This window comes from Xyrauchen texanus, chromosome 40 (genome assembly GCF_025860055.1).
Source record: "Xyrauchen texanus isolate HMW12.3.18 chromosome 40, RBS_HiC_50CHRs, whole genome shotgun sequence".
Taxonomy (NCBI): Eukaryota; Metazoa; Chordata; class Actinopteri; order Cypriniformes; family Catostomidae; genus Xyrauchen; species Xyrauchen texanus.
Window position 1 is genome coordinate 31,961,822 of NC_068315.1, and position 57,856 is coordinate 32,019,677.

Sequence of the window (57,856 nt, forward strand, 5' to 3'; positions counted from 1 at the left end):
CAGAGGTAACTGAGACTTGTCCTCTGCCACCCGGATTGAGGTGAGTAACTGCACCACCACGAGGACCTACTAAGATGTGGGAATAGGGCATTCCAAATTGTGAGAAAAGGGGATATTTATATTTTATTTATACGTTTTATTTATTTATTTTTATCCCAAGCTCAAGGTTGCTTTACAGCATATATAATTGTTACAATTAGGTACAATACAAACACACACAAAAATCAATGCATCAGATCACATCGGTCATAGCAAATCAAAATAGAACTATTACAGTGACTCCAAATGTATAGTAAAAAAAGCTTTAAACTGAGACTTGAAAGTTAAGAGGATATTTTGTGAAGATTAAAAAGTTGTGAATTCCATTGCTTGGGAGCAACAGCTCTGAAAGACTGCCCACAGACGACCGTCGAACAGACAAAATACCAAATTCAGAGGATCTAAAAGACTGAGGTGGGAGATATGGGTCATAAGGCTTTTAATTATTGAATTAGCTTTTTCCTTCAATGAAAGTTCATTGGAACTGAACATATTTACAGAGGAGAAAAGCTTTGTTATTAATTCATGGGTGCTTTGAAGCCCTTTTTTTATTTTCCTTTGTAGTTTGCACTTATGAAAATTTCAAGCCATTTTGAGGGCCTCTTTGAAGTTTACTGAAGCCCCCTGGTTTAGAACCACTGGTTTATTGAATATATAATGTAAATAATATAAATGAATTCATTATCCAGTTATGCTTTCTTCTCCAGTGTCCATAAATGTTCATCTTGGCAGTAGGAAGTAACATCTTAACTTGTCCGAAAAGATCCTTTTTACCAAAGAAACCTTTGTCATGAAGTAGTTTAATTATTTTCATAAAATATTTTATTTATAAAATATAAAAACACCCTATCTGCATATCTTTAGAATGTAATCGTCCCAATAAATGAATGTCTTTAATGTAATGAACATTTTAAATTATTTTATTTAACCTCTACTTCTTTTGTCTCATTGAGATGTTTTCTATTTAAAATGTACAATTAACTCAGTCTGTTGAATTAACAAATTCTCAGCCTGTTAATTGTACTGTGAAAATTCTTTGAATGCATATATATATATATATATATATATATATATATATATATATATACACTCACCTAAAGGATTATTAGGAACACCTGTTCAATTTCTCATTAATGCAATTATCTAATCAACCAATCACATGGCAGTTGCTTCAATGCATTTAGGGGTGTGGTCCTGGTCAAGACAATCTCCTGAACTCCAAACTGAATGTCAGAATGGGAAAGAAAGGCGATTTAAGCAATTTTGAGCGTGGCATGGTTGTTGGTGCCAGACGGGCCGGTCTGAGTATTTCACAATCTGCTCAGTTACTGGGATTTTCACGCACAACCATTTCTAGGGTTTACAAAGAATGGTGTGAAAAGGAAAAACATCCAGTATCGCGGCAGTCCTGTGGGCTGAAAATGCCTTGTTGATGCTAGAGGTCAGAGGAGAATGGGCTGACTGATTCAAGCTGATAGAAGAGCAACTTTGCCTGAAATAACCACTCGTTACAACCGAGGTATGCAGCAAAGCATTTGTGAAGCCACAACATGCACAACCTTGAGGCGGATGGGCTACAACAGCAGAAGACCCCACCGGGTACCACTCATCTCCACTACAAATAGGAAAAAGAGGCTACAATTTGCAAGAGCTCACCAAAATTGGACAGTTGAAGACTGGAAAAATGTTGCCTGGTCTGATGAGTCTCGATTTCTGTTGAGACATTCAGATGGTAGAGTCAGAATTTGGCGTAAACAGAATGAGAACATGGATCCATCATGCCTTGTTACCACTGTGCAGGCTGGTGGTGTAATGGTGTGGGGGATGTTTTCTTGGCACACTTTAGGCCCCTTAGTGCCAATTGGGCATCGCTTAAATGCCTACCTGAGCATTGTTTCTGACCATGTCCATCCTCTGATGGCTACTTCCAGCAGGATAATGCACCATGTCACAAAGCTCGAATCATTTCAAATTGGTTTCTTGAACATGACAATGAGTTCACTGTACTAAAATGGCCCCCACAGTCACCAGATCTCAACCCAATAGAGCATCTTTGGGATGTGGTGGAACAGGAGCTTCGTGCCCTGGATGTGCATCCCACAAATCTCCATCAACTGCAAGATGCTATCCTATCAATATGGGCCAACATTTCTAAAGAATGCTTTCAGCACATTGTTGAATCAATGCCACATAGAATTAAGGCAGTTCTGAAGGCTGAAGGGGGTCAAACACAGTATTAGTATGGTGTTCCTAATAATCCTTTAGGTGAGTGTGTATATATATATATATATATATATATATATATATATATATATATATATGAATCACAAAAATGAAACCTCTTTAATGGAAGGAAGTAAAATACCCCCAATTTTACCTATAGAATGATTATTGAGAGTAGCTCTTTGTAGGAAATATCCATCCATCCATCCATCTTCAACCGCTTATCCGAAGTCGGGTCACGGGGCAGCTGCTCCAGCAGGGGCCCCAAACTTCCCTATCCCGAGCCACATTAACCAGCTCTGACTGGGCTGACCCGAGGCGTTCCCAGGCCAGTGTGGAGATGTAATCTCTCCACCTAGTCCTGGGTCTTCCCGAGGCCTCCTCCCAGCTGGACGTGCCTGAAACACCTCCCTAGGGAGGCGGCCAGGGGCATCCTTACCAGATGCCCAAACCACCTCAACTGACTCCTTTCAACGCAAAGGAGCAGCGGCTCTACTCCGAGCTCCTCACGGATGACTGAGCTCCTCACCCTATCTCTAAGGGAGAAGCCCGCCACCCTTCTGAGGAAGCCCATTTCGGCCGCTTGTACTCGCTGACCTAGTTCTTTCGGTCATGACCCAACCTTCATGACCATAGGTGAGGGTAGGAACAAAAATTGACCGGTAGATCGAGAGCTTTGCCTTTCGGCTCAGCTCTCTTTTACGTGACAACGGTGCGATAGAGCGAGTGCAATACCGCCCCTGCTGCCCCGATTCTCCGGCCAACCTCCCGCTCCATTGTCCCCTCACTCGTGAACAAGACCCCGAGGTACTTGAACTCCTTCACTTGGGGCAAAACCTCATTCCCTACCTGGAGTACGCACTCTATCGGTTTCCTGCTGAGAACCATGGCCTCAGATTTAGAGGTGCTAATCCTCATCCCAGCTGCTTCACACTCGACTGCCAAGCGATCCAGTGAGAGCTGAAGGTCACGGACCGATGATGACATGAAGACAACATCATCTGCAAAAAGCAGCGATGAGATCCCCAGCCCACCGAACCGCACACCTTCCCCACCCCGACTACGCCTCGATATCCTGTCCATGAATATCACAAACAGGATTGGTGACAAAGCGCAGCCTTGGCGGAGACCAACCCCACATGGAATGAACTTCGACTTTGTGCCGAGGACCCGGACACAGCCCTCGCTTTGGACGTACAGGGATTGGATCAGCCCTAAGAAGGGACCCCCACCCCGTACTCCCGCAGCACCTCCCACAGTCTCTCCGGGGACCCGGTCATACGCCTTCTCCAGATCCACAAAACACATGTAGACCGGATGGGCATACTCCCAGGCCCCCTCCAGGATCCTTGCGAGAGTAAAGATCTGGTCCGTCGTTCCACGGCCAGGACTAAAACCGCCTTGTTCCTCTTCAATCTGAGGTTCGACAATCGGCCGAACCCTCCTCTCCAGCACCTTGGAGTAAACTTTACCAGGGAGGCTGAGAAGTGTGATACCCCTGTAGTTGGCACACACTCTCTGATCCCCCTTTTGAAGAGGGAACCACCACCCCGTTCTGCCACTCCTTAGGCACTGTCCCAGATTTCCACGCAATGTTGAAGAGGCGTGTCATCCATGACACCCCCTCCACATCCAGAGCTTTCAGCATTTCTGGTCGGATCTCATCAATCCCTAAGGATTGATGAGATCCTAAGGATCACTACCTAAGGAGTGTAGGAAATATAATTTATATAAATCATCAATATCAGGAGTATTACATAATTTTAGCATATCAGATATCTTGTTTATACAGTGCGTCTTTTAAGTGAAAACAAGGCTTAAAACGTTTTTGTTTTTTGTTTTAGATTTTCTCAGGTTACAGCTGTTACCCCAGTTCCCTAAAAGGAGGGAATGAGACACTGCATCACTAGGGGTAGTTCCTCTCAGGAGTGACAGTGTCTGATACAATCACACCAATCTATTTGGCAGATGTATTGGCCCCAAATGCAAATGCATCACCATCTCACAAGGATTTCCTTCTGAAGGGGGACAGTGCTTCTCAGTCCCTTATCAGTGAGAAATCAGTAGTGTGGCAAGTGTAGGCAGCATTTTGTTCCCTCCTTTCAGGGAACCAGAGTTACCTTTCAAGTCTATCAGTTTGACGCTGTGTCATCATGCTGTGCTACTGATTGCACACACATATTGCGCTAGCACAAAAGTGGTAGAAAAGCTCAAACACAACTCCACTTCATAAAGGATAATAGGATGGAGGGAGAACCTAAAATACCCTTTAGCACAGATGTGCAGGGATTTACCACTAACACTGCATCGAAAAACACCAAGAGGTGTAATCCTGCACCCACACTGTAGTGAGGAAACATAGAACAGGACAAGAGGGTCTGAATCATCTCACTGCTTGCAGCACCAGTCAGCGAAAACTCCCCATTTCAAGGCATATAGCCCCACCTAGGTGCCAGATATGAAGTCTCCACAACTAATGTAGGGGATGCTAGATCATGACTTGGCTTGTGAGAGCAGATACCTCTACAAAGTAAATTCATATGGGAAATCATCCAGTAGCTGTACCAGCTCAGGGAAACAAAAGCCAATGTGTCACTCTGGTGCAGTTAACAACACTGTATCCATGTCTTCCCAAATCTTACACAACAATCTGTGTAGCAAGTGGATAGGAGAGAATGTATGTTTAAGTCTAACCAGCCATTTGTGAGCTGGGGTATACAAGCCTAGTGGAGTCTGCCATGGAGTACCAAAAGTGACAATGCGTGGACTATGGGGCTTCAACTTCAATGTTGTCCATTCAGATCAGACCGTGAACCTGAAGTCAAGCATGGCTATAGCCCACTGTCCTACCTGACGCTAGCAGTAAATAGCGGCTGTAGAATCCTCTCTGCACCTGCACATTACCTATCACATCTTTGGTGAGAAGGCATTGTACATCTGAGCGCAAAATCTGCTTGTACGCACTGTGATGGCGGAGGAGAAGATGCTGTTAAAGTGAGATGGATGCCTGGTGAACTGAAGCACATAGTCTCTATAGTGAATAATTTTGTTCCTCATGCAACAAAAACAGGGCTTTCCAAATTTGTTGGAATGTGACAATCATGGTACAAAGCCAACAGCAACACAAACAGTCATGAAGGCGCCTAAGATTTCCATGTTGTGGCATGGCAGTCTTCTGGATTGGCATCAACAACAGTAAAAACATGCATCGAAACAGTGTCACACCACAAACTCGTTCACAGCTTGTAACAGCTGAGAAAGTGAAAGGGCTACTAGGCGACATGGAGGTGCCAAAAAAACGCATGTTGGACATAGCGCCAACAAAAGTGAAAACAGGCATTGGAGTGACCTGTTTCACACCAAAAACTTTCCGAAGAGGCGAGGATGCTGGAGATAGAGAAGAGGAGAAACGCAATTCAACGCATCGAATCAAGAGGAGAGGGGACCAGCATTAGCTTCCCCAGAATCAAGCCAGGAGCAAAGCGCTTTCAGGGTCATACGCTCACAATGTTCACAAACTCAACACACAGATAATCGTGGACATACTGGCCAGGCAAAGTTGCTTTGATGGATAAGAGTAGAGATGCAAGGCCAGAGTCGTCAGCAAATCATCCTCAAACACTCCTTGATCTATATAGTGACCTTGCGCTCCTCCATCTTGTGGTCCCTCGAGAGCCACAGAAGGAGTATGGTGGGAGGAGAGGGAAGTGGCTTCGGCTTTTGGAACAAAAGCTAGCAAAGAGCAAAATGTTTTAAGTTTCATGCACTCACAATGAACGCAATCACTCTGAGCAAGCATTGCACCAGCGCGGGCTTCACCCAGGCAATCACTAAGCTCATATACTGAACTGGCGAAGCCGCTTGATCTGGAGAAGAGGTGGCACCAGGGGCGGGTCTACGGGGTGGCCAGGGGGCGCACCGGCCCCCCCTGAAATTCGATTGGCCACCCCAGGTGCCCCCCCATAAGATGTCTTGTGATTGGTTCATTTTACGGCCAATCAGTTTATAGACTCTACTGAAGTTTGTGATTCAAAGAAGTTTTTTTTTTTAAGCTCAATAAAGTCATCTTTATTGCCAAAAAAAAAATGATACAAATAACAAGTGACTTATCAAAATATACATAACAATTTTCTCAAATAACTACTGTCTACAATTGCCGTAAATTGTTTCGGCATACTTTTTTTTGAATTTTATTATCCTTCAACAACACAAACAAACAAGGTACATCAACAAATCTCTGAATATAACCTCAATTGTTCAGCCATAGGTTGAGCATAGCTAGTACAAAGAACAGAAAATGAATAAAATGAAAAAATAAATAAAAAGGGACTTTTTAAATTAATTTAAACGTATCCAAAAGAGAAATCAGTTTAAGGGCTTTCTGATTTTTAACAAATTTTAAAGATTTGCACAAGAGTTTAACCTCATTCATCCAGTGATTCAAGTTGGGTTTAGATTTAAACCATCTGCATTTATGAATGAAAAACTTTCCAAAACATAACAAGAAATTATAACAAAATCACAATCTTTGTTTTCCAGACAAACACCAAACCTAATTAACTTCCACGTGAGAGGTGGGAGTTCAACCCTCCTAGACCTTAACCAATTCTGCACCTCACTCCAAAAGGGTTGCACCAGATCATAATCAAAGAAGACATGCTCTAGATTTTCAATATTTGTTTCACAAAATACACAATTATTCACATCAAAATTAAATTTCAATCTTAAAAATTCTTTAGTAGGATAAATCTCATTTAAAATTTTGAAATTCACCTCCTTAGCTTTAAAAGACAAGACTTTGAAAAGACAAATAATTTTTCCTAATTTTTTATATTTCAACCTTATCAAAATCTTTAAGCACGTATTCCCGTCTAATTGGGTTTGGGTAATAAGCCTGTAAAAAAAAAATTCTAATGACTCTATTTGTACATTTTTTATCACAAAAGTCCTAACCTTCTAAGGAAAGCTGTCTCTGTTACGGATAAGATGAAGGCAGACATGGAGTGAGGATCTATTTGCAGGTTTTATTGAAAAAACGTGAAAACAGACAAAACACGAACAAAGGAAATACCTGCAATGGGGAAATAAAACAAAAACACAGAAAACATAGAAAGGTTGTACAGGCAGGAGAAACATAGAACGAGCACGGAAACAGGCGTCCACAAACATCAACAATCGACAGGGGAATGGAGAAACAGCAGGGTTTAAATACACAGGAGACATGATGACAAACGACGATCAGGTGAGCACAATGACACAGGGCTGGCAGTGATGAGGGCCGGGAATCATGGGAAGTGTAGTTTTTACAAACGGAATAGGCGTTTGAGACAAAGACTAGTGAAACACAGGGCAGACAACAAGGGAATCGTGACAGTCTCAGTACTGGGGAGATTTTGGAGTACAACATGTCTTCTTTAACCATTAATCTTAACGGAATTGGTATAGCTCTAATCATTCTATTAAAAATATTAACGGTACACTGTACTTGGAATTTCTCACAAAACTCTCTATACAGTAACAAATTTCCATTATCATCAATTTTATATATCTACTATTCAAAACTGGAGTGTTGTGAGGAGTGAAGTTATGTTTGAACAATAGTTTCCAATAGAGCAGCACTTGCTGATGGAAGGCTGAACGTTTATCTGGTAACGAGGTGCACTCAAAGTCACAACATAACAGAAAGTGTATCCCCCCCAGTTTGTTAAAGATAGCATTGGGAGTGAAATAAACCAAAAGGAGTGGCTATTTTGAATGAAGGATTTTAACCATTTCAATTTCAAAACACCATTCATAATGTCAAAATCGATAGCATTCACCCCACCATCTTCATATTTTTTAATCATGTCCTCCTTTTTAATGTACTGACACTTATTTCTCCAAATAAATTTAAAATCCCCTTCCAAAAATGGTAAGATCCCTCTGCAGCCATCTATTCAATATGGACTTACATTTAGCTATGTTATTCAACACATTGTTATTCTCCATAATATCTTTATCTTTAGAAATAATAATCCCCAAATATTTAACTTCCCTTTTAATTTGTATATTAGATAATGACTGCAAAGGAAACTCATGCAGGGTTAACATTACACATTTGTTTAGGTTTAAATGTAGCCCCGAAGCTTTAGAAAACTGGTTAATAGAATGTAAAGCTAATGGAATTTGATATTCATTCTTTAGAAACAATGTTGTATTGTCAGCAAACTGGCTTATAAGTATATGTCTATCCAACACTGAAAGACCTTCAATACCATTATTTTTTATCAATATAGATAATAACTCTGCAACCATTATAAATAATAATGGTGAGCTTGCCAGTCACCACCGAAACAGAAGAATCCAGCTGTTTTAGTTGAGGTCTGCCTTCTTTCTTTTTCGACTGTTTCCTCTCTTTCTGCTACTGTTTTTATTGTTTCTAAACTAAAGACTGTTCTTTAATATATTAGCAGAGCACAATGTAATGGTTCCATATTTTATTTTTAAACTGTGGTGTTTTCATTTGAACTGTTACAGTGCTAAAACTTTAACTCTGTGTTACTCAGCTTTTTTGTAAATTAATCTGACAGAAATGTTTAGCCAAACCATTTGAATTATTACAGTGGGGGGATTTTTTTTTTTTTAATTATTATTATGTGAAAGAGATTGTGAATAAAACTACTGTATATTGTAATGGCCAAACTAATTAAAAGAAAATAGTTGACATCGTTTCTGATTCTGGGTTTTTAAAATTGCTCATTATTAAAATTGCTTTTATTTTATAAACTTGTTAGTTTTATGAAAACACAAAAACATAATAAACACTGGCTCTCAAATTTAACTTAATGGATATATACAGGGATGACAAAAAACTAAATTAATCAAAAATGTGCTTTACATTTGTTTACAAGTAAACAAATTTTTGTTTACTTGTAAACAAAGTGACCAAAAAAAAAGTTTTTTTTTTTGGTCACTGGCGGCCACCCCGTTTGGAGGCAGTGCCCCAGCACTGAAAATGCTCTAGACACGCCCCTGGGTGGCACGCAGGCGACAAATCCTCATATCTCCATGCTCCATCTCTAGTCCTTACATGCCTCATTTGTGCAGTTCCTGGGGAGCCGCAGAAGGAGTATAGTGGGAGGAGAGGGGAACGGGTTTGGCTTTCAGAACAAAAGCAAGCCAAAAGCAAAGAATCTTGAGTTTCATGCATTGACAGAGAACACAATCAGTCTCAATGAGCGCCGCTTAAAACAGCAAGTCTGTCAGGCAGATGTGTGTATATATATATATATATATATAGATATAGCTCATGAAAACAAAGCAATATATATATATATATATATATATATATATATATATATATATATATATATATATATATATATATATATATATATATATATATATATATATTGCTTTGTTTTCATGAGCTAGTAGAAACATTTGCTCAATGGCATCTTTATAAAGACTTTTTAAAGCAAACACCACTTTTAGTGCTTGTGTATACAGTAATATTCTTTATTACAACAACACACATAGTGTGAAAAGGATACACCAATGTCTGCCAGAACACAATAGGGAGGTGCTCGATTGTCGGAGCACCACAGATAAATAGAAAAATAATCTACTGGCTGTGATGGTGTGCTTAGGGAATTCTTGTGAGATGGCAGTAAATTCCCGGTCATATGCTCGCGGTGAAACGTGCAGTGGGAGCGGGATGCCAAGCGCCATCTGCCAATAAATTGCCGTGATTGTACAGGGCATCTCACTCCCGAGGGGATCTCCCCCTAGTGGACCATTCTTTTAACTTTGTAAAAAGATGAAGTGCTTATCCATCTGTTTCAGTCAAGTGACTTTTTCCTTGCAGTCGCAATATCTGTGAACATCACCCGGAGGGAAGCAAGGGCAGTGAATGCAAAAACACCTGAAAGACAATATCAATAAAAACAATGATAATAGCTTTTGGTCCATACCAAGGAAAGACTTGGCACTATTAGACTTTCGCCGACATATGTATCCATTTGTCGTGTGACCGGTGATACTGGTACGTCATTGTAAATATCTCTCATTCAGAAGTTACAAATGTTGTGTTGTTGTCTGGTCTGATTTGGTCACAATATTACAAAATGTCTGTGATTCAGTCAGTGTGTTAGTTTCTTTTAGAGAAACCGGAATTATATTAATCTCATGAAGAATACACAGAAAGCAAACAAAGCACGCACACTGCCAGTATACCTGGAGCTTAACTATACGTTGTGCTCATACTTGTGTTGTAATTTAAAAACTCTTTTGAGTCTAAATTATTTATTTAAAAGTTAATTTAGTCATTTTAAAAATATACAGTAATTTCCATTTCAACTTGCTGTGTAAAATGACTATCTTCAAGATGTCTGTTTAAGAATGTTTCATCTGGACAGCACAACGTTCAATGTTTTTGATAAACATCTTAAAAAGAGCAGATTTACATGCATTCTAAATCATATCTGTCTAAAAGACATAAGCTGAGTATCCTTTTGACATCCGAGAGGAAATGTATAATAGACCTATTGCAGATGAGCAAACACTCTAAACAAAATCCAATTCCACATTAAAATGGACATCAAATAGAGGTCTGGGTGATGTGTGTATGTTTTTATTTTAGTCTGTGCTTCGTAGTCTAATACTGTGTTGTTTATTATATACACATTACATAAATAGGGTAAAATGGTGCTAAAGGCTCCACAGGTTAAAAGGCTCCTTTAATTTAATTTTTCTCCCTGAACACTATAGCATCAATAAACTACCACAGTACTCTCCTAAACACCTGTTTTACACTATGAACGGGAAAATGTTAAATTTTGTAATTGTATGTAGCTAATGAACATCTTTGAAATTATTACATTTATTTTGAAACAAAATGCTGTACTTATTTGTCATTTTCAATTTTGTTCAAGGTAATTACTAAACAAAATTCAATAACTGCAATAAGTGAAATCTCATGTTACAAGGGCCAAAGACCCTATTAAACACATTGTGTTTCTTATGGGGGGAATAGATTTGATACGAAGAATGTTCAAAGTGGTCTCACATTGACTGATCTGCACAATGGAGATTAATTTGCTTATAGAATACTTGAGATGTAATGAAATATCAAATATGATGCACCCTTTTCTAAAGTGGTTATTTTGAATAAGCAGTTTATTACTTTGTTACTCAAAAAAGCATTGTGCTGTCTCAAAAGTATTAGCATTAGTTGACAAATTTTGCCCTATAACTATTGCCCTCACTCGGGGACTTTGATCCCAAGTGAGGGAGCCTTTTAACCCAGGTGTATTGGTAAAAGGCTCCCTCGCCACCTTTTTATTAAAAAAAAAAATTAAAGAAAGAATTATGTTCAAAACAACCTTCTGTTGTTATTTATTTTCACACAAAATATGTTGATACTTCAATATTCAATAAAAATATATTTCTTAATAAGTATTTCTTGATCTTGAGACACTTTATGACCAGAAAAAAAGCACATTTTCCTTAAAGTGTGTCTTTAGCCTTGTTTAACCTATTGATAATATAGTGCTTTTTTTATTTATTGTTAAATTTGCCACATACTTCTGTAACAATTATACAGTCCATGTGTTATTAATTTGACATAGTCCTTTGTGCATTACCAGTTTTAATGTATCCAACTCGATTATGTATTTTAATTGACACAGGTAATCTCAAGTGACATGTCAAACTGGGGTCCAAATATATTGTTACACATGTTATGAAAATAAAAATCGTATTTATTTCTAGTTGTTCATTAACTGGAGGTTATAAGGCAATTCTCTGTAAAGCTGGTTTCTCCAAATGTTTCTCTTCAGGTTTATACATCTAACAATTATACTAATAGTGGGTAAAAAAAAAAAAAAGATACACTTAATACAAAGTAATAAAAAGAAGAAAAAAACTTATCATTACACAGAATATTTAATTTAGCAAACATTTTGTCTTCAGAATATCACACTTACTATTTTTCCTCAAACAGTATAAATGGGTATATATACATTAAATATATAAAGTAGCTGTCTTTATTTTAAGGAGAAGGTCTCTTACAAGTGGGTCATATTTGCGGGTCCTTGCATCAACCTGTTTAACTACATTGTGCTTTAACGATAATATGTTAAAATACGCATTAAAACACTGCTTTTCAAACAGTCTATTAGCAGGTAATGTGGTTTGAATTGTGTCTGTGATCATCACTGTCTTTATTTATTTTGTAATAAATGTGGATTTTTTGTTCTTGGAGATTTACTCTGTAATGTACTGCACAGTGCAGGGTTTCCGGTGTCTCTTGTCTCTCTGAACAACAGACTAGGGCGGGTCATGTTCAGTTTGAATCGGTTTAAACGAGCGGTTGCAAATTCACCGTGGTTTCAATTGGCCGTCTTTACATTCGCTCTTAGTCAACACCAAATTCTATTGGCTATGACCATTTGTATAGCCAATCAGAGGTCTTCGCGCGGTATTTTGAATATCTTTCAAACATTGGTAGTTATCCGCCTTGTATTCTTCCGCAGATTGACAGAGAAAATAAACCCTCATTTTACAATATATTAGATTCTAAATCAATCTCAGTTCTGATGAGGTTGATTAATGTAAATTATTTATGATATAATATTACGATTTTACATTTTCATTCTAGTAAATAACTGGTAGTTATTTGATATTTTTGGCGGAGGCATATATCTGACTGCCAGTAAGGCGCGTTGTGTTTTTTCGCGCTGCTGCTGTTTATAGTTGTGCGAGGTAATAGTTGTACGGAGGTGTACCGATCGGGATAAGAAATCCAATGCTGAAGTAATCTGTTTATAAATAGCAGTCAAGATTGGACATCGGTGGAATATATTTTATCGTGTTGATTTACGGTAACTCAGGTAAATACTTTTTATATTGATGTCTGAGATATACGGTTACTACACAAACGTTGTTGTCACGGTAACATTGTCTGTCGACGAATATTTAGCAGTTTCAGTTAAATAAACCAAAATAGTGGTTTATTTGTAGCGAAAGTAATACGTGATTCCCATCTGTCCTGATCAGCAAATATATGGATTGATATGCTACGTCTACTTTCTAACTAGTGTGTAATGCTTCTTTTCTCTTGGCCATGCTGGCAACATAATTTACAATTAACCGTGCGTGTGCATGCAATCAATATATTAAAACTGTATATCAGTACGGTATATCCAAATAATATATATATATATATGTATATATATATATATAATATATTATACTTTATACCGTGTATTGTGGTTAACACCAAATTCCAAGAGAATATGAACGTTATTATCGATTCTTAAGAGAATGCAATGAAACCGTTTATTTGCATGGATGAAAATACTCAAGTAATTTATTTTTTTTAAATGTATTTTTATGTGTGTTTGTTTTTGCTGAATAAGGTAAGTTGTTTTAAAATGCCTTTGCTGGGGAAGATAGTGGTGATCAAGAGGACCGGAGGAGATGGCACTGAATTTCCTCTTACTGCGTCCTGTCTTTTTGGAAGGTCAGTAATTATTCAACTTAACCATTCAAATGTACATTTCTGTTAACGTAAGCGAAGTATGATAAACGAAGGACACATTTAAACAAGGCACAGCAACACTTATTTAATGATATAAAAGTAGATGTCGCTAAAATTCATGTTTTAGGGTCCTTGTCATTAATGTACATTTTATGTTATGTGGCTTTGATTTAAATCAATTAAATTACAAGTGACAGCCTATTTTTAGACCATGTGCTGTTCAACGCGTTGCATATCAGGCGGGCTTTTCGTCGACGTCAAATATGACGCCGAGACACTTCAGCCATACAGAATACTAAACGGCAAGAAACGGCCACGTGTTCATTAAACAGTTTGTTACTCCTGTATACAGGGTTCGTACAGTGTGCTTAAAGGACTTGATTTTGGCTTTTTCAAATGTAAGTCCTGGAAAACCCTTGAAAATAGCCATTTTACCAAGAGGTGCTTAAAAGGTGCTTGCATTATAGAAAAACGTAAATTACGTGGCTTAAACCATTTAATAAATCAAATATATTTATTTTCGGAAAAACACTACGACAGACCACTAGACCGCTGCCGAAGCTGGCAGAAATTAGACGGCACTGTCACGTGGCACCTGTTACTTTTGGGAGCGCTGTTCAGAAAGGGCCAATCACAATCAAGTGTTACTGGAGGATTTTGAAAATTTATATTTTGTAGATACTGCTGTGGCGGATTTAAAAAGTATAAATTCTTGCAACTATCTCCAGAGTGAGAAAAAATAGATGAGATGTAAAACGTTCTGTTTTGAATGTTGATCAATGGAGGATTAAGTTTTGTTTGCCGTCTAGCTCCCCCTGGTGTAACGACATGTTTGTGTCTCTCAAAATAGGTTATTTCTGACAACATTTGGGTCAATATCAAAATATGTTGACAAACATGTCCCTTGACTTTATTAGTCATGAAATAGCTTTCTAATAGCGAACAAATAAAAGGTATCCTTCTATAACCTAACCTTTAATTATATGAAATGGCTTGACTATATTTTGATTTTGTTTTTCTTTCTTTAGAAAATATATTTGAAATCAGTTGCCTGAAGAAAAAAAATCCTTGTCACCTTCATCTGTTACACGACTTCTATGACATTTAAAATTTATGTGTTTCTTTTTAAGAGAGGCATTAGTGCAAGGCTGAAAAAGAAAATTATTAATAATTTGAAAAGAATGTTTGTCCCTTAATTTCATGGCATTGGTGTTAACTTTTCTTTTTTTTTATGTTTTAAAAATATTTTCAGAGGCTGCTTAAATATGTATATAGTGATTTTTACAAGCATGTTAAAGTTATTAATTCACATTTTAACTAATATTTTCACACACAAAAATTTGGTGTTGTAACCCATTAACCCTCATTTAGTGTTAACTTGGTTACATATCATAACAAATTGATTTATTTTTGACTAAATTTAGACAAATAACTTTTTTTATCCATTGTTTAGTCTGAAAAAGTATTCACAGTTAGACATTTGAGGTATACTGTGACAAATAACATGCACAGGATTGTGATTGTGAGCACTTTAAAATACCAGTGTTTAGCATTAATCACCTGGACTGTGGCGGTCTAATTTGTCCCTCAGTTTCATAATTAACCGAAAATAATTTTACACCTCTCGTAAAAACACAAGCTCTCTAACGCTGTGTTTTGCGCCATTGCTTTATCAAAGCAACTCTCAGTCTTCGCCCATGCTGTACCTGCGCATGCTCACTCAAACACTGGAACCATCAACGTTATTATCAGCGGCTCTGACAACGTAACTATTTTCAGCATCTGAGGAACAAGTTCAACACTGGTAACCACTTTTGCTTTATTTCTTTGATGGCTCACAGTGCTCTACATTAACGCTTGTCCGGGGCAAGTGAAAGAATTGTTCTTGCCCTACCGGACAATCAGACTGATTTAAAACATTGATAACAAATAAGCAGCTGTAGATAGTCTAGGCTTGTGTCCCTTATTATGGCACTTTTCCACTGCACGTAACTGTTTGACTCTCCTCAACTCTACTCGCTTTACTTTTCTGAGCTTGCATTTCCATTGCAGTTTAGTGCCACCTCAACGTGGGTGGGATTATAGGCTGATCATCATAGTTGCGCCGCCTCTACTGCCGTGACATCATCTTAATCACAACACAAACTGACCAAAACAAAAAAAATATATATATTAGGGTTATCGATTTAATGCATTAAATTCAGTGCTATTAATTTTACAAAAATTAACGCAATTAATCGCAATGCCCCTGGACCATAATAAGGAAGATTCCTGAGAAAAGCAAGCTTGTAGTACCACTTTTTAATTCCAGAGGGCAGTAGTTGAAATTTCAGCTGTATGAGCAATGTGCAGTTTATACAGTGAAGAAAACAACACTTGGTAGGCAGAACAACACAAACCTGTTACGTTCTTGCATTCAAAATACTTGGAGCGCAAATGCGAGCTTAGGGATCTCAAGATGTGTTTAAAGATTGAGTATTAAACTATATTTAACTTAACACCGTGACCTAAACATTTTATGTTTATGACGCAACACACCTGAGAAACTACACAAGCATGTCTGACGCAGGTGTAAATTGATGGGTCCTTAAACAAGCCCTCTTAATAAATCTCAAACTGATTGACAAATTCACTTGGGAAATGGATTGCTGTGAACTGTGTGCCAATGATTGACTTATGTTCAATAATATGGTAGTAAACAATACATTGTATTCTAAAACCACTTTTTGTATTGTCCAATCAATTATTAACTCTTCTGCTACAAGAATGTAATGCATTTTTATTATCTGAATTTGTTTAATTATTTTTAAATATAACCATGCATAATTATTGAATTGTTATATGGGGGGCTTTCTCAGCAAATATTTCTATATGCGATTAATCGCGACTAAATAATCGGGACGATTGACAGCCCTTTTATATATATATATATATATATATATATACACACACACACCTTCATTATGATTAAAAATGAACAGATCATCTTATAACAGTCATATCCAACTGCACTCTATATTTTTGTAAATATATATATTCTGTATTATTTTTAAAGATCCCTCAGACACCACTGCGTTGGCTGTGTCTGGGCCCCCAACGCAGTTTTGTAAAGACTATTAAGACTGTTTTGGATTTTGTTTTTTCTCCTTTTTTTGGAAATTGTTTTTTTCAAATGTGATAAATATCGAATGATATGAAAAAGAATATTGTGATAATATTTTTTGTTATATCACCCAGCCCTACTTTGATTTAATCAATTTTGTCTTTGTTTCTTTAATACAAAGTAATATTAGACAAGTTCACCTTGAACCAATCTTTTCTTAGCTTAAATAGCTTAAACTGTTACAAACACATTCGATAGAACACATTTGGCAGCATTATTTTGGGAACACCAAATTCCAAAAGGAATAGGCATGTTTAATATAATTATCTTTACATTTATAATTGTCTGTTGGTTCTTAATTTGTATGCTGTTAGTAATTTTTCACCTGTTGTGATATTTGCGTGATGGCAACGTGTTGGAGACGGTAAATATTTGGATTTGGGGAGGTGGTATATATATATATATATATCAGGGTATCCGCGGGGTCTTGAAAAGTATTAAAAGGTGATAAATCAGTTTTGGGAAAATTAAGACCCTTAAAAAGTATTAAAAAGTCTTATCACGGCTTTATAAAGTCATACATTTTGAAAGTATTTTTTCTGAATTAGCTGTCCAACAGTTTGAGTCCCAAAAACATCGTAAAAGTGTGTGAATGTAGTCATTTTTATTAAAAAAACAAACAGGTACATAAAAAACTAGGCTATTGTGGGTGTGTTCATAAATTGCCTCTGAGAGCACCAGAGCGGGCAGGCGGGCGGAAGTTCAAAATCACAATGTACGCTCTGGCGTTCCCAGTGCGTATTACAACGCACCGAAATGTTTTAAGAGAAGGTTGGTGAACTCGTGAACAGAATGGGGAAGTGCAAATTTGCATGTCCTGGATGGAAATGCCGGACTTCAAAGAGTGGCTGCAGCCAGTCGAGGGGAATGTCAGGGAGGCATATTGTACATTATGCAAGAAAAAAAATAAGTATTGTGTCAATGGGCATTAACTCGTTAAAGTCCCACATGTGTTGTGCTAGCCACAAAGCCGCTGCTAGCCGCCGAGAGCGGCAGCTCTCCATCGCTAGCTTCTGTGGTAATCGCGTTGCACCACCACAACCTAGTGCCAACGTCGTTACACCACCGGCAGTCGCACCTGAAGATACAGCTACGACCCGGGCTGTCTCTGCTTCCTCATCTTCTGCAGCCGACATCAGAGTGGCTCTGGGCGGCACAGCAATACTGCGTGCTGAGGTGTTGTGGTGTCTCCACACAGCGGAGAAACACCATTCACTGAACTCAAACGGCAGAGGGGAAATCTGGGACATTAATGGCACAACTGATCACGAAATCCAACATCCTCAGAAGACATAGTAAAGAAAAACGGAACGAATTGGTCCAAACTGAGAAGCTGCTGGGAACAAAATCAGAAGAACTGAGGCACATGTCAGCATGATTGTTGTTGAGGGTGGAGCAAAGTTTTGTTTTTTAATAAACTTTGCTTTGATTTACTATCCCAGCCTATTTGATTTTTTTTTTTTGTATCAGAGTGGTCTATAGTCTTTATCACAAACTAAAACTGTTAAGTTAAAAGTATCACTGATGTAAATGGTTACAGCTTGAAGTGGCGGTGAGGTATTACAAAATATTGAAGTTCTTGAAAAAGTCTTGAAAAGGTATTAAAATTAACTTCAAGATTCCTGCATATACCCTGTATGTATGTATGTGTGTGTGTGTGTGTATATATATATATATATATATATATTACACACAGTATCTCACAAAAGTTAGTACACCCCTCACACTTTTGTAAATATTTGATTATATCTTTTCATGTGACAACACTGAAGAATGACACTTTGCTACATTGTAAAGTAGTAAGTGTATAGCTTGTATAACAGTGTAAATTTGCTGTCCCTTCAAATTAACTCAACACAGCCATTAATGTCTAAACCACTGGCAGCAAAAGTGAATTGGGCCCAATTAGCCATTTTCCCTCCCCGGTGTCATGTGACTCGCTAGTTTTACAAAGTCTCAGGTGTGAATGGGGAGCAGGTTTGTTAAATTTGGTGTCATCGCTCTCACACTCCATCATACTGGTCACTGGATGTTCAACATGGCACCTCATAGCAAAGAACTCTCTGAGGATCTGATAAAAAGAATTGTTGCTCTACATAAAGATGGCCTAGGCTATAAGAAGATTGCCAAGACCCTGACACTGAGCTGCAGCACGGTGGCCCAGACCATACAGCGGTTTGACAGGACAGGTGCCACGTGCACCAAAACTTGAGTGCACGTGTTCAGCGTCATATCCAGAGGTTGTCTTTTGGAAATAGACGTATGAGTGCTGCCAGCATTGCTGCAGAGGTTGAAGAGGTGGGGGGGTCAGCCTGTCAGTGCTCAGACCATACTCGGCACACTGCATCAAATTGGTCTGCGTGGCTGTCGTCCCAGAAGGAAGCCTCTTCTAAAGATGATGCACAAGAAAGCCCGCAAACAGTTTGCTGAAGACAAGCAGACTAAGGACATGGATTACTGGAACCATGTTTGATGATGATGAATAAGAATCTAGAAATTACTTATGCACTAACAAACTGCTGCCGACGTGTCCAGATGTGCAAAGTCACAGCATGCGAGAGATGCATGTGCATTTTTATTAATATCTAAAAGCATGTATATTATATGTGAATAATTTCCATTTACAAAAAAGACAAAGCAGTAGTTTTATGTGTTGCTCGTTACGTTTTTAGGAAGCTGGACTGTGATATTCGAATTCAGCTGCCACAGGTGTCAAAAGAGCATTGTAGAATTGAGCTGAATGAGAACAAAGAGGTAATTATATTGTGGTGTTATGAGTTTGAATTTGATGTTATTCCCCCAGATATTTCTTAATTGTTTTTATTACACATGGAAAACATGATATAGTTCAATTAATTCTAAATTTACAAATTCTCTCTCTCAGCTTATTTTGACAAATTTAAGCTCTGTGAACCCCACACGTGTTAATGGAGAAGTCTTACAACAGTCTGAACGTTTAAAACATGGTGATCTCATCACAATCATTGATCGTTCTTTCAGGTGAGTCAATCTTCTCCCCAATAATTATTAGAATGATGATAATAATAAAAATGTGTGTTCCTGTCAGATTAGTTAATATTTTATAAGAGTAATTGATATTCAAGTCTAATCATCTCACACTTCAGGTTTGAGTATCCACCCCCAAAAACACCGAAGAAAAAGAGGCTGTCCACAGCTGGAAATGACAAAACTGTTCAGGTGTGTGTAATTCAAATGAGTCTTATAAGATTTTTGTAAATGACGGGTTTCTTCATTTTAGGGCTGTCATTTTAACATGTTTAATATAATTATCTTTAATAAATCTACACATATGTAAATTTTGTAATAAGATTCAATTGGAGCAGTTCAAGGTTGAAGTACCACCTAAGTGCAAAGTTTTTCTTAGCCCATCCATAGCTGCTACTACATTCTCCAACAATAATATAATGTCTTTGAATTGTCTTTGTTTTGGGGCTTTTCTCTCACTCTCTGCATATATATATATATATATATATATATATATATATATATTTATTTATTTATTTATTTATTTATTTATTTATTATTTGATTAATCATCCATCCATCTTCAACCGCTTATCCGAAGTCGGGTCGCGGGGCAGCTGCTCCAGCAGGGGGCCCCAAACTTCCCTATCCCGAGCCACATTAACCAGCTCTGACTGGGCGACCCGAGCGTTCCCAGGCCAATGTGGAGATGTAACCTCTCCACCTAGTCCTGGGTCTTCCCGAGGCCTCCTCCCAGCTGGACGTGCCTGAAACACCTCCCTAGGGAGGCGGCCAGGGGCATCCTTACCAGATGCCCAAACCACCTCAACTGACTCCTTTCAACGCAAAGGAGCAGCGGCTCTACTCCGAGCTCCTCACGGATGACTGAGCCCCTCACCCTATCTCTAAGGGAGAAGCCCGCCACCCTTCTGAGGAAGCCCATTTCGGCCGCTTGTACTCGCGACCTAGTTCTTTCGGTCATGACCATAGGTGAGGGTAGGAACAAAAATTGACCGGTAGATCGAGAGCTTTGCCTTTCGGCTCAGCTCCCTTTTCGTGACAACGGTGCGATAGAGCGAGTGCAATACCGCCTCTGCTGCCCCGACTCTCCGGCCAACCTCCCGCTCCATTGTCCCCTCACTCGTGAACAAGACCCCGAGGTACTTGAACTCCTTCACTTGGGGCAAAACCTCATTCCCTACCTGGAGTACGCACTCCATCGGTTTCCTGCTGAGAACCATGGCCTCAGATTTAGAGGTGCTAATCCTCATCCCAGCTGCTTCACACTCGACTGCCAAGCGATCCAGTGAGAGCTGAAGGTCACGGACCGATGATGACATGAAGACAACATCATCTGCAAAAAGCAGCGATGAGATCCCCAGCCCACCGAACCGCACACCTTCCCCACCACGACTACGCCTCGATATCCTGTCCATGAATATCACAAACAGGATTGGTGACAAAGCGCAGCCTTGGCGGAGACCATCCCCCACATGGAATGAACTCGACTTCGTGCCGAGGACCCGGACACAGCACTCGCTTTGGACGTACAGGGATTGGATCAGCCCTAAAAGGGACCCCCCACCCCGTACTCCCGCAGCACCTCCCACAGTCTCTCCCGGGGACCCGGTCATACACCTTCTCCAGATCCACAAAACACATGTAGACCGGATGGGCATACTCCCAGGCCCCCTCCAGGATCCTTGCGAGTAAAGATCTGGTCCGTCGTTCCACGGTCAGGACCGAAAACCGCATTGTTCCTCTTCAATCTGAGGTTCGACAATCGGCCGAACCCTCCTCTCCAGCACCTTGGAGTAAACTTTACCAGGGAGGCTGAGAAGTGTGATACCCCTGTAGTTGGCACACACTCTCTGATCCCCCTTTTTGAAGAGGGAACCACCACCACGTTCTGCCACTCCTTAGGCACTGTCCCAGATTTCCACGCAATGTTGAAGAGGCGTGTCATCCATGACACCCCCTCCACATCCAGAGCTTTCAGCATTTCTGGTCGGATCTCATCAATCCCCGGGGCTTTGCCACTGCGGAGTTGTTTGACTACCTCAGTGACCTCCCCCAGGGAAATAGAATCTGATCCCCCATCATCCTCCGGCTCTGCCTCTACCATAGAGGGCGTGTTGGGATTTAGGAGTTCTTCAAAGTGTTCCTTCCACCGCCCAATAACCTCCTCGGTTGAGGTCAACAGCGTCCCATCTTTGCTGTATACAGCTTGAATGGTTCCCCGTTTCCCCCTCCTAAGGTGGCGGACGGTTTTCCAGAAGCACTTTGGTGCGGACCAAAAGTCCTTCTCCATGGCTTCTCCGAACTTTTCCCACACCCACTGCTTTGCCTCCCTCACGGCCGAGGCCGCAGCCCTTCGGGCCTGTCGGTACCTTGCAACTGCCTCCGGAGACCTCCGGGACAACAAATCCAAATCAACCAAAGATCGGTTGACAGCTCTGCCCCTCTCTTTACCCGAGTGTCCAAAACATATGGCCTCAGATCCGACGACACGATTACAAAATCGATCATCGACCTTCGGCCTAGGGTGCTCTGGTACCACGTACACTTATGAGCATCCTTATGTTCGAACATGGTGTTTGTTATAGATAATCCATGACTAGCACAGAAATCCAATAACAAACATCCACTTGAGTTCAGATCAGGGAGGCCGTTCCTCCCAATCACGCCTTTCCAGGTGTCCCTGTCATTTTCCACGTGTGCGTTGAAGTCACCCAGCATCACTATGGAGTCCCCTACTGGGGCCCTATTCAGGACTCCATTCAGGGTCTCCAAGAAGGCCGAATACTCTGAACTGCTGTTCGGTGCATATGCACAGACAACAGTCAGAGTTTTCCCCCCCACAACCCGTAGGCGTAGGGAGGCGACCCTCTCGTCCACCGGGGTAAACTCCAACGTAGTGGCGCTCAGCCGGGGACTCGTGAGTATCCCCACACCCGCCCGTCGCCTCACACCCTGGGAAACTCCAGAGAAGAATAGAGTCCATCCCCCATCCAGGAGTACGGATCCAGAGCCAAAACTGTGTGTCGATGTAAGCCCCATCAGATCCAACTGGTAACGCTCCACCTCCCTCACTAGTTCCGGCTCCTTCCCCCCCAGTGAGATGACATTCCACGTCCCCAGAGCAAGCCTTTGCTGCCCGGGTCTGGTCCGTCGAGGCCCACGGCCTTCACTGCCGCCCATATGGCAATTGTAATGCCAATCAGTGTATTGTAATTAATTTGACAGGAGATTTCATTGATTTACAGACTTCATTAATTTGTGTCTATTCATTAAATGTTTATTGCAGGATAAAAACACCCCTGCTCCTGTGGAGAAAAGGAAATCAGAGAATTCCTTTGGTTAGTGGCTTTGAGTTTTTCATTCGCTGCAATATTCCATGCTTGCCATAATTTTTTTGTGATAGTTCCAGTTCTTATGAGTGATTGTCCTGCGTATTGTATTTTTAGAAAATTGTTTAAAAGATGGGTCCAATTTGCCCCCATCAATGGATCAAACTGTTGAGACCGCAGAAGATGGCAAACTTAGGAAGGACAGTATGTCTCCATTCGGTGAGCTCTACCAAATGGTTAAACAGGACCTGGCTACTAAATCACCGTGGAAGCCTGGGCTAACGAAGACACCTATTGCAAAACCTCAGGTTGAGCATGAGGAGCATGTCAGGGATGAGCAAGAAGCTCCCATTGCAGATGTTAAAAGTACTCCTAAACGGGTCACAACCCCATCTATTAAGAATCGAAGATCCTCAATTCTGGAGGAGAAATCTGCTGAAGATATGGCTTCAATAGGGTCTAGCACCCCAGAGAAAAGTTTAACTCCTGTGTCTCAGAAAAAGAGAACACCCTTAAAAACACCTCAGAAGTTCAATGCCGGTGAAGTAGTCCAGCAGATTCTCATAGAGGAGAAAACACCCAAATCCCCGAAAGGAAGGCGAAGCAATGGATCTCAGGATCTGAGCATTGTTCCCCAAATATCTTCATGCCAACCTCAGACTCCAGGCCCAGAGGCTAAGAACAACAATGTGAAAATGTCACCAAGAACTTCCCCAAGAGCAAATGCTGGTAAAAGGTTTCAAGTTCAAGATGTTCTGCATGAGATTAAGACCACCACACCGGTTTCCAAGGACAAAGGTGAGATTGCACCTTTTTCGGTTTCTTACAGACGGCATGAAACAGAAGTTGCAAACGATTTCCATATTGAGGTATTTCAGAGTAAAACAGCTTATCGAACAATAAAAAAAAATGTATGACGGTGATTTGAGTTTATCCATTGGTTGTTGATTGAATTGCGAAAATATGGATGTTGCATAAGCGGAACAGAGGCAGATGTGAATGTGAGTTTGCACCCACACCCCTACCACTGTTTTTCTCGAGTCAGAGCTGGTTATCGGTGAGTTTGAGCAGCAATCACAACACATCTATGATCCAAATGACAACATTAATGCACAAAATGTCTCTAACACAACTGCAAATTTGTCGTTGTTCCTCATTCGAAATGTTAATTAAAGCCAGCTGACCCGAAACCAAGGAAGTTTAAGGGACAATAGTTTTGAAGGAAAACAGACTTGTTTATTTGCCATCTTCACCAATAAGCAATTGATGCTTCGTTCAACTCTTAACATTTTATTTACGAAAAAGAAATCTGAATCCTTTAAAGTCAAGATGCAAGTTGAAACACTACTGAAGACTGAAATTGTTGTTAATTTTGGTGCAACATTATCCAATATACTAGTCAATAATAAATTGTTTCTTAATAAGCTATACATATATATTGAAATAATGTGTAGTTAGAAGTTTGTTTCTTTACATATTAAAGAGTACTCTCAATTAGTTCCACACAATAATGTAAGATATTCAAAACTGATTTGATTTTGATTTGCTAAAAAAAATCAACACTGGCATCGGCCTATACTGAGATTTCTCATATCGGATTGAAGAGAAAGTGGTATTAGTGCATCCCTAGTTACTGATATGATTGAACTCTGATCTCACATGACTGGTCATGATTGTTATACATGTTTAAAAATTACTATTAATTTCTTAAGAGGAAAACTTTTTAAATGAGGAAAAAAATAAAGGATGATCCTTTTTAGAGAGCTGTTGCATTAATATACATCCTTTTTCTCCCCAATTTGGAATTCCCAATGCGCTCCAAGTCCTCGTGGTCCTCATTCTTGGTGGCGGAAGACGAATCTCCGTTGCCACTGCTTCTGAGACCGTCAATCTGCGTATTTTATCACTTGGCTTGTTAAGCATGTTACTGCAGAGACACCGGGCATCTGGAGGCTTCACGCTATTCTCCTCGACATCCATGCACTACTCGCCAAGCTCCCCACCAAGAGCGAGAACCACACATTATAGTGACCAAGAGCAGGTTATCCCATGTGACTATACCCTCCCTATCAACCGGGCCAATTTGGTTGCTTGGGAGACCTGGCTGGAGTCTGGGGTTGTAGTTAACCTCAATAAATATACGTCCTCTTTATATTACACAAGTGTTTTCCTATGAGAATATTACAAACGGACTCTCGAACAGAAATTCTCTTGGTGTGAATAAGCCTTAACACTGCAATATTTTGTGCATTATCATATCCACCTTTTTGACTTTTAGGCAAATGTTTCACAAATTCAAAGTCTTTGTTCTACTTTTTTTTTCTTCTTCAGATAATGAGCAGTTGGATGCTAACAAATCGCTCACTGATGTAACCCCTCTTAAAGTAAAGAGAAAGCGGGTTTCCTTTGGTGGGCAATTGAGTCCAGAGCTCTTTGACAAGAGGCTGCCCCCCAATTCCCCCCTCTGCCGCGGATCAACCCCAGGGCGACGCAGTTTAGGACCTTCACAAAAACCCCATTCTCTCCTACGGCGAGCATCGACCATCGGTCTTTTGGTAAAGCTTTGAGCAGAGTTGTTTTGGACAATTTAATTTCTATCTTTAAAACTTTAAGGTTTTGTATTTTGAATTATTTTGTTTTATGTTTCTTCAGGCCCTTCGACTTGAAGCAGTTGCCAAGGCTCAAAATATTGCTGCAAAGAAATCATCACCTAAACGGGCAACATCAGCGGTGAAGACTCCATCACCTGCCAAGATGTCACCGAATACCAAGGCTAAAACTCCATCACCAAAGCGTCAAAATTCACCTGGTGCAACCAGAGTACCCTCATCATCCTCTACACCTGCATCTGCTAGAAGGGCTTCAAGCTCAATGATCAAGGTTGCGGGTGATGCATCTGTAACTGAAACACCTAGAGCGCAGGGGCGGTTTTCAATCTCTCGTGTTAGCACTCCATCACCTGCCCAGGATCAGGAGGAAAAGAGTAAAGTGGAGCCAACCATCGTTGACCGTTTCCCTCAGGAGTCCATAACACCAAAGATCCCGTTACGAAGGAAGAGCATGAAATCTGCAAGGAAAACCCCCAAGAGTGCTATAAAAAGTCAACTTGATGTCATGCGTTCAAGACGCAGTGGAGCATCACTGGCTAATCTGAAAGGTAAAATATTTAATTTTTATACAGTTAAATGTATGTTTTCTTTTTCTGATAGGATTAAATATATATTTTTTTTCCCTCTTGTTTTAAGTGTTGACCTCTTGGGCTGATATTGTGAAGTTTGGTCAGACCAAACCCCAAACAGAAGTTACAACTAAGAAAAAAATTATGAAGGGCAGAATGGTGAAAAGAACTGTAGTGTCAAAACTCAAGGTAAGCTACAAACGAGGTCTGTTTTTTTTTTTTTTTTTATAAAATGCAAGTTGTTTTGTTTGTAATAACATGAGAAGGGCCTTAGTCAGGGAGGTGACCAAGAACCCGATGGCCACTCTGACAGAGCTCCAGCATTTCTCTGTTGAGAGAGGAGAACCTTCCAGAAGAACAACCATCTCTGCAGCACTCCACAAATCAGGGCTGTATGGTAGAGTTGCCAGACGGAAGCCACTTCTCAGGAAAAGGCACATTTAAAAAGGCAGCCTGTCTGGAGTTTGCCAAAAGGCACCTGATGGCTCTCAGACCATGAGAAACAAAAAGATCTGGTCTGATGAAACAAATATTGATCTCTTTGGTCTGAATGGCAAGCGTCATGTCTGGAGCAAACCAGGCACCGCTTATCACCTGGCTAATACCATCCCTACAGTGAAGCATGGTGGTGGCAGCATCATGCTGTGGGGATGTTTTTCAGTGGCAGGAACTGGGAGACTAGTCAGGATTGAGGGAAAGATGAATGCAGCAATGTACAGAGACATTCTTGATGAAAACCTGCTCGAGCGCTCTGGACTGGAGCGAAGGTTCATCTTCCAACAGGACAACGACCCCAAGTGCACACAGCCAAGATAATAAAGGAGTGGCTACAGGACAACTCTGAAATGTCCTTGAGTGACCCAGACAGAGTCCATACTTGAGCCTGATTGAACAAATCTGGAGAGATCTGAAAATGGGTGTGCACTGACGCTCCCCATCCAACCTGATGGAGCTTGAGAGGTCCTGCATAGAAGAATGGGAGAAACTGCCCAAAAATAAGTGTGCCATGCTTGTAGCATCATACACAAAAAGACTTAAGGCTATAATTGGTGCCAAAGGTGCTTCAACAAATTGAGCAAAGGCTGTGAATACTTGAATGATTTTATTATTTATGTAATTTTTTTTAAAAAAAAAATTTTATTTGCAAGATTTCAGACTTTCACATCATTATGGGGTATTGTTTGTAGGATACGGAGGAAAATAATGAATTACCGTAATTTCCGGACTATTGAGCGCACCTGAATATAAGCCGCACCCACTGTATTTTAAATAAAATATTATTTTGAACATAAGCGCACCTGTCTATAAGCCGCAGGTGCCTACCGGTACATTGAAACAAATTAACTTTACTCAGGCTTTAACGAAACACAGTGTGGCAGCGGGGGCGTAGTCAAGCACCCGTCCGGGAGAGAAAAGCGGTAAGGGCGCTTACACCTGAGCTAAATTATGTCTAACACCAGTGTCTAATTTCAGTAAGCATGGGGAGAGCGGCATAAAAACGCCGCAGCCACAGAGCTGAGAAAGTGACACACGTCAGTCTAGTGTTGGCGCATAGAAGAATTGAGAAACTTAATAAAATTGATTGTGCCATTAAAAGCCTTACCTGGAACGTCAAGTGCCCTGCTGAAAACTGTCACACTGGTGCCCGTGTGACAGTTTTCCCAAGAAGGACACGTGAAGCAGGGCACTTGAAATTAGACACCGGTGTTAGACATAATTTAGCGTAGGTGTAAGCGCCCTTTCAGCTTTTCTCTCCCGGACAGGCGCTTGACCACGCCCCCGCTGCCACACACGGCTTGTAATAAAACATTTGCAGTAAACAGTAGCCTACCAAGAAAGTCACTGGTCACTATCTTCCTCCTCTTGTGCACATGAAACCACTGAAGTCATCTCCTTCGGTGTCGGAGTTGAATAGCCTCAGATTTAGTTGTCTTTTTGCACTGAGTCAATTCCTCATGCTGCTGTTTCCAGCGTCTTATCATCGACTCATTAAGACCAAGCTCCCGTGCAGCAGCCAGATCAATCGCCTTCAACTTGAAAGCAGCATCATATGCGTTTCTCCATGTCTTTGCCATGGTGAGGGTGACAAAATGACTACCGTAATCAGAATGATGGGAAGTTTGAGCGCTCGATTTAATCTAAACAGTAAACAAAAAAGTTGTTTTGACCTTAACCCGTTCGGCAATTTCATTGGTCTAATGAAAGCTTCACGCCGCCAAAAAACTGAGCACGTCACAGAATGTTTTTTTTTTAATAAAATTTGAAAGCGGGAAAAATCCATATATTAGCCGCGTCATTTTATAAGCCGCGAGGTTCAAAGCGGGGAAAAAAGTTGCGGCTTATAGTCCGGAAATTACGGTAAATCAATTTTGGAATAAGGCATGACAAAATGTGGAAAAAGAGAAGCGCTGTGAATACTTTCCGGATGCACTAGTTGTTCAGTTAATTTCTGCACTCATTAAGTGGAATTTTTTTTTAAATGCGGGTTTAGCTGCCTGAATTTTTCGGGAGTTAATTTTGGTGTAGAATGCATGTCACTCCCATAAATCACTGAACAATGTCTGTTGAGTGGAATTAAGCACTAAAAGGTGAATTGACAACCGAAATTTGCTTCAGTATGTGGCCTATTATAATACATATGCGCAATGGACACAGAGGCCACTGCCACCGATAAGATGCACCACTGTCCTTTTGCTGTCGCATGTGAAACGCATTATACTGTACACAGGATTTTTATATTTTTTCTATACTGCACTTAATGCGTCATTGTTTACTCCTGAATTAAGTTTATTGGTTTAAAACACTTGGTTCTCGATCCGTGATTAAGTAACAGTGATGCCGAAGTCTTAAAGGAGCTGTGAGCCTTTTGCGAATTATGGCTAGTCGGTTAATGTGGATGGTCGAATTATGTGACCACCGATAGTCATAGGAAGTTAATATCAGCTGCTCAGAGCATCCTTAAACTAATTGATTGATATTTATATAGACCCCTGCACGAAGGCTGAAGGATGACATCAGCACTGGACATGCGGCATCTCCAGCCACCATTGTTGTTGGCAAGGCCCATATGCGGATTAACCAGCCTGTTGGTGCCGCACCTAAAATAGTGCCCAACATGGCACTATTAAAAAAGGACATGAAAATGGATGAGGATTTTACAGGTTTGTACAATGTTGTTAAAAACATATTAAAGGAATAGTTCACCCAAACATAATCCTCATTAACTTTACCTTATGCCATTTTAAACTTTCTTCTGCGAAACACAAAAATATTTTGATGGGGATATGCGAATACATCTATACAGTATATTGGAGCTTGAAAGTGTTGGACCCCATTGACCCTATTGTATACATCTAAACCTATATTTCCATCAAAATATCTTCGTTTGTGTTCCACAGATGATCGTTTGAGATGGCGTAAGGGTGAGAAACCATTTTATAATTTTTGTGAGAACCGTGTATCTAATAAATGCTTGTACATACCGGTTTGCTTATTCAAATTCTGAATGTTTATATTGTTAGGTGTTGCTGACATTTTTAAAACTCCAGCCAACAATAAATCTAAGAATGTAATCTCCATGAAAAATGCATGTCCAGAGACACCTATGGATGAGATGTCAATTATGAAAACACCCGAAGAATCTGGTAAGTATTCTACTGCATGATGTTTTGAAATTACATTTAGACGTTACTGATATGGAATATCTGGGCTGAAACCAATGGTTTCACAGTTCATTGTGGCTGATATCTGAATTATTTACTTTTGTATTTTAATCCTTTTAAACTGGAGCTGATGGCTAATATAAAAAATATTCACTTATAGCAAAAAAATTGTTTCAAATTTGAATTTCACAATCTGGCCATTTCAAGTCCTTGTGAATTGCCTTGACGAGAACAGATTATTTTTTTGGGCCTATTGACATATTTCTTGGTAAGTTTTAGGCTAAGTGGGATCATCTGCTGTAAGTAACAATCTGACATTCCATTTGTTATGATGTATTAAGTGAAAACATAGCTATGATTGCCCCCGAGTAACATGCATAACCTGTGTTTGTCGCATATTCACATATCAACTTCATGAAACATTAACAGTGTTGAAAACAGCATATCGTTATTACCAGCAGATAATCCTGACTAAAATGAGCCCAAACAAAATATATCATGGTGCATAGATGTAGAAATAATCCTCAAAGAACAATGCAAAACACTAACTTGGCTTTAGACACTGATTTGTGCTCACACTGATGCTTGAGACTGCCTGAAAGGAAGGGAAGCTGCAAGCTGACGAGATTCTCAGCAGCAAGCAAATAAACAAAAAATATTGCCGCTAATTCTGCTATTGTCATAATATTTAGATTTTCCCGTTACAGACTATAAAATTGAGGACATTGTCATGCACCACCTAATTACAATTTCATCTTCTCTCGGTCCACACAGGTGAAATGATTGTATCTCCATTGAGCGTGGTCTCCACAGCCAAATGTGGACGTTATAACAATGAAGCAGTAACACGACTTCTGGACAACCAGGATGGTAGTTTAATGGAAGACTCAAATGAAGCATTCATCCATGAAATCATTCCAGCTAAAGAGATACCCCCTATTGACCAAATGGAGGAAGAGGCGGCTACCCCTGAAACTCCATTCAGAGCTCCAAAAAAGGAAGCAGCACCATCACTATGCCTCACTGGAGTCAGAAAACTCATGAAGACACCCAAACAGAGGGCTGAACCGATTGAGGACTTGAGAGGCAAGCTGCTGAAGACCCCCAAGGAAATTAAACCTGCCCAGGAGGAAAGCCTAGAAGGTGTTAAGGAACTCCTCAAGACTCCCAAGCACAGGGGAGCTCCAGTAGAAGACATGGTTGGAGTAAAAAGAGTGATGCAGACACCAAAAGAGAAGTGTAACCCTGTACTGTGTGCGGCTGGTCTTCAAAGGCTCTTTAAAACACCAAAGGAAAAGTCTGAGCAACACGAAGACCTCACTGTGATGAAAGAGCTGATGCAAACACCAAAATTAAAGAGAGAGCTGGTGGAGGATACTTCTGGGGTGAAATGTTTGAAAACCCCTAAATTGAAGAGAGAAGTTGAAGAGGACCAAACTGGTGTTCAGCAGCTGTTGAAGACACCTAAGCTAAAGAGAGGACAAGCTGAAGAGGACCAAACTGGTGTTCAACAGCTGTTGAAGACACCTAAGCTAAAGAGAGGACAAGTTGAAGAGGACCAAACTGGTGTTCAACAGCTGTTGAAGACACCAAAGCAAAAGAGAGGACAAGTTGAAGAGGAACAAACTGGTGTTCAGCAGCTGTTGAAGACACCTAAGCAAAAGAGAGGACAAGTTGAAGAGGTACAAACTGGTGTGCAACAACTAATGAAGACGCCCAAGCAGAAGAGAGGACAAGTTGAAGAGGACCAAACTGGTGTTCAACAGCCAATGAAGACGCCTAAGCAGAAGAGAGGACAAGTTGAAGAGGAACAAACTGGTGTTCAACAGCCAATGAAGACGCCTAAGCAGAAGAGAGGACAAGTTGAAGAGGACCAAACTGGTGTTCAACAGCCAATGAAAACCCCAAAACGCAGAGGGGAACCAGTTGAGGATCGGATGAGTGTAAAGAGGCTAATAAAGACCCCCAAGAAGAAGGCTGAGCCTGTAGAGGACTTAACTGGTGTTAAGCAGTTAATGCAGACTCCGAAGCAAAAAGTTGAACCTGTCAACAATCAGTTTGGAATCTGTGAACTGATGAAGACTCCTCAATTGAGAGGAGTGGTTGCAGTGGAGGATTTCACTGGCTTTAAAAAGCTTGAGGATCCAGAGAGCAGCTCCACCCATATAACACAAAGTTTTGTGACTGAGCCTACTGAGGTAAACATCAAGGTTACTCCTGTTTAACACCAATGCTTTGAGTAGACAACTTGATCATAGTGGAAGCATTTTAGTTTTGTCACACCACTCCCATGCAGTGTGGATATGATGTAAGCCTTATTTGTATGCTTTGACTAAATGTCTATGATTCTAGTCATGCTCTGACTTGAGTTATTTTATTTTCAATATCATTTTCACCAATAACAGATCCTCATGAATCTTACATTTTAGATACAAGAGCCTTTGCAAGCTGCGGAGAGGGACTCTGCATTGCCAGCTGAAGGTGAGTTTTAGCTTTTTTAGTGTTCTAGTTTTAGTTTTTCGGTGTGTGTGCAATGTTTTCCCATTGATTTTAAGCAGCAGTGCTGTTCTACAAGCGTCCACAAGCCTGAAAGGCCAGACCCATATTTACGTGTGTAAAAATTATGTATACACAACAATTTGTTAATCAGGACACAGGACTTTAAAATGTTTAATGGTTTGAATATTAGTAACTCTTTTGCTTAATGTTGTCTGTTTGAATATACTTTTGTTCTTTATTGTCAGTTGTTGATCAATAAATGAAAGAGGAAAAAAAAATATTTTAATATTCTTTTTAAAATGATAGTGCTCTGTGCTTAGGGGAGGGTGAAATACCATTGCAACCTGGTTTGGAAAATAAGCCACTTGCCTCACCAAAATAAGCACTTAATTATTTTCCTGTATGGTGGATTTATCAGCACAGAAATGTTAACAAACGTGCAGATAATTAATAGTAAAGTATGATTTTAATTACAGATCTGCTTTTCGGTGAAAACCTGGCAGCATCCAATCCGTATTAATACATATCTAGCAACAATTCAGCAAATACTTGGAAATAACTAAGAAATGCAATTTTTACCTCTAATGTTTTCCTTGTATCTGGATTAGCTGTCATGTATATGTAGTAATTATATGTAGTTAAAAGGTCTTCATTCACAGAATGCGACATCCACAACAGACAATTAGGCATAGAAATGTGAGGTTTCCTTCAGGATAAAAAAACACGTTTAATTTTTACAAGCAACATGAAGTGGTGTAATTCCCAATTTTTGCACTGCATGCAATGATCATAAAATGTGTTTTTAGTGATTTTTCCCTAGTGTCCGTATTGAGTCTGTGCTTGGTACTGCAGAAAAGTGGTATTGTAATGTTGTTTTTGGTATTGACTTGGTACAGAATTACCAGGACTTTTGCCATTATTAGTCCTAAATTTTTCTGTATGTGTGTGATATATATATATATATATATATATATATATATATATATATATATATATATATATATATATATATATAATATATATAGTGAAGAAAATAAGTATTTGAACACCCTGCTATTTTGCAAGTTCTCCCACTTAGAAATCATGGAGGGGTCTGAAATTGTCATCGTGAGGTGCATGTCCACTGTGAGAGACATAATCTAAAAAAAAAATCCAGAAATCACAATGTATGATTTTTTAACTATTTATTTGTATGATACAGCTGCAAATAAGTATTTGAACACCTGAGAAAATCAATGTTAATATTTGGTACAGTAGCCTTTGTTTGCAATTACAGAGGTCAAACGTTTCCTGTAGTTTTTCACCAGGTTTGCACACACTGCAGGAGGGATTTTGGCCCACTCCTCCACACAGATCTTCTCTAGATCAGTCAGGTTTCTGGGCTGTTGCTGAGAAACACGGAGTTTGAGCTCCCTCCAAAGATTCTCTATTGGGTTTAGGTCTGGAGACTGGCTAGGCCACGCCAGAACCTTGATATGCTTCTTACAGAGCCACTCCTTGGTTATCCTGGCTGTGTGCTTCGGGTCATTGTCATGTTGGAAGACCAAGCCTCGACCCATCTTCAGTGCTCTAACTGAGGGAAGGAGGTTGTTCCCCAAAATCTCGCAATACATGGCCCCGGTCATCCTCTCCTTAATACAGTGCAGTCGCCCTGTCCCATGTGCAGAAAAAACACCCCTAAAGCATGATGCTACCACCCCCATGCTTCACAGTAGGGATGGTGTTCTTGGGATGGTACTCATCATTCTTCTTCCTCCAAACACGGTTAGTGGAATTATGACCAAAAAGTTCTATTTTGGTCTCATCTGACCACATAACTTTCTCCCATGACTCCTCTGGATCATCCAAATGGTCATTGGCAAACTTAAGACGGGCCTTGACATGTGCTGGTTTAAGCAGGGGAACCTTCCGTGCCATGCATGATTTCAAACCATGACGTCTTAGTGTATTACCAACAGTAACCTTGGAAACGGTGGTCACAGCTCTTTTCAGGTCATTGACCAGCTCCTCCCGTGTAGTTCTGGGCTGATTTCTCACCTTTCTTAGGATCATTGAGACCCCACGAGGTGAGATCTTGCATGGGGCCCCAGTCCGAGGGAGATTGACAGTCATGTTTAGCTTCTTCCATTTTCTAATGATTGCTCCAACAGTGGACCTTTTTTCACCAAGCTGCTTGGCAATTTCCCGTAGCCCTTTCCAGCCTTGTGGAGGTGTACAATTTTGTCTCTAGTGTCTTCGGACAGCTCTTTGGTCTTGGCCATGTTAGTAGTTGGATTCTTACTGATTGTATGGGGTGGACAGGTGTCTTTATGCAGCTAACGACCTCAAACAGGTGCATCTAATTTAGGATAATAAATGGAGTGGAGGTGGACATTTTAAAGGCAGACTAACAGGTCTTTGAGGGTCAGAATTCTAGCTTATAGACAGGTGTTCAAATACTTATTTGCAGCTGTATCATGCAAATAAATAGTTAAAAATTCATACATTGTGATTTCTGGATTTTTTTTTTTAGATTATGTCTCTCACAGTGGACATGCACCTACGATGACAATTTCAGACCCCTCCATGATTTCCAAGTGGGAGAACTTGCAAAATAGCAGGGTGTTCAAATACTTATTTTCCTCACTGTATATATATATATATATATATATATATACACATACATACACTCACCTAAAGGATTATTAGGAACACCATACTAATACTGTGTTTAACCCCCTTTCGCCTTCAGAACTGCCTTAATTCTACGTGGCATTGATTCAATAAGGTGCTGAAAGCATTCTTTACAAATGTTGGCCCATATTGATAGGATAGCATCTTGCAGTTGATGGAGATTTGTGGGATGCACATCCAGGGCACGAAGCTCCCATTCCACCACATCCCAAAGATGCTCTATTGGCTTGAGATCTGGTGACTGTGGGGGCCATTTTAGTACAGTGAACTCATTGTCATGTTCAAGAAACCAATTTGAAATGATTCAAGCTTTGTGACATGGTGCATTATCCTGCTGGAAGTAGCCATCAGAGGATGGGTACATGGTGGCCATAAAGGGATGGACATGGTCCGAAACAATGCTCAGGTAGGCCGTGGCATTTAAACGATGCCCAATTGGCACTAAGGGGCCTAAAGTGTGCCAAGAATACATCCCCCACACCATTACACCACCACCACCAGCCTGCACAGTGGTAACAAGGCATGATGGATCCATGTTTTCATTCTGTTTACGCCAAATTCTGACTCTACCATCTGAATGTCTCAACAGAAATCGAGACTCATCAGACCAGGTAACATTTTTCCAGTCTTCAACTGTCCAATTTTGGTGAGCTCTTGCAAATTGTAGCCTCTTTTTCCTATTTGTAGTGGAGATGAGTGGTACCCGGTGGGGTCTTCTGCTGTTGTAGCCCATCCGCCTCAAGGTTGTGCGTGTTGTGGCTTCACAAATTCTTTGCTGCATACCTTGGTTGTAACGAGTGGTTATTTCAGGCAAAGTTGCTCTTCTATCAGCTTGAATCAGTCAGCCCATTCTCCTCTGACCTCTAGCATCAACAAGGCATTTTCTCCCACAGGACTGCCGCATACTGGATGTTTTTCCCTTTTCACACCATTCTTTGTAAACCCTAGAAATGGTTGTGCGTGAAAATCCCAGTAACTGAGCAGATTGTGAAATACTCAGACCGGCCCGTCTGGCACCAACAACCATGCCACGCTCAAAATTGCTTAAATCACCTTTCTTTCCCATTCTGACATTCAGTTTGGAGTTCAGGAGATTGTCTTGACCAGGACCACACCCCTAAATGCATTGAAGCAACTGCCATGTGATTGGTTGATTAGATAATTGCATTAATGAGAAATTGAACAGGTGTTCCTAATAATCCTTTAGGTGAGTGTATGTATATATATATATATATATATATTTATTGGTACTGGGCGATATGGCCAAAAATATTACTCTATATTGTTTTTTTTTACTTGTCGTTTGATATCAATATTTATCACAATATACATTTGCACATTGCACTTTTTGTATTTATTTCCAAGTTGGCAGATGAAAAAAAGAAATCCTAAACTGTCAAAAGGGTCTCTACAAAACTGTATTGGGGGCCCAGAAACAGCAAAGCAGTGGGGCCTGATGGCTTTTCTACCAATTTATTAATATAGTTTATAATTTATCAATCAAATACAGTTGGATATGAATGCTCATCTGTTCTTCTGAAGCTCAATGACAGCAGTCCAGTGTTTGTTTGAATATTTTTACTTTCAAATTATAGATTTTATATTTCTTTACATTTAAATACCCAAATATGGGGGCATACAAGCACTTGTAACTGAGGAATTATACTGTATGGTGGTTCAGGGGTATACCCTGAGAGAAAATGTAAAAGTCTGAATTGACCATTTTTATATTTTCATTAAAGAGACTTGCAGACCTGCTATATTGTTATTTACACAGGGAAAATATACTATTTATCAAATCTACTTTTATTTAATATTGTATTTCAATGGGGATATTATTTATTACAGCTGACAGTTACGTGCGCAAACAAGATTTGAACATCAACAGTAACTAGGATCAAACTGAAGTTCACTGTTTTTAACAGTTCTGTGTATAAATTTGAAGGCTGTGTGTGTGTATATAATATAATATATATATATATATATATATGTGTGTGTATATGTAAACGTAAACATCATTATGCGACTCGACTACGCATTACTTTACGGAGAGCTTACAACCTACTTGTTAAGTCTTGCCTTAAGATCCGGCGGTGCTACCAAACTGAGGGAGGGAGGGGGAGAGAGAGAGTGTGTAGCAGGCCTAAAAAGTAACAAGTCAATGTCCCACAGCAGTTACTCACAAAGTATCAGGAGCAATGGCCGTGCTTCTGCCCATCAAACTGCTAAACAATAATTAGTTTTTAATTTTAATTGAAAATGCTTTTTGTCTATTTTTTTTTTTTTTTTTTTTTACATGTGTAAATTAGGGATATGCGAGACTAGTCGACTAAATGGTCAGCTGCTGCTAGTCGGCATTAGAAATAATAGTCGACTAGTCTGTTAATATTAAATTACCAAAAAAAAAACATTTTATTTACACTTTGCGTTATTGTTTTATCATTTAAAAAATAATTAACACAATTATTTAATAAGCGTTTATCTGGAGGATGTTTGCATGCTTGTCTGTTTCACTCGCGGTGTGCACAGAACAATGTCCTGATGAGCAAAACATGGTATGTTATCAAACCCTTCACACTGATGGTATTCAAAGAAATTTCCATGGTTTGCAGGCCTGGACTAGGCTACCAACTAGTAATTTTATTGTATTTCCTTGTCATCCATGCCAGAGATGGTGACATCGGATTTATTTTCATAAAATTAGAACATTAGTCTATTTCAAAGGCTTGTAACATGCCAATTAATAAAGCCAAATTAGAAGAAAAAAACATTATGGTCTAAAGGTGCTTTGGAACCACGTTAATTTGCGGCGCCTCCTGTCTACTCGCATGCGAGGGAAAAGAGGCAGCGCATGCGGAGCGGGACAGGGTATAAATTAAATGTTTTGTTCTAGAGAAAAATATTCAAGAATGCAGCGCAGAAAGTTCAGAACTGGTGTACACTGCACACCATGTTTAGTCACATTTCTCACTAGACAATGAGAGGGTGCAACCATTTTCAGGAAGTCTTGCGGTCCAGAAGGAATCAATCGGGCGTCCGGACCCGGTCCACGGTGACCGGCATAGCCTAATCGTTAGCAACCTCATACAGTCTGAGAAAGCCAAACTGCTTGCAATTTTAGCAACACTCACTTGATCTTCTCGATTGAGAACATAAGCTAAATATCTTTAAACTTTTTTTTGGGATTTTAAATATTGTGATTGTTTTATCACCCAGCTCATATATATATATATATATATATATATATATGTGTGTATATATATATATATATATGTGTGTGTGTGTGTGTGTGTGTATGTATTGATTTCTGTGGTTATTTGTCTTTTGTGGCTGGCGAAGTTTATATGTAAATTGCTATCATTTTAATGTTTAATGCCATTTAACTTTACCTGGGACCTGTGAAGTTTTACTTGATTTGTGAATCGAACAAACTAATTTGTCATTAATTCATATTCAATATTTTGTAGTTTAGTTTCAGATTTTCCAGTTATGACAAAGATCTTCCTTGATTGGACTAAACTTATTAGTGTTATATTGTCGTCTTTTGTAGATGTTGAAGAATGTGACCACAAAGAAAATTTCTGTCCAGTTGAAACCATGGAAACTGAAGTGGTAAAATTATTGGAATCGCAATGCACTGCTGAAGCAGTTTACTCTCAACATCATCGGGAGATTGTAATCCACCCTGACGAGAATGAAAAGGAGCCTGTTTCAACTGAAGTTATTGATGTCTGTTCTTCTGAAAAGGATGGGGAAACCAAAGAACAGTCCGAAGAAACTGTTTGTGCCTCTGAAAATTACAGAGTAACCGATGCTACCTTATCTTCCACAGCTGAAGAGGATGGGGTAAGCAAGTCTTTACCTGCCAACAAAATCCAACGTAGTCGAGGAAGAGCAGCACATAAAACTAAAAATGCAAATGATTCAGAAGTGGATAAAGAAGAGCTGGTCCAAGCCCATGTTTCTAGACCTGGCAGGAGGAAGAACACTAATAATGAAATTGAAAGCCAACTTTCTCAAGTGCATGAACAGAAAATAACTGAAAACATTTGTGAAGAAATTGCTATTGCACCAGAGGGTGGCATTGTACTGGATACACCAGTAAGTACTGAGGCTCCTATCACTGCAACTAGAGCTAGGATGGGAAGGCCAACTAAGAAGGGCAATATGACTACCGAGCCCACCGATACTTTGGGAAATTATATGACAACCACTCATGCTGCTGTAGTGGCTGAGAAGGCACTGACTTCTGTAGCAAAATCAGGACAGGGAAGGATGGCTAGAAAAGGAAATGTCAAGTACCAAGCTTTGGATGATGATCCCAAGATTGTTGCCCAAACTGTGGCTGAGACCAAGTTCGACAGTAAAGAGCCCGAAGCACCTCTAGCAAAGTCAGGGAGAGGTCGGAAGGCTACAAAAAAAACTAAGGACCAAGCTCTGGATGATCATCCAAAGGTTGTTCTAGAAACTGTTACTGGAGCCAGCATCAACAATAAAAAAGAACCTGAACCACCTGCAGCAAAGTCAGGACGTGGAAGGTTTGCTAGAAAAGGAACTGTCAAGGACTTGGCTTTGGATGATGATCCCAAGGTTGTTGGCAAAATTGTGGCTGGGACCAAGTTCGACAGTAAAGAGCCCGAATCACCTCTAGCAAAGTCAGGGAGAGGTCGGAAGGCTACAAAAAAAACTAAGGACCAAGCTCTGGATGATCATCCAAAGGTTGTTCTAGAAACTGTTACTGAAGCCAATATCAATGATAATGAACCACCTGTAGCAAAGTCAGGGCGTGGAAGAATGACTAGAAAAGGAACTGTCAAGGACCAAGCTCTGGATGATCACAAGGTTGTTGCCCAAACTGTGATTGAGACCAGTGTTGACCATAAAGAGGAGCATGAAGTGCCTGTTGCAAGACGAGGAAGGATGACTAGAAAAGGTGCTGTCAAGGACCTATCGCAGGATGATGATTCCAAGATCGTAAGCCAAACTGTAGCTGAGACCAATGTTGACAGTAATGATGAGCATGAAGTACCTGTTGCAAGACCAGGAAGGATGGCTAGAAAAAGAACTGTCAAGGACCAATCTCTGGATCATGATCACAAGTTTGTTTCCCAAGCTGAGTTTGAGGCTAATGTTGACATCAAAGAACCGCAAGAGATTGTAACAAAGTCAAGGCGTGGAAGGATGACTAGAAAAGAAACTTTCAAGGACCAAGCTCTGGATGAACATCCAAAGGTTGTTCTTCAAACTGTTGTTGAGGACTGTGTTGACAGTAAAATGCCTGAAGCGCCCGTGGTCAAGTTTGGCCGAGGACGAAAGGCCAAACATCAAAAACCACAGACAGCTGAAGATGTTGTTCTCCAGCCTGCTGTAGACACCAGCACACATGTAGCTGTGATTGAAGAACATCCTGAAACTGTGGTGAAATCTGTTAGAGGAATTAGGCAGACAAAGCAGCCAAAAGCAAAGATTTCAGTAGAGCCTGAGGAGAATGTTGCCAGCATGGTAGCGCAAGTAGATGTCTCAGTGGTGAAATCTGTTCGAAAAAGGGGAGTGATTGCAAAAGCATCTGAAATGGAGGAAGTTCCTGTCAAAAGAGGTCGCCGTGCTATTGTGGACCCTGCACCTCCAGTTGCTGTAGTGTCTAGTCATGGACTTAAGGCAGAGCCTGAGGTTACTTCAGATCCAGCTTCAACTGAAGAGTCTGTTAAGCCAATAAAACATTCCAATCGAACAGCAAAACTGCCTAAATCAAAAGAGGAAAATGCCAAAACTGAGCTTAGTTCTGAACATGTTATTGCTGAGGACACATCAGCTGTGGCACTGAAGATGAAACGAGGAATTCGAGGCAAAAAGTGTTCAACCAAGGACACTTCTAACACTCCAATTAATGAATCTGCTACAGCTGATAAATTTGATATAATGAAACCCACAAATACTGTTAACTGTAACTCCGATTTAGTGACATCTAAAGACACTGATGAATTTGAACCTTCTGAAGATGTAATGGAGCCAAAGCTGAAAAAATCTAAAAAGTTTGGCAAATTACCAGCTGAGACGACCTCCACAGAAACTAATCAGTCAACTGATCAGGCATCCAAAGGCCGCAATGGGAAAGGTACTAAAAAAGAACCCTTTGTTGAAGACACTCAAGAAAAAGCTGAGGTAAAAGTCAAGCCATTGAGGTCAGGAAAGGCTGCAACTGCACCTAAATCAGAGCCCAATGATGGTAAGGCATTAACTCCTCCTAAGAGGAAAAGGAATGGGGTGATGGAGGCAAACGATGACTCTGTTAAGAAACCTTTGCCGAAGAGAAGAGGCAGAGTAGCCAACAGCTCTGGAGTTGCAGGTGAGGTTTCTATCTCCAGCAAAGCGATAAAAGGCAAAGCCAGCAAGACATCATCTCAAGATGAAGCAGAAAAAAGTGAAGCTTCTCACAAGAAGAATGGTAAAGGAACAAGTGGACTGAGAAAGACTGCCAAGGAACTTGATCCAGCTCCTGCCCAGACACAGGAGTCTCTTTCAGGTGAGCATGCTGTATGTGCTGTCCTCTGTATATACATGTACTGCAGGGGTGTGCAACCTTTTTGACATAAATTGACTTTTTTTATTTTCCTGGTCAATGTCTATGCCGATGTATGCAAAAACATGCGCATGTATGGTTTTTTTTTTAAGTCCTAAGTCCATGAGGTTTAAGTCCACTTGTGAAAATGTTTCAAGTTAGTATTTTTCAAATATAATAATTTATTTTTAATTACAAATATTATCAGCATTAATGTTGGAATGAAAACTGTGTGCAAAACCCAATGATTATGATATAATCATGATCCTGCATGAGAATTTTCACAGAGCATCTTGCTAAATGGCTTCAATGAAAATGGTTAATGTCACAAATGTGCTTATTTGATTACTGATCATGAAATTGTGTGGAATCTTAAATATTTCTTATGTCATACATTTTTCAAAATTAAGCAGAGGGGTAATCACTAGTATGGAAGCAACAGTGAGACAGGTGCAGGCTATTTTATTTATATTAATCTATTTGATGTAATCCTTCCTCATGATCATGTATCGTGTTTTCATCAGCTGAATGGGACTCCAAATGATATTAAATCATGACAAGACTCTCGCTGCATGTGCAAGACATTCACGCATTGCAAGCCGATTTAACTACTTAGCCCTTTTTACTGAATCGCATCTGCAAAATCCTAAAAGCTTCTTTCCAGGTTTAATTTATATTTTGAATAAACTTTATCAGATTATGTTTTCTCTTTGAATGTAGTTTTGAGTGAGACTGTTTAAGCAGGGTGTACTTGTATGCTGGGTTGGAAATCTCAAGGATTAATAGTGGTGTTCTGAAATAAAAACGGATGCAAGTGAAACATTGAATTTAGGCTATCATCCATGCAGCCTGACCGAAGCAAAGCTGGCGCATTTACTCGTGCGATTAACCTAAAGCAAAGTGCTGCCGGCTCGTGATGCGTGAATGGCATGAGTCTGTTGGGTATACTGCAGTCTCGTTACGTTTGTACTTTTTGTTTGGCTACACGTTCAGCTCATGAAAACATGTTGCGTGATCATGTGAAGGATTAAATAAAGATGGATTGTGGAATTTAAATAAAATAATCTACTTCTCTCTCACCGTTGCTGGCGTGCCAGTGATTACCCCTCCACATGCCAATGCTGGCACACGTGCCATAGGTTGCCGACCCCTGATATAGTGTGTATATATAATATATTTTGATATTGAGGAATATTCACATTTTTCAATAACTTTACATTAGAGGCATAGTAAGATTGCACAGGGCACATTGGTGGGCCCGCCCGATGTCGATATGGCCATCTGAACGCATCAACTTTTGTCACCATTAGCAAAAAAGATACAAATTATTTGCATAATTGGATGCAAAATTTACTGGAAACGTGGGCTGGGGCTAATTAAATTAATTATAATAAGTTCACTTATGGGCATGTAGAGGGACACAAAAGAAAGGCAGACAGGCTGCCTGTTGAGTACATTGGTACTACTAAATTCTATATAAATGCATGGTATAATTTAATTTGTAGTTTTTTTTTTTTTTCCTGTGCAAATTTGCTCTACTTGTCACCTATTGACAATGTAAAGGTAACCATTTTTGTTTTCACATAGGGACAACCACTCGAAAAGGAAGAAGTTTGAAGAAAGCCGAGGCAGACATTTCTACAAAGGCAGCTCCCATTAGGTGCACCAGGAGGAAGTAAATCACTGATCTTACAGAGTGGTCTTAAATCTTTTAATCATAATTTTGTTTTTTATAGAAATGGCATTTTTTTTGTGTGTGTGTACCTGTTTTTTTTTTTTTTAGCTGATTTTATATTTAGGGAAAAAAAGGCTAATGGATGTGTATATTTTATCATATTTTTTTGTATTTCCCTTGTTAAACCCTGAAAAGGGCATTAAAACAAATTTTCCAAGCACTGTAAATGGGCTGATTTTTGTATGTGTGTGTGTGTGTATATATATATATATATATATATATATATATATATATATATATCAAAATATTACAAGCATGTTGTGAGGATTTTCAAAATCTACATTGCCTAGATGAGGGTTATTCTGTCTATAAAATACAGCCTATAGAGTGTTTGAGTTGACAAGCCATTATTAGTATGGTGTAATCTGATGCAAGTCTGTAAAAACCCATTAGGTTTCCCATTTAACTCTGTAGGATTCTAGATTGCATTTAATGAAATGAAAACTTAATCAGGTACATTTTCAAAATTCTAAGATGCAAGATTTACTTTTGCAAGGCAAACTGATAGTTTTCCATTATTGTCATCACACATGAATAAAAGCCAATATAAATTTACATGAGTAAAAAAAAAATGGTATGAAGCCTACAAAGGTTTTTTTGTAGCTGTGAGCAGCAAATCCTCTTGAATTTAGAAATAAGCTTATGCCACCAGCAGATGTTCTTAGATCATTCCTAGTTTGAATGTAATGCTATGGGGCCAGTTGTTCAAAACATTTAATCTGGATCAAAATGGTCCGGATTTGGAAATCCCATTTTTTCCTATCCAGGATCAGGTAATCCGTTTTACTTTTGTGCCGGTTTTTCAAAGCAACATTGGACTGGATCACCCTGATCCAGATACACAGTTTTCAAGATTACCAAATCCGGATTACCAGTGCTCTAAATGGGACAACATATCACAATGTGGGCTACCAGCTATGTAAAGAACAGGTAGAAGAGCCAACTTGAGGTCACTAAGTGTTTCTTATTTTGAGACAAAACACAATAACATAAACATCCACTTCTAATCATAATTTATTTTATGACCCACATCTGAACCACAACAAAATAAACAACAAACGTACATTAACAAATACATTGTGGACATTTTGAAAACGTCTTAAAAAAAATGAAATGGCTAAATATGCAATAGTTAACGAAATAAAGAATGTTCAGGGTTCTTCTTCATCTGAGGAGGAGAGACCAGCATTTCCAAGCCCCACTTTTAGGAGGTGGATTTGAAGTTTCGCTTTGGTTTGCTGTAGTTTGGTCAGCTTGATTTGTTCCTCTGCCAGGAGTATCTGTGCTTCTGCTCTTTCAGTTTCTCGTTTAAGAAGTGATTCATAGAAATCATTTTTATTTGGCAAAGGACGCTTCAAGCCTCTTTTCTGAGCTCCTGTGACTGCTGGCTCTACCAGTGAGGATCCAGGTTGTTCTTCAATAATAGGGCTGAGATCCAGAATGAATGTTTCCTCTGCATTAGGAGGAACTGGCTCACTTTCCTCTACAATTGTAGGCTCACCATCCCCTACAACACCTTGAATCCCATGCAGAGCTTTAGAGTTCTCACCTCCAATAATGTCCAGAATCACATCTGTGTATTCACCTTTCTTAAAGGATTTGTTGCCTGTTTGGGTGTTTTTTTGCTTCAGCAAGGTCCTTCGTTGCTCTGGCCCTCAGATTCTTCCATCTAAATTTCACTTGCTCCAAGGTCCTCTTCTGGCCAGACCCCATTGCATTTACATTCTGGGTGATTTCAACCCAAATGTCTTTCTTCCTTTTGTTAGTCACCATTCCACCTGCAACAGAGCTTCCTACTATTGAGGCATAATGGCACTTAACACCCTCCAGCAGTGCATGGGTTTCTGCAACAGTGAAATTAGGTCCTTTTGAGTCCATGGTTTCACCGCTTCTGTTGTAGTGAACATAGTATTTATAGGCCTTGGGCATGATTCATTTAATTGAACACCAGCCACAGCACGTCAGCCAATTGGTGTGTGGGTATTTGACAGCCATCTTATATTCAGCCTTTCTCAGAGGACTTAGAGAGAGGCACTGACATGGCAGGTATTGTCCATCGCTAGCACCGTGTTGGTGGAAGAGGATACCGTCAAAGGGTGTATGTTGAGCGTGCACAACCACTGGAGCAATACACCACTGAAGAACTGTATGGTCGCTTTCAGCTTTGGGAATGCTGATATTAAGTACATTGCAGACCTTGTCAGGCCAAAACTTCAACGGAGAACCCGAAGGAGTCACAGTCTGTCTGTGGAAGAACAGGTCCTCATTGGTCTGCGCTTCTATGCATCTGGGACTTTCTACCAAGTTGTTGGTGATAATATGGGAGTGGACAAATCAACTGTGAGTGATGTAGTGAAAGCTGTGTCAATTGCATTGGCCAGCCTGGTCAATCAGTTTGTTTCACTTCCAAAGGATGTCCAGATTGCCCAGACCAAGCACAAGTTTTTTCTTTTGGGGAACATGCCCAATACTATTGGGGTTATTGACTGCACTCATGTGCATATCCAAGCACCTCATGAGAGGGATTGGGAGTACATCAACCGAAAGGGGAGGCGCAGCATCAACATCCAACTTGTGGGCGATGCTGACCTCATCATCACAAACTGTGTCGTGAAGTGGCCTGGGTCTGTTCATGATGCACGCATCCTGAGAGAGAGTGCTTTATACAGAGAGCTCCAAACCAGCCGACCGGATGGCATAATATTAGGAGACAGTGCCTATCCACTCCTACCATGGCTGATGACTCCTTTTCTTGCAGCAACCACACCTGCGCAGGCACGCTTCAACAATGCTCATTGCAAAACAAGATGTGCAATTGAGCATTTAAATGGAGTTCTGAAGAGACGCTTTGCATGCCTTAACTACTTGCGAGTGGAACCACAGGGAGCATGCAACATAATACTTGCGTGTATCGTCCTGCACAACATCGCTACCAGGTGCAATGTCCCTCTCTGTGATGATGTTTATGATGCACCTGAGCCTGTTGAAGAACCAGACCAACCTCTGGTGGTCTGTCAGAATCCGGGACTGACTGGACGTATAGTAAGGGATGCAATTGTTAGACATTATTTTGGACAGGCTCATCTCTGATGATTGTTTCTTTGAAATTAATATACGGTGATGAATGACCGAAAAATGAATATATTATTTTTGTTTGTTATTGAAATCTGTTTGGGGGATTATTTCATGGGGACAAGATAATTTTTATTTTATTTTTACTTTACTATACTGAATAGCTTAATTGTTAGCCTATGTCTACTTTATCACTGTTACAACGGTTACACAAGTCAAGTGCAAAATATAAATAAAAGTATATACACTAAATGATACAAACGTATTATTTGACCAATTTTAAAGTTTTACTACATTTTCTTCCTGAAATCCACCTTGAAATCCTACCCCCTGTTGGGATCAGGATAATCCTGTTTTTTTGGATCAAAGTTATCCAAATCCCACTGATAAGTTTTGAACAACACAAACTGAAGGTTTGATCCAGATTAAAACTAGGATTGGATTCCCTGATCTAATCTGATTTCAGATTCCTTCTTTCCCTTTTGAACAACCCATTTTCAAGATTTTATCCAATCCGATAACCAAAATCCGATCAGCTTACCTTTGAACAACTGGCCCATGGATATCAGGATGACTAGATTCTAGTTGATAACTCCTTGTGTTGGGAGAAAACCACCTGAGGTTGAACATTAGCAATACGGAGTTAGTGGTGGATTTTCACTACTATCTATACAAAAAAGATACAATATTGGGGAGGCTGGGAGATCGCTGTCACACAGGGAAGTACTCCGATTTTGAGCCAATGGTCTGATTAAACGTGTTTTCTGTAGCAGTGTATATGTATGTTTGTTTTAGATGCCTTGTTCAAAACCCTCTTCAATTAGAATGGTTTGTTAATTTATTTTTTCACCAAAATGAAATTAATATATTTGTAGTAACAGTTGGGTAAACAAGCATGATAAAACCACAGTGGTGTTCATTCAGGTAAGGGTCCGCTATGTAATGAATATGTAATGAGGACATGAAACCTAGCCCACTGGTTTAATGACCGATACTGTTGTGACATATTACCCCATTTAGAGTGAGATGGGCATGTTGAATAAAGGTCAACGTGTTCCGTAAGCTTCCGTTTATTCCCCCCCAAGGTACTTGGTATAATCAAATACAGTGGCATAATAGTACATATGGAATCAATATGATGCCTTCTATATTATATTATAATAATACTATTATGTTCTATATTTGCAACAAAAAAAGTTTTACAAAAGATAAAGCTGTGTAATTGCAAAAAAACAATGTACGTTGTAAACAAAACACAAGAATTTTATGTATTTTTTTTATCTGCTGATTTTTGTCATTTTTTTTTTTGCAACAGCTATTTTTCTTAGTTTCACTTTGCTGAAAGAATTTTTTCTAAACCCGTTAACTTCGAAACAAGCTAACACAATAAGCACAAAAAAAATCTGTGATTTAATGTTTGTCTAATTTCTAAACAAAAATAATTTTTTGGCTGAAAAAAGGCGAATCTTTAGGTTGAAATTTCTGGTTACATTGTGTTTGTGCTTCATCTAGCTTATTAGCTAATATCACTAGCCTGTGTCATTTGATGTTACAGTCTGCTATTTTCACCATAACTATGTTTTTAAAAACTCCTATTTGCATAATGGTAATGTGTTTGTGCCATCGAAGCCTTAGTTACAGTTTTTAATGTTGCCTGTCTGATCAAAACACCTGACACCATTTCATGGTGTTTGTCGTTTGATTCAGTGTAAGAAGCTTTACTTTAAGTGTACAATGTAACAATCTTTATGTCTTTTTTTTAAATGTTATTATTAATAAAAAAAAGGCATTAATGCAGAAGAACAGCAGTATAAGTTTACAGCACTGTTTAATTATTGTTTTTGTGGCGGACCAATCCAATGTTACTCATGGAGAATGTTATATTAAACCTGTAAACAATTTGAATTCCAGTTATTTACTGAGGAAGTATGTGGCTGTGAGATACAAGAAGAACACAGAATTTGGAGTGTAATGGAGAAATGGTGCTCCCCACTCCTTATCACAAGATGATGAAAACAATTGTGGGGATTCTGTGCTACTGGTGAGGCATTACAACACTTCATGGCCACAATCTTGTTTTTGTGTGTGTGTGTGTGTGTGTGATATTTTGCTTTCAATAAAGAGTGGACTTTACACATACATTTTTTTAATTATTATTATTTGGCCAGAATGCTCTTGTTTAAAAACTTAACTAACCTCAAATGCCTTGGTAAAACACAGAATAAGAGATTTATGATTTTCCACAAAACAAAAAAGGGATTAGTTCAACAACAACAAAAATCTGTCCCCAAAACATGTTAGGCAGAATGTTAGAGACTGGCAGCCTCAGTCACCATTTATTGATATTGTACGGGAAAAACAGCACCGCCAATATCCACAATTTCTCATCGTCCACGGAAGTTGTACATGAGGGTGAGTAAACAATGACAGAATTGTAATTGCAAGTTTTATTACACTTTCATTTGATGACATGGAAATATTACTAAAAAGTCTGACAACCACCACAGAGAAAAATTACTGACCTTATGATACATATTTAAAAAACAATTATCCTGTATTGGAGCTGGGACCACAGAGTTTGAGATCAAGTGAGTCGATGGGTAGTTCACAGGGAAAACATCTAAAAAAACTGAAAGAACAAATAAGTCACTGAACATTAAATAGTATTTTATGAGAGGAATATAAGACTGGTCTACCATAACAAACAAAAGAATACTAAATATAATATACTAAAGGCAATGTTTTATTAAATACATTAACAAATGTGAAACCCAGTTCTTGCACAAATTCTAATTTAGAGTATTAATTTATGGTAAATATCCAGTAGATTTTTCCTTCCCAATTTGGAATACCCAATTCCCAATGTGTTCTAAGTCCTCATGGTGGCGTAGTGACTCTAATCTCAGTTGTCTCAGCGCCTGAGATGTCAATCTGTGCATTTTATCACGTGGCTTGTTGAGCCCGTTACTGCAGAGACGCTATTCTCTGCTGCATCCATGCACATCTTGCCACACACACCACCGAGAATGAGAACCAACCACAAGGAGGTTACCCCATGTGACTCTACCCTCCCAAGCAACCGGGCCAATTTGGTTGCTTAGGAGACCTGGCTAGAGTCACTCAGCATGCCCTGGATTCAAATTCGGGACTCCAGGGTTGGTAGCAGCGCTGGACTGGTAATCTGGCATACCGGGCATTTTCCCGGTGGGCCGACGCACTTTTGGGGTGATCACGGGCGTAATGGCCATTGGGAGAACCGAGCGGGCTGGTGGTTCAGCCGCGAAAAGTGCCGAATGGACTGCGATAAGCAACTCTGAGCCGCCGCGTTATGCAGAACGGACCATAAAATGGTGCCGCGATATGCAGAAAAGGACAGCGAACACAGTCAACAGTTGGGCCAGTTGCCATGTAAAATCCCAGGCTGATTTCTCTTCCCAGTCCAGCCCTGGGTGGTAGTCAACGTCGATACTCCCTGAGCTACCCAGGCCCAATCTGAAATAAGTTTTATTTAATATTTTTTATTTATAATAAAATTCTATTTTTATCCATGATGGCAAAGCCCCATTTTCAGCTGCCATTACTCCAGTCTACTAAGATTATATGAAAAATGTGTCATATAATCCTAAAGAAATCATTTAATATATTAACTTAGCATTTATTTTTGTTAGATGGTTGTGCTACTTAATGAAGAGTGGAAATCGGAATACAGTGTCTTTTTCGAACTGATGTAGTGCTATTTTTACTTACTTTACAGTAAAGTTACTTGACACTTGGAAGTAAAATTTCAGCTTAAAAAATAACCAAAAAGAAACGTATTTCTCCTCAAATGAATCAATCTATTGTTATTCTGAGAGATGAAGGCTATTTCATGCACTTCTGTATTGAAGTAATACAAGAAACTTGATCTAACTAGGACAGAGAGAGAAGTGGACAACCCAGAGCCACAACAACTAGAATACAAGTACATCAGAGTCTCTAATTTGAGAAACAGACTCCTCACAGGTCCTAAACTAGCAGCTTTAATGAACAATATATGCCGAACACTTGCATTGCTGCAAGTATTCTTGGATTAACAGAAAGTTTATGTAAAATGCGCATGCTCATTAACCTTGTGAATAAGCCACACCCCACTTGTTGTCGTCATACTCGGAACTCCGCCCCATGTCAAAACAGTGCCACATAGTGAAGCGCAAACGTAAAGAGATACCTGGAACATAAAAAGGAGCATAGCAAAGAAAAAAGAAAAATACTTTCTGCTAAGTGAAACTCAAAGAAAAATGTTTCAAAAAATAAAGAAACATCTCAATTCTTGTGTTTCGTTTACAACATACATTGTTTTTGCAGTTAAACACAGCTTTGTCTTTTGCAATAGTTTATTTAAATATATATATATATATATATATATATATATATATATATATATATATATATATTTTTCAAACAAGGTATCATATTGTCTCCATCTTTCTTACATATCAAAAAAACATGTGCTGCACAGGAAAGGCGAACACAATGACATTTCTGAGATAGCCCAAACTTTACAACATGAAGGAGTCTGTTCATCAATGTTCAGCAGTCATTTCTAACCTGTGGCCAGCAGGGGAAGTCACTGTAGTTTTTACACACAAACAAGTTTTCAAGGAACAGTGACAGCAGATCCTCCCTAGCCTCCACAATGATCGCAAAAAGCAATGTGGCAGTACCATGATAGAAAGACTTAGTTGAGGAAGGTAAACAGCTAAATAAAAGATATGCTTTCACTTTTAGATAAGACAAAAAAATGCCGATGCGAGAGAAATGTCTCTTCAGATTTATCGCAGTTCTCATTCTCACCAGCAAGTAGCGCTCTTCAGCTCAACCGTCATCGTAGTGACGTCATCAGGGTGATCCGTTGAACAGTTGGCGGAAATTTTTGAAATCCAACCGAAGAGTCGACGAACATCTACACAAATAAACTAAACATAGACGGGTAAATCTATCCCATTGTACCTGTTAGATCTGTTTGCGTAGACATAAATCTGGAGGCTAGTTCATATAAATCAAGAAGATCGTACTATCTGAGGTATTGTGCTCAACTACAATTTTGATTTCTTTTCTAACATTTTAATTAACCCATTTGCTATCGATTTAACCTCATTTACCGTATTAGTTTCAATAGAAATTATTTATTTTTTCATGCAGTTTGTGTTTAATAATGGCTTTCGTAGATTAATTATTACTTGAAAGGAAAACGTGAGCAACATGTTAAGGGATAGTTCACGCAAAACGTGTCAATGAACGGTTTATTATGATCAGAAAGATTTTAGGATAACATTTGCAAGTGTATATATTAGGTAAAGTGTATATTTTCAGTCCTGTATCTCGTCATTTTTCAGCATTTTTAATTACATTTTTGTCTTCACTCGTCATTTAAAATGTCATGAATGACATTCAATTTTTTTTATTATATTATATAAACACTCCTGACATTATCCATTACTTACTGCTGTTAGATACCTGAAAACCCTCAGGCACATGTATTTTTGTTACTTCTATTGGGTTTTTATTTAATAATTTTTTATTTACTGACCGATTACTTGAGCTATAGCTTAAAAAAATTATGCAATGGTTTCTAATTGTGTTATATAACAAGAAGTACAAAAACAATGCTAACTCAAAACATGGGACATGACCCATCATGAATATGAATATCAGTGGACTGTTTTACCCATTTCTGTTAGTTAGTAATAATGCACATCCTCAGTTTCCAATATGAAGTACAACATATGATAGGTAGTAATGTCAATAACAGCATGCTTTTTTTTTCTGTCCAACATATGAAGGGTTTATTTTACAGGTCAAGATGAGTCGGAGACCCAGCAGCCGATATTCTGAGATGCCCATGCGTGTGACAGACAGCAGAATGAGTCTGATCAACGCCACCCCTCAGAAGTACAACACTTTTAATTATATTATCATACTGGCATTTTTCTTCTCAGTGCATATTAGGGCAGTTGTATTGGCTTGAATTTCCAAACCGATATGACTGTCTTTCATCCAACTAAGGAACACAAAAGAAGTTAGGCTGAATGCTGGCCTCAGTCATCATTCACTCATATGGCAGGTTTTTTTATTCCCTACACAATGAAAGATGGTGACTGAGGTTAACATTGTCCCTAACATCTTTTGTGTTCCACAGAAGAAAGTCATACAGGATTGGAACAATGTGACGGTGGGTAAATAATGACATCATTTTCATTGTGGGTGAACTATTGCTTTTAAAAAAAAAAACTTTATTAAAGTATATTTAAACTTTGGTCATACATGAATTATGTTACTTGTTCATGTCTAGTAAGGGTTTGACTGATGTATTGACCTGGGCTGCATTTCCCAAAAGCATTGTAAACCTAAGCAGATCATAGAAACCATTGGCGCCAATGGTCTCTACGATCACCTTATGCTTGCGATGCTTTTGGGAAACGCCAATATATTGCCATATTGAGATTATCGCTATTGGATGATAACTTTGCCTGATTGGTCGATTAACCGAAGTGGTCATTCCACCCAATGTCCGTTCCAAAATGTACTTTGCCTTCTCAATGCAAATTTATTTGTGAATTCAAAAATTATTTTGTGAATTGAGTAAATATTGAGTAAAAAATATTATTTGCTGTAATTAAATGTGTCCGTCTACCACCCTGTTCTGTAGATAAAAGCATTGGCCATTAAAAATTGCATACATCAGTCAACTCCTACCTATATCTTACCTGACATGTTTGCTTTAAATTCATTACAGTAAGGACAATGTTTTTGGCAAGCTGAACATACCTAAACCTCAGTCGAGTACATCTGAGCGGCGAACAAGCTTTTTTGGAAAGTGAGTCTTCATTTGTCAATAAATTGTAATTGTTGTATTTTTATTTTCTCTTAGTGTGCTCTTGGTTTTGCAACTCATCATTGTGCCTTTTAATCCCGGATCATGTTGTAAATTATTATAGTTGCTCATCATGTAACATAACAGTGTGCAACCCGCTCTCTACCTGTATCCACAGAGGCATTGGGGCAGGCGGTCAGAGGAATAGCATGTTTGGGGCTTATGGGGGCTCAGAGAAGATGAAAGACCCCAGACCTCTACATGACAAAGCTTTTGTCCAGCAGTGTATCAAGCAGCTTTGTGATGTATGCATGGTTCTGATAAAATCAACACAATTACCATACATTGCTGTAAATGTCTTTGGGCTATTATGGAGATATTGTTAGATGTAGACAAGCCTACAAGGGTCAGACTCAGGAGGCCTTGTAGGGGCCGGTTCCACTTTTTGGTTTTCAATTCACAACGTACTTTTTTCATGACTTTCGATTCCATTAATACCGACGTTGACGAAACAACATACTTAAGCACACATCACATCCATATAGTCCGATTCTTGACCAAATAACTCTTATGAGCATGTTCTTGTGAATCTAAAACCTACTGTGTGACCATTGTAGTGCAGCTCCCAAAAAATTATGAGCTTATGTGCTGGCTCTTTTAGTGAATCAGAAACACTTATAAATCAGTTGGTTGGAGCAGTGAATTTCTCTTATTGATGCCCAAGTAATGACTTTTGTCATGTCCGACTGAAATTAGAACTGGTTCTCTTAGAAGTAGTCTGATATATCGGTTTTACGATTCATCTGTGCGGATATTTGCTTTTTGGAACTATCGTTATCGGCAAAAATCTATGGCGATAGTTGCCAATAGTTTTTTCAGCATTTTGGCATTTCAAAAATTAAAGTCTCAGGTGTGTTTCAGGCTTGTTTATACTTAATAGACCTGTGTTATGCAACAAATCTGACTTTTTTCTGGTTATTTTGGGGATTTTGGTTGAACAATAAATTTCATCTGGGATTTTATTCATGTAGGTCATAGTATTGTTTTTTTTTGTCGACATTCTATAAATCAATTAAAAAATATAAAATAATTGGTTATCCGCCTTTCCCACCACCTTAGTTATCGGTATCAGCAAAATCCACTATCAGTCACCTTTAGTTTCTATGTTATGTTATGTTGTACTTTAGGCTTGCGAGATTTCAATTAGGCAGTGCAGTTAATATGATGGGTTGTTTATATAATAATGTGTAGTTAACGATACACTCGAGTTTTGTTGTTATTAGGGGAACCAAAAAAAAAGTAGAATATGTTATCACATTTTTGTTTGTTAGAATTCAAACATTCATTAAAAATCCTTGGTTCAAATTTGTGGGAACCAAATTAATAATTTTTAACCCTCATTCTCTAGTTCCTTGTGGAGCGGGGCTTCCCGGGCAGCATCACAGTGAAGGCTCTCCAGTCACCATCCACTAAAGAGTTTTTAAAGATATATGAGTTCATCTACACTTTTCTGGAACCCTCCTTTCAGATGCCCACTGCCAAAGTTGAGGAGGAGATCCCAAGAATGCTGAAAGATCTGGGGTAAATCTAATAGTAAACAGCAAAGGGTGATGGTATATCATAATTTTTTTTAAACCACAATGTGGGCTGCATTTACACTGTCAACTAATTCTGATATTTTCACCAATATTTAGTACGGATAAAATTTTGTTGCATGGGTGTAAACAGCAAAAACACTTAAAGTTGCAATATGTAACAATTTTCATGTAATAAATTTTTTTTTTGCCAATGTCTGAACGGCTTGTAACACAACTTAGGGTGCCTATTAAAACCTGTAGACTGATTTTCATGTGAAGGGAGCAGATCGCTTTTGCCGGGAAAATCCAAAGGATGTAAAGATTATGCTTGCTCCAAAGAGCCTTGCCTCATAAATTAATAGCTTCTCTTCCGGTATTCAACCACGACCACAAACTGCAACACTAGGTAACGTTATCTTAGAGATGGAATCCAGCAAATATCCGGCTCCCAGCACAACACCGACTCCTATTCATACTCCGAGTAAGCAAAAAAATTAATAAAAAATGTATCCACTGAATCCCATCTGGCTAAGCGAGAATATGATTGTGGTTGAGTGAAAACTAGAGTGAATATCGGCAGGACATTTGATTCCTGGAGGTACCTTTGTTTGGTTTTGGGGATCAAAAAGACCCTGAATTTGTGGTGTTCTTATTGGACAGATAAGCTTACATAACTGCAAAGCATGTGAAATATAGCGCCATAAGGATTGATCTGTGTAATTTTAGCTAAACTACAATATCACTTGAAATGAATGCTAGACAATGTTCAAGATAATGCAAAAAGACCCATTCATTAGTGTAACGTAACTTGGTTATACAGAAAATATATAAATTCTATTATTATAAAACAATAGTGCATTGATATATCAAAATGACAGTTGTGATGGAATCACATAAATACTGAATTGTGTCAACATATAATGTATAGTCTATTTTATAAACAGCTACTGTCATTATCCACCAAATTTAGCTAACAGCTATTGATAAAGCTGGCTAGATAGCTAACGCTGATATAGGTTATTGTATATAAATGCAGTCAATGTATCATGCAAAGAAATTGATTACATCAAACTACAGTCTTGTATAGCCAGACGCATATCCACACATTGTTTTAGCCCAATAAATATAATATGCAGTCTCAAAGTTTGTATTTAAACAATCATAACTGTAATTTTAATTATGTTACCTCATCTGTCAGCATGATGCCGGTGAATCGCGTTCAGTCTCTTGGTACATCATTGTTTTGGTGGATGCTCGCTCTCCCTATGGAGTGTGTGCACGAGCAACAGGTAGCTGGCTGCAGTTCACTTAACGGCCACAGGTGTCATTAATAACAAGGGTTTCTGAATCTTACATACTGCAACTTTAAGAGATCTGATTTTTTTGGCTTCCGACTTGAGCCATTTGAAATTGTATGGTTTTAAATCGATACATATCTGATGTCTGGACATCTGACCAAAATCTAAACACTCCTATCTAATTATCCTTCTATTTCTGACATTAATATCTACAGAATTTTTTTTATTTTCTTTATAACTGTGCATGTATAACAATGTTATTCTCAAAGTGAGATGTCAAGCTGCGAGGAGACAAAAATTACAAATATAGAAAGAAATATGCAGAAATCAATACAAAAACAAGTGTTTATTTCATTATATTACATGTATGAAATAAGTGAAATGCAGTGGAATAAAAGGCAAGAGCTAGCCTGATCCATTATTCCAGAAGAGATTAGCGGTAAAAGAACAAGCGTATTTTACATTATCTGTAACCACATGTACAGAAGAATTCTGAAAAAATGTGGGCTACAATTTATGTGGCATTAAAAAAAAAATTGGAATATAGGGAGAATAATTACCTCAATCAATGATGTGGATATAAATGTGGTCAAAGTTATGCAAGTCATTACTTGGAAGTGCTCAGGTTGACTAATGAACGCATGCAAGGGAATTCTTATATCTGAGTCGTGGAGGGAGTTACTTGTATTCTTGTTGTTTATCTATATTTCTAAGAGCAGTTGCAAGTAAAATAATGGCATGCTCGTTGCTAGGACTGCAACACATAGTGCTGATTGACAGCCTATTTGTTTTATTAATGTAAACGCAGTTGGTTATGTCTTAAGTGAATGTAAACAGGCAGTACAAAATATCGGTTATGGTCAAATGATTGGATATGTGCATTCCAGCCTTGCAGTGTAAATGCAGCCTACTGTATGTATTTCCTAATCATAGAGATGATTGTGGTTCTGTTTCAGGTACCCATTTGTGCTCTCTAAAAGCTCCATGTACTCCATTGGTGCCCCTCACACGTGGCCTCAGGCCCTTGGTGCTCTTATCTGGCTCATTGATACAGTCAAGGTGAATTTATTTCTAGAGTAATATATTAATTAGGGCTATTTGTCCTATTTGTAGTTTGTTTATGTGAACTGTATACTTATTAGAGGTTGACCAATAGTGGATTTTGTCAATACCGTTAACAAAGGAGGTGGAAAATGCCAATAACCGATTAACTGGCCTATATTTTTGCAATTAGTGTCTTTCCTTACTATGACATGTAACAGACATAGAGGCTACACAAGTCCAAAATTCATACAATCCCAGATGCATTTTAGTGTTTAAGCAAAATCACAAAATAACCAGATAAAAAAAATCTGATTTGGTGCATAACTTGGGACTTTTATCTATGAAGAATCCCATAACACACCGGGGACACTTATTTTAAAATAATGGAGACTTAGTGTGGTAACAATGCTCTATATTTAAGTATTT

At 39.1% G+C, this 57,856-nt stretch overlaps 3 protein-coding genes across 7 annotated transcripts in view; all 3 read left to right on the forward strand.

The window, feature by feature from the left end:
• Nucleotides 1-12,998: 12,998 nt before the first annotated feature.
• Nucleotides 12,999-43,743, forward strand: mki67 (marker of proliferation Ki-67). Of its 2 annotated transcripts, XM_052113118.1 has the most exons (16): nt 12,999-13,133; nt 13,662-13,765; nt 19,619-19,700; nt 19,831-19,946; nt 20,072-20,144; nt 23,238-23,289; nt 23,398-24,078; nt 25,612-25,835; nt 25,933-26,437; nt 26,526-26,647; nt 29,445-29,619; nt 29,980-30,102; nt 30,895-32,318; nt 32,550-32,601; nt 38,843-41,815; nt 43,439-43,743. In XM_052113118.1, the coding sequence occupies exons 2-16, from the start codon at nt 13,677-13,679 to the stop codon at nt 43,528-43,530; spliced, it is 6,783 nt and encodes a 2,260-aa protein (XP_051969078.1). In that variant the 5' UTR covers nt 12,999-13,133; nt 13,662-13,676; the 3' UTR covers nt 43,531-43,743. The 2 variants fall into 2 exon arrangements, with proteins under 2 accessions (XP_051969078.1, XP_051969079.1); XM_052113119.1 differs by lacking the exons at nt 13,662-13,765; nt 19,619-19,700; nt 19,831-19,946 and having other exon boundaries at nt 13,036-13,133.
• A 1,943-nt stretch (nt 43,744-45,686) lies between these two features.
• Nucleotides 45,687-46,676, forward strand: LOC127633345 (putative nuclease HARBI1). The gene has a single exon (XM_052112381.1). It carries the CDS (start codon nt 45,687-45,689, stop codon nt 46,674-46,676), a length of 990 nt encoding a protein of 329 aa, XP_051968341.1.
• A 4,880-nt stretch (nt 46,677-51,556) lies between these two features.
• The window catches only part of ndc80 (NDC80 kinetochore complex component), a 26,291-nt gene continuing 19,991 nt past the window's right edge, over nt 51,557-57,856 (forward strand). The window contains exons 1-6 of one of the 4 annotated variants that reach the window (XM_052113098.1): nt 51,557-51,627; nt 52,495-52,589; nt 53,434-53,514; nt 53,690-53,816; nt 54,920-55,092; nt 57,343-57,445. In XM_052113098.1, the coding sequence (XP_051969058.1) occupies nt 52,501-52,589; nt 53,434-53,514; nt 53,690-53,816; nt 54,920-55,092; nt 57,343-57,445 (573 nt within the window). In that variant the 5' untranslated portion in view covers nt 51,557-51,627; nt 52,495-52,500. Of the gene's footprint in view, nt 51,721-52,480; nt 52,590-53,433; nt 53,515-53,689; nt 53,817-54,919; nt 55,093-57,342; nt 57,446-57,856 lie in introns of all 4 variants that reach the window. The other 3 variants (XM_052113097.1, XM_052113096.1, XM_052113095.1) reach the window with 3 other exon arrangements.

Bases quoted from the DNA above. Each gene is read 5' to 3' on its own strand.
- mki67 (XM_052113118.1), top strand. From the start codon at position 13,677: ATGCCTTTGCTGGGGAAGATAGTGGTGATCAAGAGGACCGGAGGAGAT. The intron at 19,701-19,830 runs GTAATTATATTG...TCTCTCTCTCAG, and splicing joins AGCTGAATGAGAACAAAGAG to CTTATTTTGACAAATTTAAG. The intron at 24,079-25,611 runs GTGAGATTGCAC...TTTCTTCTTCAG, and splicing joins ACCGGTTTCCAAGGACAAAG to ATAATGAGCAGTTGGATGCT.
- LOC127633345 (XM_052112381.1), top strand. From the start codon at position 45,687: ATGTTGAGCGTGCACAACCACTGGAGCAATACACCACTGAAGAACTGT.